General features: G+C 47.6%; 1 protein-coding gene across 8 annotated transcripts; it reads left to right on the forward strand.

The window, feature by feature from the left end:
• Positions 1-10,942: 10,942 nt before the first annotated feature.
• PDE9A (phosphodiesterase 9A) lies at positions 10,943-52,139 on the forward strand. Of its 8 annotated transcripts, none has more exons than XM_032206933.1 (18): positions 10,943-11,114; positions 21,889-21,959; positions 23,465-23,542; positions 25,082-25,125; positions 30,205-30,259; positions 31,074-31,144; positions 34,537-34,621; positions 37,645-37,726; positions 39,927-40,001; positions 42,678-42,764; positions 45,346-45,450; positions 46,051-46,133; positions 47,000-47,156; positions 48,340-48,453; positions 48,990-49,094; positions 49,609-49,737; positions 49,925-50,020; positions 51,528-52,139. In XM_032206933.1, the coding sequence occupies exons 1-18, from the start codon at positions 11,046-11,048 to the stop codon at positions 51,576-51,578; spliced, it is 1,557 nt and encodes a 518-aa protein (XP_032062824.1). In that variant the 5' UTR covers positions 10,943-11,045; the 3' UTR covers positions 51,579-52,139. The 8 variants fall into 8 exon arrangements, with proteins under 8 accessions (XP_032062824.1, XP_032062848.1, XP_032062833.1 ...); XM_032206942.1 differs by lacking the exon at positions 10,943-11,114 and adding an exon at positions 13,623-14,183; XM_032206947.1 differs by lacking the exons at positions 10,943-11,114; positions 21,889-21,959; positions 23,465-23,542; positions 25,082-25,125 and adding an exon at positions 28,810-28,827.
• Positions 52,140-65,658: the final 13,519 nt, after the last annotated feature.

A 65,658-nucleotide genomic window follows, 5' to 3' on the forward strand; every position in this document is an offset into this window, starting at 1 on the left:
GGGACTGTCTGTCCGGTTGTATTCTGTGGCATATGATAAGGGTGCATACGCACACATACATAGAATATCCTTTGTTGTGGCTGTTAAATAACTGACCAGATAAAAATAAATTCAAATGAGTCATTTTTTTTCTCCTGGAGAGGTATATCTGCGTGTCACACTTTAAAAAACAAAAAACAAAGCAAAACGAAAAAAAAGGTAGTACAGTATGTGTTAGCATAAGTAAAGACAATGGATGAGGAAAAAGGGCAGTTGCTGGAAACCAGTGAGGTAAGTGAAAGGTTGGCATCAAATGCTGAATATCTCTTGCCTAAAAATAGCTCTTTCCTGTGCTTCTGTAAATACTAGGAAAAAGCCAAACTGCCCAAATAAAGTGTGTTGTTTTGTGGGTGAAATGTCACAGTGAGAGCAGAGAGGATCATGTAGCGGCTGGTCATTCTGCATCTCCAGGAATCACCAAGTCCCCCTCTGCCTTTACAAACTGTGTATGCAGGCTTAGGAAGAGGACAAGGAGAGAAGAGAGCAAGCGAAAGGCTCTGGGATTAGGCACATTCCAGCGACTCCGCAGACGGCTGCAGTCAAGAGCTTGAACAGGTTTCATCTGAAAGAGAGCAAAGTCCTTTTCCTATGAAACGTTAGCTACAGATTGAGAAAAGGCAATGCAGAGACCGAAAGGTGGTTCGATACTGTAAATGAAAGATAAAGGAAGACATCGAGTGATGATGTAATTGAATGCAGGGTACGGCTGGGGTGCTATGGAAATGTGAATGTGGGATGGGTACTAGCAAAAAAGCCAAGACTGCAAAGTGCAGAAGACTGAATTGACTGAGACGCTACAAAGAAAAGTGAAAATCTGGTGTTGGGATAACAAGAGGGAGGGGAAGGGCCATTTCACCCCAAAGGTCCTTACTGGCACCCCGTAGTGCTGAGCAGCACTTCCAGACTGAGGTGAGAGGACCGCTGTCCCCAAATGATCTTATGATTTTTCAATTGCCAGAGGGCTTATTTGAAGCTTGACACTTTTGTGCTCACATCTATATTTTCTCCTCTCCACAGACCACTTAGTTCCTTTGCTCTTGGGATGGAAGGGTAGAAGCCAGGTTGGATGAGCAACTAGTGGAGAACCCAAGTGAAGATGATGTTTTCCAAGTACTTTTCAAGTCAGGTGCAAGGTGTCCTCTGTGAGTCTGAATCCCTCCATGATATTTAGGTTACCACGGTTATTTGAGTCTAGAGCTGTGGGTAGAGTTCATGCTTCAAAACTAAGCATCATAGACTGTACATTATTCTGATACTTGCATTTATTTACCATCATACTAGCTGATTCTCCTCATCTAATCACATTCATAGTGCATCTTCAAAAATGCAACAGAAAAAAAGAAAGAACTAAAACTTCTCATTTTTCCTCATCCCTACAAATCACTTTCTTGCATAAGCCTGGCTCTGACTTTGTAGTTTTCCCTTGCAAGATTGCAGGACACCGATTTCATGTTTGCTAGATTTTTTTTAATTTTTATTTGTGGCCTGCGATCTCTGACCAAGTTAATTTCTGTTGTTTGTTGCACATAAAGATTCACAGCAGGTAAAACTGTGGAGAGATTGTATTAGACAGATGAACTGTGGCAGAGTGGAGTTACAGTGAGATGCTTAGCCTTTTCTAACTGTTAGTACTTTAGCAATTGTACTGACAGGCTACAGTAAAGATCTAATACCTCGGGATGTTTTTTCTAGGATGTCATTCTCCTTTCACTTGCGTAGCTCAGGAGCAAACATTTGGAGAATTCAAAAATTTTAAATGTCCTTGCCATCTTGGGCACTGCAGTTTTTAAGTTTATCTGGTACCCAAATCCTTAACAGGTGGCCTGAATTTCTCAGGTTATTCAGAAACCAGCAGCAGCTTGCATTGAGGTCAGAACTCAAAGCAGCAGCCTGAGTTCATATGCTAAATCAAGAGGGATGAAGATGCATTTGTGTGTGTGCGTGTATATATATATATATATACATGAGTTACAGCATGAGTCAGGATCAAGCTGAAAGAGAGATGGACTTCACTGCCCAGTAGGTATGGGAAGCCTAGCTTTAAAAATAAATAAATAAATAAATAAATAATAGTCGATAACTCCTGAGTTCTGGAGCAGCCAAATAACATCCAGGGTAAAGTTTAGGTTTAGGAAGGAGTGGGTTTCTTCTGATTCCTCTGCCAAACACAATGCTCTTATTTCTGCTGCAGAGGACAGAGTATTATGTTTGAGTCTGAGTCATCCAATTTTGCTGCAGGCCACGTGAGACTTTAGCTTAATAAGTACAGCAGGTTCTGAAGCTATTATTAAATCATTCCTATCATCTGGTAGGAAACATCTGAATGTTGTGTTGTTCCATGACAGAATCTGCATGTTTGGTTTTCCACTGATATCTGGGGCTAATAACCATGTAACAGAGGGTTTTGACTTAGCTATTGCTGTTGGGAATCCTTGTTGGGAGTCCTCCCTCTTCTCTGGCTGCAGCTTTCCAGTTATGTGAAAGCAAAAAAGCATTCTAGCAAATAATAGAAAAGCTCATAAAAATGTATTGAACACATACTCTGTCCTGAAGTGATGTGCAGGGTCCTCTGTGCTGGAGTGACTGTCACCCCCATCAAAATGTGGGCATATTCAGCTCGGTGCCAGCACGGAGCAGCTCTGTGTGAGGGGGATGAAATCCCTCTTCAGCTAAACACCTAACAATGAGGAATTGATCAAATTCCCTGATCAGTCAGAGTAAAGCTAACATGTCTGGTTCTCAGGATAATTTCCCCATCGCTGTTGTTTGAAATAAGACCTCGTGGTAGGAAAGTTACAGATGATGTAAGCCATTCAGCAGCAGGGAAAACAAAGCTCCTATATTTGCCTGCTTGAAATCCCATAATAATGTAAAGCATCTGCTGAAGCAATATCTAAATCTCATTCCAGAGTGTGTCACCGGAAAGGACAGGGTATTCCTCAGCACAGACTGGTTCCTATACACAGTTTTATCAGTTTTCCTAGGCCCATAACAGCAGACAAAATGAATGACTAGCATCCAGTATGCTCACCTACGCATCCCTTCTGTGTTGCTTTTGCTGTCTGTGTTTTCCAGGCAGAGTTGAAATTGCCCGTTTAAATGTGTTTTGCTGAGAATAACAACAACAAACAACCCTGTGATCAACTATATCACTAGTCTTATTTTTTATGCCAAAAAATGGATCTGGTAAGTGCTCCATTGCTGCATGCCTTTCCAGCAATTTTCTTATTCTGTGACATGTGATTGTTTACAAGCAAGTTTGCCCAAGCAAATCCTTCATGAATGTTAGTTTGGTTCCCCCAGAATTAAATTCTGGATCTATATTATGGTGTAAAGCTTTTGCTGGGCTCTGCCCATGCAGGTACCACAGCTTCCTGTAGCAGCTGATGCCCTCCATGGGGGATGCGGTAGCCGGGCATGGATGCCAAAGGCAGGAAGTTTTCATACAGTGATGCATGGTGATGGATTTTGGGTCTCTGGAGGACTTGGCTGAGCTTACATTCATCAACCTTTACCTTATGCAGTGGAGCCAGTTGCTGAAGCTGGCCAACACGGACCTGCAGGCTGCCATGAGGCTTCCCCTCAGCCTGCTCTGCTCGGGGCCGATCAAACCAAGTGACCTCAGCTGCTCCTCATACATCTTGCTCTCTACACCCTTCACCATCTTTGTGGCCCTCCTTTGGACACTCTTTCATAGCATAATAGTATTATGTTCTTCTCATACTGTGGTGCCCAAAACTGCACACACTACTCGAGGTAAGGCCGCACCAGTGCAGAGCTGCACAATCCCCTCCAGCTCTTGGCAAGGCCTCTATGCCCTCAAGGGAGTCCACAACTCCTCCAAATTTAGTTTCAACTGCAAGCTTAGCATGCCAAATGGGACAACATTTGCCAGCTTCCAGTTGCCTATAGCAATACGTAATCTATGGTAGCCAGCACACATCTCAGCTGTGTGCAGCGGTGGGCTGTTCATAACCCACGGCATAATTTAAAGGCTTGCAGAGACTCACCCAGTCACACCTCACACAGAGATGCACACTCAAACCAGGCACATTTCTTTAAATACAGCTCCCGTCTTGGTTGCTCACTCCATGAGCATGGTGGTGGTGGCCTGGAGGAGGGGAAGGGATGTGTAGAAGACAAATAGAAACAGACCAAATGCACCATTTTATTAAGAAAAACAAAGTGATGTATTGCCTTTGGCTTTCTCCCTAGCAAACGCAAGGGTCAAACTCTCATAGGCTCCAAAGCAAGCAGGACTTGGCTTCTCTGTAGGAATCCTATTTTACTGATAAAGTAATTCTGGCTCTGCAGCTTTTTATCTGCTCTCTAGCACTGTTCCTTGGGCAGAGGGACAGAGGAGAGTGGGGCTGCACCGCTGGCAGGAGAGACTAATGGCAAATGGTTGGGAAACTGCATCCCTTGGATGAAGTGGGACAAGGGAAGGGCATAAAGCACCCCCAGCCATGGTGGAAGGTACCAGGACAGGTAGTGAGGAGCACAGCCCTGGTCAGAAAACATGAGAGAATGAGCAAGAGAAACAAAAACAGAGTAAAAGCGTGGGGAAAAGGAGTGGGATTGGAGAGCAGAGCTGGCCACAGATTTTTCCTCTTTTTAGCAGAGGGCTGTTAGGGTTTTGCTTTGTTTCTATGTGTTCAGAAAGTTTCTTGATCTTCTCAGCTTCTCACCAGAAAACTTGTTTGCTGTCTGTGAAAAGTTCATTCCTCTCTTATGAGACAGCAGCCGAGAGCCAACAGTGCATTTCCATCAGACGCTTGGGCAGAGGGCGAGACTCAGGGAGGGGGAAACCTCCCTGCCCAGTGTCCAGACTGTGGGGAAGGAACTGACAATGAAAGAATAAGGATTTTTTAAAAAGGAAAAGGAAAAAACAAAAGAAGAAGAAAAAGAAGAAGAAGAGAAAAAAAAAAAAAAGAGTCCAAGGTGAATTCAGGGAAATCCACTCAAAGGAGAAGGAAAAAGAGGAAAGAAAGGAGGGAAAGGAGAGACCATGAAAAACTAGGATGGAGACATAGCTTTGGCTGTGTTGGAGAGTGGCAGGAGAGGATCCAGCTACTAATGAAACCTCTCTGGGAGAAGTTTCTCACTAAAAGCCAGCAGCTGTGGACTGTCAGGGACGGCATCAGGGGTTGTCCCTGGTGGTGGTCCCCGAGGTGCTCTCCTGGCAGTGTACCCAAAAACCACCACAGCAGTGCCCCTGAAGGGGAAGGTTGCTCTTGGTGGTCAAGGCTTCCCATGACGGCCCTTGTCAAACCCTGATTTCCCTCATATGGCTGCTGGTCAGTCCAGGGTTGTGCAGTTTGCTGTGCCCATAGCTTGTAGGCGCATTGCCATGCGGTCAGGACCCTTGGCCCGTGCTACCCATGCAGTTGTGAGAAGAGAGGAGAGGCTGTGGGACAGCCCCAGGGGTGCCAGGAAATGGAAGGGGCTCTCCAAATGGCTTGTGATTCATGGCATACAGCTTAGCAGGTCATTGGGATACATGGACATCTACATGTTGTTACACAAGGCCATGGGCTGAGACCCAGGCCTGGAGGTGAAGAGCAGCGATGAGACCTGATGACTCCCAGAGGTGGGACAAGGGCTGGAGAGGCTGATCCCTGCCAGCCCCAGAAGGGTGCAGAAGACACACACAAACCCTGCACATGGCCACCAACCCAGGAATAACCCATGAGATGTGAGGAGGACTTGGAAGCTAGTGTCCCTTGTCCTCCGTGTTATAGCAACTGATCCTGGGACTAAAATCTGGGCTCAGTCCATGGCATCTGGCTGCTGGGACATGGCACATGCTTGTGTGGGAGGTAGGAAGGGAAGCAGTTGTGAGCTGCTTTTCTTTACCTCTGGCAATATCTTGGACTTTAATGTTCACACCTTGAAATAAATGTTATCAGTCTTGGGGTTCACCTGGCACCACCCATGCGCGCAGGAGGGTGCAGGACAGGAAGGGTGTGTGGCATGAGACCGAACACCACAGTGAAAAGTTAGGAGGAGGCTGTGTGGGGCAGAATCAAATGGAGGACAGCGAAAGGGTATTTAAAGATATTGACCAAAAAAACACCTCAGTTTTCATGAGAGACCCACCCTCACCATAAGCTGCTTCCGTTCCATTTTCTGTAATACTTCAGTGCTGCCCTTTCTCCTGACCGAACCATTAATTGTATGACATTTACTGTTTTCCTCAGGAACTGGAGCCTTATTATGGCATGAAAATCCCGGTTCGATTTTGTTCCTTGGCTAACATCTCTGGCTCTCAGAGTTGTAGACGAAAGCTCACGTACATGACCTGGATGAACAGCCAGGTTCAGAAATCAGGAGGCAAGTAAAAAGAAAAATGAGAAATGTGTTATTTGAAAGCAGGCACTAATGATCTCTCATCCAATCTTCTGACTTGCTGTGGCCGTGACCTGTGACTGTCAGAAATGGTGACAATGCTAATGGAGAGGCACATAATGGGTGATTGTCTAGGTAACGCTCCCGGGGAGCAGCGTCACTGAACTCAACATGGTTTCAGAAACTGCAGGAGTGTTAGAAGTTTCCGTATTTCGTACAGCCTTCAGCTCTCTGGTGAAGCAGGTCAGACACTTCCTGTACTACCTGGGCCTACAGTCTTTTGTCATCCTTTTCACACGGTATCCATGGCTCTCTTGCAGGCTCCTACGCTAAAAGATGAGCCCCTTTAATCTGCTGTATGAAGAAAATACAACGGGCTTCTGCCCTTTAATGGCAACAGCACTGAATGCTGTATGCAAACAGGATATATATCAGCAAATATGTACATTGTGGAAAAATTTTATATGTGTGAGGTATTATCCTGCTATCTATGAAAACACGTATTTTAAAAATCACGTTAAAACAGTGTTTCATTTCTTGTGTGCTGCAAAGGGTTGTTCAAAGTCCCTTTATACTGACCCACAGATGTTCATGTGGCCACTCAGACCTAAACCAGTATCAGTGGTTGCTTGTCCTTCTCCGACTGCTCAAGGTGATGCCAAGCTCTCTGCCCAAAGCATCCCTTTCACCCAGACCCAAAGGCACACAGACCTCTTTCCCCCAGACCCCCATCCCATGCATATCTTAGGCATGCTGTGCCAGGCTGGCACCAGCATTAGCAACCCTTCATTAGTCCTTGAGCTGTCTCCAAACTTCGGGATGTCTGAGGTCTGCTTGTCAGAAAGATGGAATGAGACGATTTGCACTGAGCCACAGAGCAGCACCGAGCTGCTCAGATGGCTGCCTCCCAGAATATGCATCTGAGGTAACTTCGCTTTCATGCGATGTGTAAAATGCCAGGCAGTTTTCTTTAAATAGAGCCGTGTGTCGCTTACCTCCTCTTTGGGAGCACGGGCTCTGGTCCCCCACTCAGGCTTTCTTGCCAAGAGCGTGAGCCAATCTTGTCCAGTAGAGGGAATTTACTTTTCCACTCCTTGGCTCCCAGCCCTCTGAATGATCTCGCAAGTGACTCCAGACACAGTTAATTTCATTTATTTTTTCCCCATCAGCTATTGAAGGTTCCAGTTGGGCCTGCTAATTTCTTCCACAACCTTATGAAAACAGCTTTTATAGCTGGGCTTTCCCAGAAGCTCTGCACCAGGGCTCCAACATGCTGGCTACATCTACCATTAGTGGTCAGCTAGGGTCTGTGTATGCGCACATGGACTGCATGCCTCATATGGCATACGGCGGTGCTGACAGCAAGATTGCAAGGCGCTTGGGTACTCGCGACTCCATGAAAATACTTTAGATGAAGGGCTAGGAACAGGGAGCAGGGTTACAGAGATGGGAGGGGACTGAGAAATTCAGGGAAGATGTGGAAAAGGGAAGGTAGAGAGGGACGGGAGCCTGAAAAAACACAGGAGAGCCTGCTGGGTTGCAGCAGTCAAAGAGGATGCAGTCAAATCTGTCTGCAGGCAGCCACAGCTCTCTGCGCCCGCAGTGCCCGAGGCCCTGCTTGCCCTGGCAGGCAGAGGGAGCCAGGAGAGGTGATGCAAAGTGCCCTGAGCAAAGTCAGGACCTGGGGTCAACTGTGCCGCTGTTGTAAGGCCTGTGAAAAAGGACACGATGTAAGAGTTTGGGACCTAACAGTGCTTCCTATTTGTCTTCCCCATGCTTTGAGCTGGCGAGTTTTGAGACACGAGCAAGAACCACTGCTACCAGATTTTTTTAACAGTATTTTTTACCATAATATGGGCCATATTTTCACGGCAGTGGCCAGCACTGTTGTATTAAGGAGCAAGACTGCACCCACAGTGAATAATGCCACCTCTCCAGCCCACTGGGCTGTGTGTCTCACACCCGGTCCCCCTGGACCAGCCATGCCAGGAGATGCTGCAGATCCCTTTCAGCCCACGTTCAAGAGGGCTTGCCAAGGACACTGGGACACCCGTGGCTGCACAACGTGGTTTGGGGATGGGCTGAGGTGACTGAGAAATGGGGCTGGAGCCAAGAGCGAGGTGGGAAGCTGAGCTGCTGCATGGTGAATGCCTGAATGCAGGTTTTTGGGGCCCAGATAGGCAGATCATAGAAAGGTCGTGGTATTAGCAATCATTCATTCTGTGATTAGCATTAAATATGATCATTTCCAGGCCAGGTCCTGTGGAAACCTGGCAGTGCATAACAAAAATAAACGTGCAAAGAAGCAAGCTAAAATTTCCGTATACAGAAAGTCCTACGCTTCCCGTAGGAGTATGAAAGGGAGTTAAAGCTGGAGTGCAAAAGTCAGCCGTGTTCTGCCATGGACGTGATGGAGGAGCTTACGCTGGTATAACTATCAGTTTAGCCATTAGCAGCTTTACTGCCATGCAAAACTAATTCCTATATTGACTTGACCCTGCCTCATGTTTGTGGTGGAGAAAAGTCCTTCAGGAGTGGCAAAACTCCCGAGGAAAGGAGAGAGAAGATGGGATGAAATAGGGAGAAAAGAGGAGCTGAGGGAGCAAAGGGAAAGCCATCACCACCCCACGGGTAACCAGGTGTTTCAGTAAGTTTGAGGGGAGCGAGGTAGAGAGACCAAGCAGTAAGACAAGGCTCTGTGGGAGTGTGGAGCAAGGCAGACACGTGCAAGAGACGCTGCAGATGAAGGAAATAAAAGGTTAGTGAGCCAAGGAGGCAGCTAAGAGGCTTAAGTACGGAGTAGGTAAAGAAAAAAAATTGACTTTTTTCATTGTCTGCTTCTTTTTCTTAGTTCAGAATACATGACTTTCCTTAAAATGGTTGAGTCATCATCCAGCCACCCATCAGCACCATGAGGCCTGGCCACACACTCCCAATCCCAGTGGTTCAGGAAGCATCTCCAAACACAACCTTACACCCCCATCACTCCCCTCCAAGGGCACTGAGGTAGGTACCTCCTACACTTTGCACGAAACCAGAGGTTTTTCCTCCTTGTCCTTGCCCAAAGGCACTTCTCCTGCAGGGCAGGATCTAGCCCAGCTGATGAGCTGTTGTAAAGTGTTGAAAATGGAGAGGCAGGAATGGGATCATCAGCTTGATTTTGGAACCAGTCTTCTTCCTGGCTGGAGAAGCTGGTCTCTTTTTAAAACAGAAACAAAAGGGCAGATGCTTACTGGTGTGAGGTTCTGATCATTAGATACCTCAGCAAGTGCCATCAAACCCTGCAGTGGATTTGTGACCTTGTCTGACCACCCCCAAATAGAGAGGGGCTGCTTGCAGGGTAGCCTATGATGTAGCTGACGGGATAGTAAATGGGATAATTAATGGGACAGCCTGTGAAATAGCTGGTGGGGTAGCCTGTGGGATAGCCGTACAGGACTCTCTTCTAAAAGGACTACCACATGCTCTGGAGCCTGCAGAACCTCACTGGTCTCCCCCATGGGTCGGCTGGTGCCAGGCTTCAGTTTGGGCAGGGAAGGCAGCCCGAGCCCCCATTGAACCCTCTCCCACAAGCCGAGCTCTGCCAGGCTCCGGCACAAGGGACACCAGGACATCTTCCTGGAGCTCCTCCATCAGCAGCCTCAGAAAACACCACTAATGGTGCCAGAACGAGCTGGTCCTGGCCACTCTGTGTGCTCACAGCCAGACACACCGCCTGTGCCGTGCAAGGGCAGAGGAGCAGCTGTCCCCAAACCTGCTCCCCTCCGTGACCCAGCCTCACCCGACGCTGCTCCTTCAGCTCCCAGCAGGTGCGGGCACTGCAGAGCAGTGCAAACACGCAGCAGATGGCACCTGGCATCCGCTCAGAGAGTCAGCCATCGAGTGCTTTCCCTCGTTTCCTCCTCGTTTTTTTAGCTACACCTTCAAACGAGGGCCACGCTTGCCAGGATGCTTCGCGTCCCCCTCAGCAGCACATGCCTTCACCGCAGGGGTGGCACAGGGCGAGAGCGTGGGCTTTGCGTGTCCTTTGTGCTTCTGGTGCTGCTGCCTTTACAGCTCCTGCTTTTTCTTCCCAGCTAGGTAACAGGAGGGCTGTGGAAATCAAGCTGCCGGCTTTGTGCAGAGACAGCCCCAGCCCTGGCTGCAGTGGGGGTCTAAGGGCATCTCCAGCGCACGGCAGGGCTGGGAGCCCGCTGGCAGCCTGCGGGAAGCTCCCTGAAAAGGGTCCAAATTTAGCAACCCCGCTCCCGTTTCGGGGTAAAAACGATGGAGGAGGTTTCCCCCCATCAGTGAGTGCTGCTCGGCGCTGCCTGTGTGCCTGCGAGCCCGCAGCTCCCAGCCCGAGAGCAGAAGGGGGCTGTTGCCATGGGAATGGAGAGGGCACTTCGGGAGAGCATCTGGAGCCGCATCCCTGCCTGCCCAAGGCAGCTGGATGCGGAGGGGAGCACGACTAAAAGGAGGTGGCAGAGAGACGGAGACACAGCAAAATGCGTGCACGTTAGAGGAGGGACCTCCCCAGAATGAGAGTGCAGTGGGACACAGAGGAGCAGGGACACCAAACTGCCAGGCAGCGGTGGCTCGGCTTGGTGGGGCTGAGCCTTGTTTTCCGCTCTATTTGACGCTGGGAAAAGGCCCAGCCAAAGCCCGGCTGTAGCAAGATGGGATCTGCCTCCTCCACTTACCGGCCCAAGTGTATTTATTTGGATGTTGATGGAAGAATTCAAAAGGTACTCGTGCTGTTTTCTCGCAAAGTGGCGTCTCCGGCCGCAGCGGCGGCTGCAGGCTGTGCTTGCTGGGTGTCCTCTTTCTGCGAGGCGAGCGAGACGCGTGGCTCCAAGCCTCTTTTGAAAGGGAGGGGGGGTCTCCAGCAGCTTCTGCTTTTGGACACAGATTTTAATTTAAAGGGGAAGGGGCTGCTGGCAGCCTGCGAGCACCCGGTGCTGCCGGCGCTCGCTGCCTACGCAGGAGTTTCGCAGCGTTGCAGGACGCCTCTCCGAGAGCAGCCTCCTGACGTGTTTGCAAAGTTTTGCTGGCGGAGAGGTGTTCCCCGGGCTTTGAGCCCGGCCACCGCAGCTGGAGAGCACGGAGCTGTTTTGGGATTGCCCACCAGTGGGCTTGTAGGACGGGTGCTTTCCTAGTGGGAAGTTACAGGGCGGGCAGGTGCCGGGTGCTGCTGTGCGGCTGCGGTGCCGCGGGGCCCCAGCGCCCTTGTGAAGCCGGTTGTAAAATGTCGATGGATGTTAATCAAATCTTGGACTCCGGTTAGTCTGCCTTGTTTGCTTAGCCACGGTTCGCAGCACAGGGGAAACGGCAGGGGAAAATGTGTTCTGGCTGAAGGGGAGAGCTCACACCGTAGAGCAGAGAGCCCACCGCTTTTAAGCTGGGAAACGCCTCCGTGTTTTTGTAAGTCAGTCCTCTTTTTCTTCTTTCTGACGGCAGTTCCTTGGCCACGGACCGAGTGCCTTTTATAAAACAGAGCGAAAACCACTGAGAGGCTCACAAGTAAGCTCTGACTTGCAAAATTCGAATACCCATCCTTTGTGCTCCGGCTCCAAGTTGTCGTTTCATCCAGCCATGCCGTGCCTCTCTCTTTGAAAAAGAAACCAGCAGAGATGCCCTTCCCCTTCCCTCCTCTCCTGTGTATGAATGACCACAGGAACAGGGCAGAGGCAGAGCTCAGCCGTGCCCTGCCCCGCGTGCCTCCACTGCCCACGGTCCCCTCTGTCACTGCCCGGGGGACACCCCACCACCAGCAGCACCGCCGTGGAGCCGGCCGTCAGGAACGGGACCCTGGGGAGTTCTGCTCTTCTGAGAGCGTACGGAGCACTTCTGTAGGTGTTAGTAAATCACACCGTTTGCCATCACTACTGGGTTTGGCTGGTTTCATTTGGCTTGTCAGTTATTTTTGTGGGTTTTTTTTTGTTTTTAAAAGAGCATTTTCACAGAGCCAGTCTCTGGAGAGCACTTTTGTCACTGAAAGCGTAGAAGAGGCACAGCCGCATGAGCAAGCAAATGCAAACTCGGGCGGCATTAAGTATTTTTTTTGCTCGATAAATGTTATCTGTTTCTTTTGTCAGATGTGAAATTCCATCTGTGCAATGTTTGGAAGGAGTCCTGCTATAAAAATACCAAGTAAATGGGGTTCACCCAGGGGTAAGCAGGGCATTATCTCAGATCCTCATGCCTCCTCTGTAACAACATCCCTTGGTTAAAAAAAAAAAAAAAAAAAAGAAAAAAGAAAAAAAAAGAAAAAAAAAGCAGCCCTTAATCTTCTGAGGAATGCAATATTTGAGGCTTCTAAAGGGAACTCATTAAATCAATGCTGAGCCGGTAATGAGGTATGAGCTTTGTTACAGCAGAGCTTGCTGAGTTTGAAAGGGCTCAGCTCCAACTTGCAAGCGGCTTGCTGGACATGGCAGAGCTGTGCTGTGGCCAGGACTGGCCAGGCTACAGGGACGATTAGTCATGGTGGCAATTACTAATAGTCAGTTTTGTGTTTCTACCGCACCTTAAACCAGTGTGACCTCGGGGTGTGCTGCTGATTTTGGAAGATGTGATTTCCCCTCTGTGCTGGAGCGAATGAAGGGACAACCCAGGCCCCGCGGGCTGCATGCCACCACTCCTGGGAGCCCGCACGTTGCAGATGAGCACCTGAAAATGCTCTGCAGCAAGAGCTGAACTAAGCTAAGTAGGTTTGTGTGTTATCGGGTCCAGAGAGGCACGAGTGGGGAAGGCAAAGGGACGTGGCTTGGTGGTTTGCAGCGATGGTTGGAGCTGGAGGAGGGTTTGCTGGGGTTGAATGGACACGTGGAAGGGAATGACTCCAGCAGGAATGTCGTTGTGGGTGCTCACAATCAAAAGTCTGGCTTCTGTGTCCACCAGGAGAAGGCTTTGGCCTGCTAATAGCATTGTGCTGGCCAAGGAACAGAGGACCAGAGCCCCTGTAGAGTGGCCACCTGCTGACCTGGTGGAGGCAGAACCACAATTGAAGCACGAGGTGGAGGGGACAGCCCTGCCGAGGCTGCTGGAGAAGGAAGATCAAAGGCTTAGCAGCACTACAGCTGTGTGCTGAACCGGTGCCCTGCACAGACCCGCTTCAAAGAGGCCATTTGTTCTTGGGGCTGATTGAAAAATGGGGTTTTGGCATGATGCCCCTCCTAATCAGTGCCTACATGATGTGGATGCACACCTGGGGAAATCAGCACTGCTGGATTTACCTATTTCTAAAGGATGTTCTTGCCCAGAGACGTTCAGAAGTTCATAAGCCACTTGCCTGGTCACCCACCCTCCTCTGTACTTTGCATGCATGTCCAGGGCTTCACACACCTGAGAAACACGTCCGTGTCCCACTTGTACACAGCCAGGATTGCTGCCAGCTGAAGGAGAAGACGGTGGATTGGGGAATGGTGCCCTCGTTTCACAGAAGATAAGGAGACCTCACAAGACCACGGTGGGCAGGGATTTCTCCTCAATCCTGGAGTGCCACTAGATGGGGTCAAGCACTCAAGCCCCCCGGTCTGCCAGTGGAGAAGTGAGGTTTGCCTTGAAAAACTTGAGCAAGCCACCAACAGCATCTCTGCGGCATTATTTGCCTTCATAATGTCATTAACCCTTTGGCTTCTTTTTTAAGAAAAAATCCTGTCGAGTCTGTTTTGAATTAAAAGTCCACCAGCACAGAGCTCATGCTCGTTTTTATTTTTATTTTTTCCACACAGAAACTACCGGGGATCATTTGGTTTTGACCTTTGAGATTAAAGTGGTGAGAAAGCAGAAGCAGCCAGTGGCCACATTCCCAGGTGGGTGGCTTCATGGCTCTTGTTTTCAAATGTCACAGGGTGGTGGCTTTGTTCACACAGTCGTAAGGCGTTCTTCTGAGAAAATGCTTGTCTTGAGAGGATTTCTGTTTCCAGTGTCTTAATCAACATCATATTTGTAACAAGGATGGAAAGTCAGAAGCCTACAGAGCCTGAATGAACTGGAAAAATGAGAAAGACTGCCGCTTTTGTCAGAGATTCAAGGAGATCACTCAGGGTGATATTTCTTCCCCATCAGAAAGCAAATCAAGAATTTTGGAGTCATTTTGCTGGTTTACTGAGTCATTCTGGATGCTGAGCAGAGAAATTAGCTTTCTTTTCCTCTGGGAAATGTATTGACTCCAACCTTTCTCAGCGTCTACTGTGCTGGCCCGTCAAGCAGCACAACGAGATACCCACAGCTCTTGCTCCCCTTGGCCCGAGGTCCACGAAGAGCAGAACAAAGTGAAGATTGGGTTTTGGTGCTGCGGTTATTGCACTGAAATGTCAGGGCATAGGAATAATTTCTGTCATGTGAGCTTTTCTTTTTAATTAGAGCAACAGCCACTGTGGTATAAATGCCTAGACTCCAGCAAACCCAACAGATTTTTCCAAAGCTCGCCGTGCTATTTTTAACACGCCGAACTGGATTCAGATTAAAAACAAAACCCGGCAGAAAAATAGTGGCATGATGATGAGTTTGAGGCCATTAAGAGTCTTCGCACCCCTAATTGCTGCAAGACATCCCCGTGACTTTCTTGGCACAGGGGACCAGCATGCTCTGTGCTGCCCACGTCTTTGTCCCGTGTCTGTTCAGATGAAGGATTTAGCACAATACACGTTGGTTTTTAGGGTGATACACCAGGGTGTGCAGAGGAGGAAGTCACGGGCAGTCGGGACGTGGACACCTCTTGGGGCTGCTCTGCCTGGCCACCTCATTGCAAAGCAGCAAAAAATAAACAGCAGGTTCCGTCTGACTCCATCACGTTACAGCACCTAAAGAGTATGTAAACATCTGAGAGAGTAATAATGGCCTCAAAACAGGCTTTTAAAAAACTGAGAGAAAATGTCATACTTGAGACCTCTGTCCCCTTTCCTCCCGTCTTTCCTCTCCAGTGTGCGTCCTCTGAGCACGTAGGAGGCCAAGCCACAATCCCAGCACAGCTCTGTAATTCCAGCACAGCTCCATCATCCTTCTGTGTCCATCCACCAGGAAGTCTTCTGTGGACAGATGTAGCCTATTGCAATCCATGCTCACCTTAGCCAAGACAAAGCATAAATTTAACACCCTCCTGCTAGTGTTACTGAAGGATTTGGACAAGCAAACCATTGAAGCTTACGTTATTTATGTGAGCCTCTTTTGGTGTAGTACAAACAAGACAAAGCACCTTGTTTCTAGCACCTTTCTGACTAACTTCTACAGCTGCAGACTGGCCTTTCACCTCTCACTGCTTTTCCTGACTCTGTTGACTAATATCATACTTCTACCAGCCCAACATTATCAAGCATGTTGGAACATCAGGCAGCATTATTTTTGTTAGTATTTTTGAGACAAGCAGCCCAGCTTAGCTCACATTTAGTGAGGACATTTGGTCCTAAAGCATCTTTACCACCCAGTTTATGAAACATTTCAAGCCTAATGCATTAATGTGCTACAGGGTTAATTGCATTTAGTACTCCATTAGAAGCAATTCTGTGCCCTTTCTGTGTTAACAGAAGCTAAAATATAAACATTTTAGTTAATCGTCAAAGGTTGAAATGTTTCCATATCTGCTGTAGAAACTAAGAAACTTTCCGCTCAGCATCACCAAATCTGCCTTGCTGGTTCCTGGTTGTATTCTGCCACTAGTCATTATTGCTGAAAGACTGGATACTGTCAATATGTCCTTTGGTGGAGTCAGTAGGGTGCACAAGGTTCTCTTTAATGTAACCTCTTTCCTCTACAACCCCAACAACTCTATAAAGTGATGAGATCCTTACTTATAGTGTCAGAGACCACCTCTAGACCACCTCTGTCATACTGTCCTTCTCAATGGATGTTCAAGATTGCCCAAGGGGAATCACCACATATCGTTGTATTTTTTTCCTAAAAAGAGAAAAATCTCCTTTCTCGTAGCTTTCTGTTCAGGAATGTTATAAAGGATGGGAATTGCAGCTTGCCATACAACCACATGCCTCAGGATCCTGATGCATCAGCTCTGTCTGGCTCCTGTTTCTCTTTTTAGGGTAATGTATATAATTAGGGAACTAAGGGGATTCACTCCACTTAAACATAAACCACAGTCATCTAAAAGTCAGTGGTGACTGCTCCAAGCTAGTCATGTAGGTTCCCCCACAGGCACCAGGGAGGCAGGTGGTATCTCCAGAGGATGATTCATCCCATCCTAGACTGGATTTTGGAGACGCGTGGGCTGACTTTCCCTTTGGAAGTGGTCCTCTACCAGCAATAGCAGGTGCCTAGCTGAGCAGCATGGATGAGACATCCAGCACGTAGATGTTTTGAGCTACGTCAGACAAATCCCACTGGTACGTTTCATGTAGGTGCCGTGTTGAAATGAATGTTGCTCCACGGCTCGAAGGTAGGTGTGAACCAGCAGGGCTGCAGCACTCTGGCCATTGAAAATAAAAAATCTGCCCTGTTCCTCACTGCCTAACACAGGCAGGGTCTGGAGAGCTCGGGCAGTTTTAATTTCTGTTAGGATTCTACAGCAAGGGCACTCATTTTTTATTTCCCACACAAGCCTGTGCACACACACACATTTATTTTCTTTTCTCCTCTTAGCAAAGCTCCTACTGCATCAGACAGATGGCAAAGCTGGCAAACTATTTTTAATACTGTTTAACACTTGAGCTCAGAAAAATTGAGTGGTTTTCCAAATATCTACTGTTAATTAGTGCGAGAAATAAAGAATGGACAGTTTGGAGATAGCTGGGCTCATGCTATAATACTTGCATCTGAATTCCATGAATGAGAAGCCTGGGAGATGTTTAGATGTGGGGTGTTAGGTAAGGCTTCTGTTGAATGTCAAGAGCCATGCCTGATAAGGTAGGTACTCGGGACTATTTTTTGAGGAAGATCTATTTGCTTACTTGCCTAGAAAAATTAGTTCCTTCCAGTGATTTCTACAGGGAGTTATCTAAGAGCTCTGGATCCTACTTCATTTTGACATGGACAACAAAAACTGCTGAAGAGAAAGGGAAAATCACAATGAAAATTTCACATCAGCCGCCTGCCTCATTCAGAAATCCTCCATGTGAAAACTACTATTACAGAAGCAGTAACAGCTTCCCTGGTCCACAAGAGATAGATACATAACTGAATTTTACCAAATGCTTCTCTGACGCACTATCCTTCAGTCTCATTAGTCAAAGATTATCATTTTAGATTGCTTTACCTCCACATTTTAAGTGTGTCACATTTGTGACTCCAAACATTGCTTGCTCACTGAGCTGAATGAAAAGCACCAGCAAGTGCAAAAAGTCTTGAATACAGCAGGCAAAAGGAAGTCGGACTGCAAACTGAGCATAGGCTGGCTTTGAAAATATTTCTGCATTATTCATCTATGAGTTTCACTAGGGTAAAAAAAAAAAAAAAAAAAAAAAAAAGCTGGTTAAATACTTGGAAGGAAACCCAATAACCCAATTACCAACAACAGATCAGGAGAGGATAACGTTATGGACGGGGTTTGCAGTGTACAAAGAAGATCGGTTGTTCTGAGGATCAAATATAGAACAGAAATTGGATTTGTAGGCTGTGTTTTTACCCATCCTATCTTAAAGCAAAATATAATGCAATTAGTTGTAAACTGGTAGGTCACAGAGCATGCGCACTGTGGTCCCTTAGTAACATCTCCATCATGGTCCTTAATGCTAAACTGCTCCTCTAAGTTAGGACGCCAGACAGACGGCAGGACTCTCAATCCCTGCTCTGTCTGAGAGGAGCTTTATAATCCTCCACCAGAGGTGGATACTGTGGATTAAGACAGAATGACCTCTTACTTCAGAGGAAGACCAAAAAAAAAAAATATATATATATATATATATATATATACAAGTATATTCCAAAAAATGCAGAAAGGACTGCAGGAGAGAAAGCACCCCACAGTTTCAGCCCCACAGAAGTGAGCTCTGGGCCAGGAACCAGGCATCCGACTTGAGTCACGCTGTCCTACTTCACAGTCACTGCATGCTTCATCAACATCTTATTTCCACTCCAAAAAGCCTCAGTTATTATTCATTCTGCTTTCCCCCCCTTTGCTTTGCATTACTCTCCAAGGCAGGAAGACAGAGTTCCCTGCTTAAATCAAATGACTACTTCTTGGTCTTGATGGAGTGTTATTAAAATGACCCAACTAAGCACTCAGGGAAGACTAGTTTTCCAGTAATTTTTCTGCACATGGTAGAAGTTATTCTAACAGGAAAAAAAAAAAAAAGGCAGAAATATGAAATAATGTTAACTCTCTAACAGGAGAAACTAATTGTTTGCAGATGTTGCATCATTTTGGAGGAACACGTTCCTTCCCTCCTGGCACAAATCCAAGGGAGATGCGATTAACGGGGTTTACACGGGGCTGATTTTCTTAGTGGCATTTAAGCCATCAATCTGCAAGCTGAAGCAGAAGCCTCGTTTCTCCTTCCCCATGCAGTTTATCACTTCTGTGAGACTGCTTGCATGATTTTGGCTCTGCCTTTTCTTCAGAGGGGACTCTGACAGCTGAGTGTCTTGTGCTGTGCGTGCAAGATCTTAGCCACAGCTCAAGAAACTGCTGCAGTCTCCTGCCTTTGACTTATGTTTGCTCCATAGCAAGGTCTCACTCCTGTCCAAAGCAGTGCTACCTTCCAGCACCAGGTGTTTGTGCATGGAGTGAGGTGCTGGGACACATTGTGGCAGTGCCTGGCTTGCCACCCAGGATAGGAACAGGGATCTAAGCAAGATGATGACTGGGTCAGAGACCGCTGAGACATTTGAGGTTTGAAGAGCAATGAAATCCCTCAGTGCTGATGTGGGTCTGGATCAGACCTACAAGTGGTGCCAGAGAAGTGTCATCATGGAGACCTGGGCCAAACACCGATGGGTTCAGGACATCTGCCCAGCCAATGGCATCTTCATGGCAGTGTGGAAAGTGCTCATTTCTCCACTCAGTGGCAATAGGACTTGCTATCCTCAAAGCTGCAGGTCAGCCACCTTCCCTGGTCATGGGAGAAGCCATGCGTGCCAGCTGGCTGAAGCATGGCTACAAGCCAAATGTCACCGTATCAGCTTGATGGTGCTAATGTCCCTGCAACAAACATGGACTTGAGGCAAATAGGATTCCTTTACTGGGCTGCAGCCATCGATAGTACACAGCACTGTCCTCCTGTCTCTCCAAAATGCATTCCAGTTGTATTCCATCAGCACAACTGACATTGGCTTTATTGGGAACATAAACCTGCAGGCAATAACAGGAACAATTACATAGTCCTGGGAAATATTGGAGGCTGTCTGCTTTGCTTTAGAAGAGAAGGAAGTTGGTTAGAAAAGCTCAGCAGGTTGCAAAAGCAGAGAACTTTAGTAGCATATGCTCTTTGATTAGGAAAAAAGAGAAAAGAAAAAAAAAAAAAAAAAGGAAAAAAAAAAAAAGGAAAAAAAAAAGAAACACAAGAGCTGGGAAGCTGGGAACAACCATTAACATCCTGAGACGAGTATCAAAGTACAGTGGGTGATTCACAAATCCACTTTTAGTTATCCTAAATAAAAATGCCAAGTATGGAAAGATAAATAGCATGTATGGAGATAGCTCATAAGCTAGAAAATAATATCTACAGTCTTTGTTTCTCTTCCCACTCTTTCACTATTGCGTGGAGTAATGGAATTATTAATGTTCATCCTCAATGAACTGAAAGCTCCTGCTGCTTTCCATGAGTCAGGCAGCTTTCTTACCTTTAATGTTTTTTAAATATATATCTTTTTAGTCTTTTCCTCTCTTATCTGTCCCAGTCAATAGTAATTGATTTCCAGAAAAAGAAGCCTCAATACCTGAAATAGCACTCCCAGAACAACACAAGCCTTTACCCTGTGCTCAGCTGCAATTACCATCATCTGCTCAGCGCAGCATATACGAGTTGTTGGTACAGGAGCAGCTTCCCAGTAGTCTGTCAGCCAATTTTAGCAGCTATCACTCCAACAGGATGCTGCGTTCTGCTCAGAGCAGGGTTTCCATGCTATCTGAACCTGATTAGCTATGTTTTATTGCTTTGGTTGCCACTGTATTTTAATAAACAAGGGTCAATCACCGAGGAAGTTAGCAAAACAGCCTTTTAGAACACACCCGGGCATTAGTCCCACCCATTTCCTCAGTAATGCTTATTAACTACCCCAGCAATTAATTGCCTTGAGTTTTGGTAACGTAAATATATTACCTACTGTAAGTCCATCTGGGTTGGAAAACAGGGAAGGTGAGTGTATGCTTCTGTATTAGTCACAGGCGTCTCTTGAGGACACTGATGTCATTCAGCTAATGATGCTTAGCTGAAAAATAAGGGTGCTTTTAACCACCCATGCAAAGTGAGACCTGAAGCATTGCTCCAGCATCAGGTTTTGGTGCATAGTATTACATGCACAACAGCACTGAGCCAGGGTGGCCAGAGCTTGTGTTTTTGTCTCGATTCCTCCAATATTTCAGGAGAAAGGACAGCGAGATAAGTTTACTTAAATTGCCATCTCCAAAAATCATGTTTATAACAATCTCAGCCTAGACCCCAGCAGGGCTAGGTGGATGCATCTCCTAGCAGGGCTAGGAGATGGAGCTTGAGGGCAGGCTGGCCATGCCGGCACAAGAGAGTAAGGAGAATTGGGGGATGGATGAGAAAAGAAGCCAGAAAAGCCCACACTGTGACTGCAGCGTTGGGTTGGACATGGGCAGGGGGAAGTGTCAGAGGCAGTGTTCACTGTAGCACAGCCTCTCCAGGGCTTGGCACTGCCTCCAGAACTCCCAGGGCTTGCATTGTACCAAGACATTAGCAGATGCCTGCCCTCCTTGCTGGCAGAACATCCCACAGCTTTGCCAGTGTGGGCAGCAGAGGTCTGGGTTGGGCATCACGCAACATCCCCATGCTACCAGGGATATGGGATTGTGTTACTGAGAGCTACATGGCAATGGGGTCAAACAAATGCTGCATTCCCAGCCCTGCTGCTGCCCCTTCAAGGTCCAAGCCCTGACCTAGCAGCAGGAACAACCGGAGCCTGGTAGGCTGCAGGGACTTGGACACAACTGGAGGAGAAAAATGCTCTCTTCTGCTTACAGCGAGCTTAAGTTGGAGTAATCCAAATAGCAGTGCATTTTTATACCATCCAGGGAATCCCTAAATCTGGGTTGTTTTCCTCCTAAATCCAGGCTGTTGCTTCATTATATTTGCGGTTGTTGCCATCCTGCAACTCTACTGCATTATGCGATACCTTCCGCTGTCAGTCCTCATACATTACTGCTCTACTTCTGAATAGTGCAATTAGGTCTCTGGAGCTTTCTTTTTTTATTGAAAAATAGCAAAGGTATTAAAGTGGGAGCATATAATATCCCAGCTCACGAGTCAAATCAGATAATTGGAAAGGTAGGCTGAGCCTTAAAATTGGCCCAGTTCAAGCCTGAATAGAGTTCATCTCCCACTGGGAGCTAACTGTCCTTTCTCTCCTCTGTCTTCATTTTCTCCCTGCTGCTGTTTGGTTTGGAAGGTGATCTTCAGTAAATACTGCAACTCCAGAGATATTATGGACCTCTTCTGCATCGCAACAGGGTTGCCAAGGTAGGCCTCTCATTTATGAGATTCGTTTCACTTTTGCTCCATTAGTTCTAGGGACATTTTAAAGCCAGGCCCCAAATGATCTGGTGACCTGCTCTCCAGGCTTCTCTCTTGTTCCAGCCTTCTGGAAGAAGAAGCTGGGGCAACACAGACAGCCCCAGCTGGAAAAGTGCATGAAGCCCTGGCAGGTTTTTAGCCGCCTTGAACAGAACAGAGCTACTCTACAAAAATAATGCCAAGTGCAGAATCCCTGCCCAGAGTACATATGGGCTCTGCGTGCCTCACAATTACACCGGTTTATTCCCCATATTGAGTGAAAAGCAACAGCATTTTTAAAACCTGCATTTTAATGGAAAAACTTGGGGCCAATGAGAAGCATTGCCGTCAGGTGCTAAACTTTATATTTAGGTACACTACAGGCTAATCCCAGGCATGGGACAGTCAAACTGAGTAACCCAAGAGAACCAATTTATAGAATAAAGGGAGGGCAGCCCCTCAGCCGTGCCCCAAACCCACCCCTACCAGAGGGCATCTGCTGTCTGCAGGTGGGCCTCAAGAAGCACCAGGGAAATGCCCAGCAGCATGCAATAAGCCGTGGTGTTTACTTCTGTACGTACATGTTTATGACACACACACACCAAAAACAAAACAAAAAAAAAAAGCACAGGAAAAATAAGTCAGTCCTTTAATCACAATTTTATTGTATGACTTCAGATCTAGGGACTGAATGATAAAATAGTCCATATTGACTCAGAATTTGCATAGGTTACTAAAGAGAATTAACAGCCTTTGCTGTTTATCCTTGCTGTTTCCTTCCATTTGACATTAAAGACATTAATAACTCTTATTTGCCTGTGATGTCAAATACTTCCACCCCATCAAGCAGGAAACTTGGTTCAGCAGAGTCATTCATGAGTAGGGCGTTCACGGCATATTTGTCCTTTTATTTTCAGCAAAGGACTTCTGCAGTTCTATTCATTCTAATTAGGCTCCTGGAGCCAGCGCAGACCTTCACATTTGAGCCTATGATATCACACCTAGCACAGGATGCAAATGAAGGCTCCGTATTTAGGAAGAATATTTGTTTTGTTTGTTTTGGTAAGGGAGTTAGTAGATGATTTAAAGACTGGTAGTGATTTGTATATTGTGAGTCAATATATAGCCACCTAGTCAATGTATCACAAAACACAGCTTTTCAACAGAAATTATTAGTTGATGAGTCAACAGTACGCAGGAGTTACCAAGGAGCAAAGTTCACTCTGAGATCAAAGATGATCACGTTTCACGTTTTGCCAGTAACATCTCTGGTAACTGAAATGGGCAAAACACCAAGCCTACCTGGCCCTGTGCTTTGACCCTTTCTGCACCACGTAAAAGTGGGTCTGGGGTAGCATCAGCCATGCCAGGAGTACTGCACAAGGGAAAATGGCTGTGTGCCGTGCACGGCAGCATAGGATCTCAGCCAGCATTTCTCGCTCAAATAAACCTCTCTGGAACATACTTTTCAGAAACACAACCATCTCCCTCTTGACAGCAGACAATTGTATGGTATCCATTGACCCGACGATGCCAGCAAACTCGGAGAGGTAAGCTGTGCTGCAACGTGCTCCTCAAAAAGGGGGTCATGCCCAAGGGAGAGCGGGTGTTGGGCTGCGATGCCTCTTGTAGGCAACATGAGGTGAGCAGCTTGCCAGGGGCAGGGAGGTGACACCACGAACAGCCTGCTGGCTTATAACTCTGATGCCAGCTGGTTTTGAAGATTTTTTGCTTGTTATTAAAGTAGGAGTGATTGTCTGAGGAAAAAATACTGCTTTTAAGTATTTAATGCAGAACAGATGTTCCCATCCCACTCTGTTTGCTGTCAAGGCTCCCAGCTCCTTTGTTCCCTGGCTCCTTTACTGCTCTGTTAGGACCAAACCGTGACATCAGCCGCAAGCGAAGTCAAAGTCTTTGATGAGGTTAAGCCTCTTCCACGCTGGCGTTGGCCCTTCCTGTCTCCACATCCCTTTCTCTTTTTCTCCTTGGCTCCCCGTTGCTTGTTCAGCCTTGCACTTTTATTTTTACTGTGACTGCTCACAGTTACTACTTCTGCTGTTACTTATTCCATTGCAAATTTCATCGTGACTTGTCTCTGGTGTTACCTACACTGGTGCCACGTGTCAGAGCCCCAGCAGCCATGATGCTACAATGCTACAACCTCTTGCTCTGGGTGCCATGAGCATGGTCCCCACCACAGGAGCTTCCTTCCAGCCTAGCAGAGCTCCTCACCATCTCAGTCTGCAAGCTCTTGAGACTTGCCAAAGAAGAGGCATTTTTACCACATTTGTTTCACAAGAAAGATCTCCTTGTGTGTAGGTCAGCAGTAAACTGAGGGTTAATTGTGCATAAAAAGTGCCCCCTCCATATTTAAAATGACAGAGTTTGAACGGGCTTAGAATATGTTCAGATATTCTGTGATTGTCACAAGTGGTTGTCCTGCTCTGCTCTGCACTGGTGCAGCCTCACCTTGAGTAATGTGTGCAGTTTTGGGCACCACACTAAAAGGACACAAAGCTATTACAGTCCAAAGCAGGGCTACAAAGACTGCAAAGGGTCTGGAGGGCACGATGTGTGAGGATCGGCTGAGGCCCCTTGGTTTGCTCAGCCCCGAGCAGAGCAGGCTGAGGGGAGGCCTCATGGCGGCCTGCAGCTCCCTCACGAGGGGAGCGGAGGGGCAGGCGCTGAGCTCTGCTCTCTGGGGACAGTGACAGGACCCGAGGGGACGGCATGGAGCTGGGACAGGGGAGGGTCAGGCTGGGGATTAGGGAAAGGGTCTGCACCCAGAGGGGGGTCAGGCACTGGGACAGGCTCCCTGGGGCAGTGGTCATAGCCCCAAGCCTACTCCAAATGGTCTTGGCTCCAAGCCTGGAGTTCAAGAAGTGTTTGGACAATGCTCTCGGCCATAGGGCCTGATTTTTGGGTGGTCCCATGTGGACCCAGTAGTTGGACCTGTTGATCCTTGTGGGTCCCTTCCAACTTGGGATATGCTGTGATTCTGTGATACTTTTCCTCCTCAGGGAATGCAGATGTGAAATACAAGCTGCTTTCTCAGCACTGCTAACATCAACCCTCTCCGACTCTTCCAGGTCTCCCTACAAAGTGATACCTGTTGCCACTGGGCAGCTCTCAGGTAAAATAACCCTTTTGAACTGTATTTGCTAAAACTGAGGTTGCAATCATTTCCATTCAGAAATTATGTGGCTGTGATGCATTCTGTTGTGGCTGAAGCTATGGCAGAATTAAAAGTATTCTGGAGGAAAATTTAAAAAAAAAAAAAAGAAAAAGAAAAAAGAAAAAAGTTGTCCCCAAATTTCAAAGTCTTTGAAGATGAGGTGGAATGGCTGGAGGCCAGGGGACTTCCAAAGTGCTCAGCCTGGGCCTGACTCAGCACAGAGCAGTGGTGCTGCGAAGGCATTGCCGACCGCGCTTGAAAGCCCATCCCACAGTGCTTTGTTCACCCCTCAGCAAACCTCTGCTGAAAGCCGAGCACTGCGTTTGAACCCTGTGTTATTTCCAAATGGCTGAGGAGGGAGCATAATTTCTGTTGTGGGCATAGTAGCTCGGAGTGTAATAAATATTTAAATACACCTGACAAGATTAAAGGAGGCCTGGATGAAAGATGACATCTGGAATACGTTCCCCAGTGCACAGTGGTGTTGTCCTCCTCAGGCAGGACTGAAGTGGCATTTTCACTGTTTTTCTTTGCATGCCGGTGTTGGGCTCAGGCCAGCAGCTCTTGGCCACTGGAGCAGAGCATTTGCTTGGGGCAATTCCTGTAGATTGTCTGACTCAAAGCAGCCCTCATCCTCATCAATTGCAGTATCTCCTGCCACTCAGTCTCTCCCAGGCAGCCTGAGCAGGACCCTGGGTTGTACCTGGTGGAGCTGCCCTGGGGAGGGAAGGGAACATCACCTGGGGACACAGTCTGGAGGAGTAAAATGGGAAGATAGGAGAGACAGAGGCAAGAGGTTAAGATCATTTTGGGAATGGAGAGCACATGGGAAGAACAGGAGGAAGCCAGGAAGTCTGTGTCTGAACAAAAAATGGTTTACAGAAATGGGTGAGGCTCCTGGGACAGGGGCAAGGCAGTTTGGCTGTTTTCCTGCTAGTTGCTTTTTCGTGCTTAGGCTCCTGTGTTATGCGAGAAAACAGTGTCTCACAGCGCTGTGTTTTATAGATGGGGAGGTGCAGGGAGCTGAAGCCTCTCTTTGAAGTGCCCATATTCCCCACAGCAGAGGTGCTTACAGGAAAGGGCACAGCTAGGCAATGAAGGAGGATGCCTGGGTTGACACGGAGAGGCAACAGCTGGGCCCTTGTGCAGGCTGAGAGCAAATGAAAGCAGAGAGCAGACAGAAAACAGGGAAGAACTTTATCACAGAGAAGTTTGTTGCAAGCCATAAACTGGTCCTGTGTCACCAGCCAAAGCCAAAGGACACACGTGACCGCTAAGAGGAAGGAAGCTGTTTGTTAAACTATTTCCTTATTGTAACAAACTCAGCAGGGGCAGCATCACGCTGCTAGTCCAGGAGCACATGCATGCATTATCAGGTCAGACAAGGTGGGGTCTCGGCTGGAGCACCTTTATCTACATATACCACCCTGTATATGTAACCAATATCCACATACCCTGAGATAGAGAAAGGTGAATGCTGATGGGGCTGTTCCTGGGAATGCCACCATGGTATACCAGCAGAGAAGCTGGTTGAAGGGCTTTTTTTTTTTTTTTTTTCTCCACACGAAGCTAGCCGTATATTTTTATAAGACCATACATGACTTCTCACACTTTCCCAGGGCCCTCATTTTTCAGCCTGGCTGACAGCACATGGCTCTGCTTTGTGCTGAATGAAGCTCACTGTGTCAGCAAGGTCTCTGCTCCCTCCCTGCGTTTTATAGAACAAAGATTTCCAAAGATCTGAGCTGAGAAGGGCAAGAAAAATTCTGGTGGTAGGTTGCCAAAGCATAAGACAGAATCTGCTGGGGAAAGAGGCAGAAAGTTGAACTGTGTGTGATGGAATGAGTGTTCCTTGGTGTCTGTTTCTCTTTCACATGGGTTGTCATTAATCTTAAGCATTCCTGACATTTTGCTGAGAGTAGGAAGAATGAGCAGAGTGGGAAATTGTTCTTCTTCATTAAAAGAAAAAAAAATATAGAAAAGCTCTGTTCTAGCCGTCACTTCTAAAACAACTCTGCCTGTGTGATTCTGCCTCCCAAAGCAACTTCTTCAAAAGCATGCCAAAAGAGGGTCACCCCAATTTCCACAGTGCTGGGAGCTGATGCACCTCCTTCCAGCAGTCTCCCAAGCAGCTGGAAGAGAGTGGTGCGTGCTTCAACAGAACAAAGGCTGTAGAAGGTGGGACTGGAAAATACAATCCTTCGGGAGGGAAATACAAGCAGTGGCTTTCATCCAGCAAAAGAGATATCCACCAGAGTCCAGCTAGAAACTGTTCTTCATTTCCTGGCGGTAGCCAGGGGAGAGGGTTGGGATTACAGAGGTTGTTACTCAGTGGCTGTTGGAGGCAGCGGTGGTCGCTGCATCACTCCCAGGCAGACACCATGTTCACCTGGCCTGCAAAACCCCTCTGAGATGGCATCTTGTCCCTCCTGACAGCAGAGAGGCTCTGGTCTGCGCCCTCGAGTTGGAACAGGCTCAAAGCTCACAAAGTGATGGCTGCGCTGTAGCTGTGCTTGGAGTTCAGGCACTCTGCAAAACTGCTGAAAATGCCAATTAAGGGAACAAATCCTGCTGGCAGCATGCTCTTGAGAAATACAACTGAAGTTTATTTTTCTTCTGAGAGCATGGAGGAAGGAGTTAGGGTGGTGCTCAGTGGGCCTGACCCGCAGTGGTCCTACCTAGGGGGAAGCATGGGCTGAGGCTTTCCTACCTCTACAAGGTTGAGTGAGTCTGTAAAGACCTCACAAGGGACAAAAGCCAAAAGTACGTGCGATGTGCTGAGCTTGGCCACCACTCTCCCCGCACCACCATCTACAGCTCTTTCTTGTGGGGCCTCCAACGCGAGCAGCCCCTGGAAAGGATGTGAAAAGATCCAGAGAGAGCAGCACCCTTGCTGCTGCCCTGATGGGGCTGGAGGCCACCACACGGGGAGGGAAACCCACCTTTTTTCCCCAGGGATATTGCTTGACGTGGGAGAGCTGTCTTGACAGGTGCAGGTGCCTGCTACAAGAGTCTTGTCAGGGGCAGGGCCAGCCCACAGGCCATTTGGGCAGCTTCAGCAGGGAAGCACTTGGGTTTCTTCAACGATTCAGTGCACAGGCCCTTGCACAGGTACCTGTTTATTGCTGGTAAAGCCACAGAAGCTCATCACTGCGTCTAAATCTACCTATTCTGGGATCTCTTTTCCATTTGGAGGCACGTTGACACCCATAGCTCAGGCAAGAGAGAAGAATATGAGAAAAGCGCTTGCGTGGGGCGCGGGGCAGCTGCCTTGGGATTACTCACCTAGCGAGGGCTTGCATGCGGCAGCCCAAATTACCCCGAGCTGCCAAGCGAATTTGGCACTCGGTGTGATGAGACTCACGGACGTGGGCTTCCAAGGCTTCCTGAGGTGCGTGCCCACCTGCCTGTGTGCTTGCTGAATTCCTCTGACCGCCCAGGTCCAAACAAATCACAGGAAGGGGGAACACGGGCAGGCGCCCGAGCCAAAGGCACAGGCACACATGAGGGCAGGACATTGCGGTGAAAAAATAAAGCAGCTGAGGTGAAAGGGAGCTGGGGGGACCCTGGGTGTCAGCGTGGAGAAAAGCAGTCAGACCGGAGCAAAGGGAGTAGAAGGACACTCGGCTTTCCTGTTTGCAGAGGAGGGGATGAGCAAGAGTAAGTGACACGGGTGAGCTGCTTCATTTTCTTCGTAATTGGGAGTTACCCCCCTGAAAGGAGCAGGGCAAAGAAAAGGCTCGTTGTCCCTTTAAGATGAGACGAGCTGCCACTCTTAGTCATATATCTGTACTGCACCCTAGGGTTATAAAAACATACATCTTCGTTTTGAAAGTCTTTTATTACATCCATAAACATCAGATTGCAGCTGACTGTTCCTGGGATGAGAATGTCCTAGTACTCCAAGTGAGTTTTGGCAGGGGGAGGGAGTGAAAGTAAGATTGGTTGTTTTTTTACCGGGCCGGTGTTTATAGAGGACTTGTCAGCTTCCCGCACGCTCCAGCCGCTGTCAGTGCTGAGCAGCAGTGCAGGGAGAGGGCACGGGTGGCTCTGCTAAGCCCCACCGCCGGATTTGTCTCTCATCCCAGGTGCTGCCCACGGTAAGCTTTCCTCCCCTCTTAACTGGGACGCGGTGGTGCTCGCTCGGTGGGGTTTTCAGCAGCAGGCTTGTTTTTGTCTGTGCGTGAGAGCGGGGAAACGGGAAAACGGGTCTGCGAGATAAGAACCGATCTCCTTTGTGCTGCCAGCCGCCCCGCTGGGAGCCGGGTGGCAGCAGAAGCGAGGGGGTTAGATGGGAGCCCTCCCGTTCTTGCTCCGGTTTGGGGACCCGGGGGTTGCAGCCAAACTGCTTTGTGCCGAAAGCTGAAGGCTCTCAACGAGCATTTCTGGCGTCTCCGCTGTCTGAGCGCCTGCAAATCCTTTCAACAGGTACAAGAGCTGTTATTTAGGAGCATGCTGTGAGCGCTGGGCTGCACTTCTCTCCGATGCACTCAGTGCAGGTGATTGCACTCATGAGGGGCGCTGCGAAAAGCACAAGAAGGAGCTCCCGAAACGCCACCGGGGTGCTTCTGTGCAGGGGATAAGCGGGCGCTCGGTGATCTGTGTACGAAAAGCATGCAAACATTTCCGCTCCTGCAGCACGAGAGGCCGGAGGGACGCGCACACCGCAGGCAGTGTGGTGTGGGTTACACCAGTGGGGCTTCCCCAGGCTGGCTCTCCTGGCCCCATGGCACCCCGGCAGCCGAGGGAACCCACACATCCCACCTAGGAGACATCAAAGGGGTCTCCTCCAAACAAGATGCCTCTCAGAGGTCCAGCACCCCCAGAAAACTTTGGGGAGGGCTTGCCTGTGCTCTGCAAGGCGGAGGACGGCAGGCAAAAGGTGGACTCAGCTGCATGACCAAATGCTGACACTCTTCAGGGGACCCAGGATGACTTTTTGGCCGAGTCCCTCATTGTCAAAGCCCTCCTTGCAGGGATGCTGAGTGTGTCTCCTCACTTTTCATTTTGTCTTTTGTGTCTCTTCTGTTGTTTTAGATAAAGAAGAATTGTTCCAGAATTTATTGGGACAGATTGCCGAGCAGTTCTCAAGGTAGGATGCTGAACATCATTATTTATTTAAAGTTTTGTTTCTTTTATCACCCAGAAGTGAAAATTTCATAGGAGATAGAGAGGCATTTAAAATCTCTTTCAAATCCCTCTCTTCCTGCCGAATTTAGGCCAGGTACACACGTACCTCCTGCTGAGAGCAATGCGGTAGCTTAAACTGAGAGCAATTCTAGCTTATATTTAATCTAAAATTAAATGTTCTTACAGTGCTTCTGCCCTCTTAGGAAGCAAATGAAAAGCTCCTTTGTAGAACACAAAACCCAGCTGATTTGTTCCATTTTTTCCCTTTATCACATGCATGTGTCCCTCCTCAGTGAGGATTTCTGAGCATCAGCAGGGGCTGCTAATTTCGTCCCAGCTAGTTTTGGCAGGACAGATCAACTCCACCACGGCTCAGCACATCACCAGGTTAATTCAGAGGAGAGCTGCAGCGTGTGGCAGCACCAAGGTGCTGCTGTTGGACAGAGCATTATCAGTTTCACATCGCTTCCCGAGGGGGGGGTACAACAAACACCAAGTCACTGCAGACAGGGGGGTGCTGGAGCATTGCAGAGCCGCAGCAGATTCACAGAGCCACAACAAAATCCTTTGGTTTTAATTATTTTTTTTTTTTTTTTCTGAAAATGAAACGTGGATTTTCTGCCCCAAACTTTGACATGGCCATGGAAAATCTTCTTTTCCTTACGGCAGCCACAAGTGGCCCTGATCAATCCTCCCAAAAAGTTTCTGGCGGTCTGTAGCTAGGGTCGCCACGGCGCTAACTGTATGACATTAATCCATGAGGGTTTTCTTTCCAGGGTTTTTAAAATCAATGAACTGAAAACGGAAGTAGCTAATCACTTGGCAATGCTGGAGAAAAAGGTTGAATGTGAGTGTCCCTGTGCTCGCGTCGCAGAAACCCTTGCTCTCTCACCCCGGAGCACCCCGTCCCCTCCCGCATCCCCTGCCATCCCCGGCCCTGGCCCCACATCACCCCCCTGCATCCAGCAGCCCCCCAGCACCTCCGCGGGGGTCTCCCCTACAGCATCGCTCTGCTAACACACCTGCAGCCCGAGCTCTGCCTGCTACGCCCTTAGCTAACTGCAGGAAGGTGTCGCAGCTGCCTTCTGCTTTGGGTCAGCGCGCTGGGTATTGGCACGGGTTGTGCATTTTGTCTTTCGGTGAGCCTTTCTCCTCTGGGAAGCACCGCCTGTTAGTTAAGCTGTCGTGGGGCTTGTTCTTGCTGATTTCTGAGCCATGAGCACGGGGGGGCTGCACCTCCTCGGCCCTGGCCATCCACTGGCACATGCAAGGCAGCAGCAGCAGCATTTTGAGCTCGCCTCGCTTGTTCCGTGTGCTGATGGTGACACGGTTGGTTTTAGTTACTGTGCAACAACAAAGTCAAGTTCATCTGGTGAAAGAGCTCCTTTTCTGTTTTTTTTTTTTTTTTTTTTTTTTCCAGGCAGCATCCAACTTATCATTTTTCAGTATACTGTGCATAGAGCAGACCTGGGAAAGGCAGGGTAGGGTAGAAAGGCAGGTAGATGAACAAGACGCCGTCCCCTGGCACAGTTTTGACACCAAAGGCCACATCCTCATTGATATGCAGCATTTAAACTTCCCCGACACTACAGCTGCAAAGAGCACTTTCTCACTGGGGCTGGCTGGGAAAAAAAAAAAAAAAAAAGTTTCTGGTTCGTGGAAAAAGTTGTTTTCCTGAAATTTCCCTCAACCAGAAGCTACCTTGACCCTGCAGCTGCTCAGCGAAAGTGATGCCTTTGTCAGCAGGAAAGGGGAAAAAAAAAAAGCAGTCTTGTTCAAGGAGCAGCTGCAGGGGAGCCCTCCCAGGCCCCCCCCCTTGCGAGGAGCCCAGCCAGCCACGGGCTGGCCAAGGCAAATGCAAGATGCAGCAAAATGCTGCTGTTCTGCCTGGCTGCTCCCTGTGGCACCTCCGGCAGCCCCCTCCTGGGGGAAGGAGCTCCCTGGGAAGGAGCTGCTCGAGGTGGGACCTCCCGAATTCGCCACGGAGCCACATCTGCAGCTCCCAGGCTTGCACGTTTGCAAAGCAAAGCGGAGGGGGAGGGAGAGCCCAGCCTCCCCTCTCAAGCAGGGATCCCAGGGGTTGCTCGAAGAGCCCCGTTCCAGGGCTGGATGCAGCCCAAGGATTTCTTTAGACAGCACAGGGTCTTTTCAGGAGGTATTTCTTGCTGCAGAATAATATAATGGGCCCTTCATCAGCGCACATGACAAGGCCATTTATCACTTGCAAGCCAAACGGGAAAAGAATTGTGCTTTTGTTTTGCCTTCTCCCCCACCTCCTTCGGAGATCCCTTTCCCACCACTCTCACGTGCGATCTCCAGGACTTCTTCCCCAGTGGGGTCGTGTGTGCAGGGATAAGTGCCCACAACAGCACAACATCTGCACCTCACATGGCACGTTCGCAGCTTCCTTCCCATTGCTGTCCAGAGATGTGTTTCAAGGAGCCCAAACTTTTCAAGTGATCTTTTGAGATCCAGCCTAAAGCTCAGACAAGGCCTCCATGCAGGGAAGGCGCTGGGAATGCTTTGTGCAGCAGCCTACACGGGGATGAGGGAGCTGGCAAAACCCTTAACAATTTGTAAGCGTCTCACATCCACCTGAAGAAAATAATTATGTAAATTCCCTGCCCCCCTGGAGAGGATTTGGAAGCAAGCTGAAGAGACGCAACAGGAAAAAACGCTCAGGGCTGCTATTTTGCTCCGTATCTCCTCTCCCCTCCGCGGTTGCCTGCCCTACCACCCTGTGGGTCTGGTGACCCTGCTCTGCTCCCGCTGCTTTGCATGGGCACCAGCCACCACTTCGGCAGCCCCCAAGCTTCCCCCAGGTGGATACCCTCGAATATATAGCAGCGTAGGAACTGGGTATCCAAAAAAAAGCACAACGTGATGCCCAGAGTACAGATACTGACTAAGCAGGACGGCGTTGTGTTTCTATTGTCACTTTGTGATCACTCAAAGAAATTGCTTTCAACGGTGCTAGACAAGAATATATGTTCACCTGGAAATGGGGTTTTTAAGTGGAGGGTATCCCTGTGATCAAGCATAAATCAAACTCCTTTTCCTCCCCTCTCCTGGTAGATGACATTTTTGGCTTGGTTCAAAATCTTTTCTTTTTTTTCCCCCCCTTTCTTGTTTCCTCATTCAAAAGCAATTTTTGTTGTTACCTGCACAAAGAAATGAGGTCTCTGCTTAACTGCAGAGCTGTGCCCTTCCAAAACAGATTTTCATCACGTTCATGTTCCCCTCCAGATCAGCACGGTTTCCATGCTCCTCTTCTAAGAAGGTGGCTGAATGCCGATCGGCCCGTTGTGCCTTCCCTCCAGCTACTTGAACCACAGCTTGGCCGTGCAAGCAGTGAGTTCAGCAAACAAAACGAGCTGTGAAATGGCTACACGTGAACGACACATTCCTCATAAACAGTGCCACGCTACGTCCTTGAGCGTGCTGGTAGTTCACGAGAGGGGAAGGGAGAATATTCCTGCACTCGCCCTGCGCGGGGTGTCCCAGCTACGTGCACCGAAATGCGTTGCAGCACGAACAGGCAATCAAACTTTCTGCCTCGTGGCGTTCCTAATTACACAGAGAGGGGGGATATAGGATTTTCTGTGCCACATGCAGAAATAACCTTTGATTGCACAATTGATTGGCAAAAGCATGTGATGGATCTTCGATGCCTATAAAGAGGAGATCAATGGTGGCGGTCAAACTTTTTCAATGCTCCTCTCTCGCTCCTGCAGTCTCGCTTTGGCTTCTCCATGCCCAGCGATGCCTCTCAGTGCTCCGCGTGAACTTTCAGATTAAAACCTTTTATCTCAATGGGAATTCAGATCCTACTGCGGCATGTTTGTCTAGCTGCGCTTATCAGCCCATCGCGGGAGGGATTTTTTTTTTTTTTTTTTAGCTCAGGATTTCCTTTGATTCGTGCTGTACGGCAGAGAAGTCAAGGCATCAGAACAAGCCGGCGGCTGCTAACAATCGTGGAAAAGCCGAGGCCTTGTAGCCGGTCTGTGAATTAAAATGCTCGAGCTAGTACCTGAAACTGGCAGCCAAGAATGCCTCTGGGTTTTCAAGACATATCACTTTGGCAGCACCCGCGTGTGCGAGAGCCGGGGCAGGCTGTAGGGGCTCGCTCGCTCTCTGGACAGCCCCCCCTGTTAAAGCCCTTTGAAATTTTGCAGTTGTGAAAGCAGAGCCTTTGGGTTTCGCCATGGTAACACCCCTGGTGTTTTCCTTTGTTGACAGTGGAAGGCCTGAAAGTGGTGGAGATTGAGAAATGCAAGAGCGACATTAAAAAGATGAGGGAGGAAATGGCAGCGAGAAGCAGCAGGTAAGTTCTGCGCCAGACCTACCCAGAGAAATACGCAGCCGCTTTCAAACCCTCCTGCAACACTTCTGCAGGATCGAGTCGCCCGCTGGGCTTAGAAGCAACGGAGCAAGGAAAGAAACAACAAATTAATTTAACATTTGAGGAGCCGGTGCCATTCATCAGCTAAAGTAGCTGGGGCCACCTGAATAGAGAAGCAGGTCTTGCTGTGGAGGGTGATTTTTCCTGTGCTTCACCAGGCTGAATGGCAATGCTTCATCCAGATGTGCGGGGAGAGAGGGAATGGGAAAAGACCTTTTGCAAAATGTGGTGCTTGCTTAGGATCTGCTCCAATTAGCTCCAGTAAGATTCAAACCATGTTCTGGAAAAGAGCAAATATCTGTGGAACTGCTCTCCTAATTACGATCTTGTGCTATTTATAAAGCATCCATTCCAATTTTGACAAGAATTTGGGAATTTGCGTTATAATGCGAGGGCTCGCCACAATTGTCAAGCCGGCTTTTTTTTGTAATTAAAACAACAGCAGGGAAAAAATGCGCTTCGTAGGGTACGCGGTCTCAGCTGGTGAGCCTGCCCCCGTGTCACCGAAGCGCCCCGTCGGGACAAGCACATGGTCACTGCAGGATGATCGATGGGGAAGGCGACTGAGCGGGAGGCACCTCGCTCTGAGCGGGGGTGAAGGGTTCTCAGCAAGTGGAACCGTGCTGTGCTGGCAGCCGCACGCTTCGTCTTCATCTGGGGTCAAACTCGGCGGCCTTTAATCAAAACTGGTTCCTCTTGAGGGCAACGGGGGTTTTGCTAGAAGAATTAGGCTTTATAATCGCTCACTTTTATAAATTTTACTGTCCGGATATTCCAGGAGATAGGGAATTAACGCAGTCCGCTTCGGTCTAAGGTCCATTTCACCTGTCATACTGGCATAAACATGGAGTAATGTTATTAACCTCGGGAGACCTACTCCAGATCCACACCAGTATGAGAGATTGCAGGTTGCTTCGTGTCTCCTTCAGGTGTGTGAGGAAATTTCCCTAGAAAAGGCAGAGCTCAGATGGGCAGCAAATGCAAACGCACATATGCAAGTAACATCCTTTTTTTTTTTTCATCTGCTGCTGTGGGGAGCTGGGAGAGTTGCATTTAGGGGTGCAGCGATGCACGAGCAGATGGGTAAAGCCAAAAAAAGGCAGCTATAGCAGGTTCTCTTTCGCGGGGAGGCTGCCAGGTGCTTCAGGAAGCACCAGGCTGCCCCAGCAGCAGCCGTGACTCATTCCCGTGGCAGGCTGTCCTTTTACAATCTGCATTCTGTGGCACAAACAGCAACCTGCGAACAGAGCAGCAGGAGCAGGGAGTGCTGTGTCGGCCCCGGGCCAGGCTGGCTGTCCCTGGTGTCACTTGTCCCTCCGTGGTGGCCAAGAGGGCTCTCGGTGGCCTGGCCACCACGAGGTCCCCACTGGGAGCTGCTGAGGATGAGCAAAGCAACTCCACTCACGCCCACTCAAATTGCATTCATTTTTTATTATTTTTTTTTGCCAGTCTGCTTTCTGTGCTCACGCTAGCAGATGCTAATAACATTATAGTGCCATTTAAAAACCCGACCCTGTGCAGATACAGTTTCACATTCGTAGAAGTCTGATGCATCCCAGCACTGGTGTGTTCCCCAGCTTGGCAGGAGAAAGGCTTCAAAGTTTTACTGCAGCTAGGAAATAGGGGCAGTCGGCTGGCCCCCAGCTAACCCTGGCAGTCAGCTCCAGTTAGGGCAAGGAATGCCCCAATCTCACTGTTTTTATCCCATTAACTCCCCTCACAGTGGCATTTTGAGGAAGAGGATTTAGAGGTGATGGAGACAGCTTTTCACCAGCTGAGAATCCCCTTGTGCAGGGCAGGAGGAGGCTGCTGGCTGAAGCTGGCTGAGCACTGTGAGCTAAAGATGACATAACTTTGCGGAGGATTGAGACAAAACCATGAGAAATGATAACAGAGGTCAACGTTGAGAGGAGAAAAGTCAAGAGGCCGGGGCCAATTCCCAATAGAGAAGAAAGGAGAGAGGAGATAGAAGAGAAGCGATATCAAATCTGTAAATCCTGAAAAAAAAAAGTGACAAAACATGTTAATGGACTACTTTGGTTCGCTTTGGTTCACCTGGCAGAGGGGCTGAAAAATGAGAAGGGATGATCCAAACGTTAGGACTGCAGGGATAGATGCAAACTGCAAGGTCATCATCACGGACAGTTATCAGAGCCCGTGTGATCAGGCACCAGGGAACCGCGTGCTGAGCTGAAGCATTATCTGATTGCTGGGGGTGACACCGTGGAGCGATCGGTTTTATTGTGCCCCTGTGGCTGTGGGGACACCTCTGCGACCGACTGTGAGTTCCTTGCCCTCACGGTGTGGTGCAGAAACCTAGATGTCCTGCAAAGGCTGGAGCATCTCCCAGCATCACAGCCCTCTGCTCAGATGGGATAGCATCAGCTTGGCTCTTCTGCATGCAGAGGAAGAGTAGATAGCTGGCAGCTGGTGGCAGTAACCAGGAAAGTGTTAATTACTTGTAATTGCTGGCAGTGGCTCCCATCCTCCAGGACCAGGGAGCCAAGCAGACTGGATCTGCTAAGCCCTGGTGCCTCTGTGCTGTTGTCCCAGCTGAAGGACAGCAGGCGAGATGGTCGTGCCTCAGAACAGATGCTCACCCGCCCTGATGCAGCCTTGGAGTCTGCAAATGTCTCCAGCATGGCATGTGCAGACACAAGATGCTCACTGAAAGAAAAGTTACTTGGTTTAAGTATTTATGGATACCTGTCTGAAGAAAGATGCTCCTAGGCTGAATTCAGCGACACAGAGAAGGGGCAGAGGAGCGTTGCACAAGGGGAGAAAATCCTAAAGAGGACCACATTTTAAACCTTTTGAGCAGCACCACGTTAGAAAGAGGTTGGGAGGCTGCATGGTTCTCCAAGCGATGCCTACCGAGAGACCAGAGCACTTCTGGCACTTCTCAAGGCACCGTGGTTTTTCATTCCCTCAATATTTCATTCCAGGACTACCTGTCCCTGCAAGTACAGCTTTTTGGATGAAAACAAGAGGCTGACTCCCCGGAGGGATGTACCATCCTACCCAAAGGTACGGTGCAGTGCTTGATCTTACCACATGCTTGCTGCCCTGACAAGTGCTGGCTTACAACCCCCCAGCTCTTCTAAACCCAGGGCCTGATCCAAAATCCCTGGAAGCTAATGGAAAAGCTTCCGTAATGTCATTGCCTGCGGTGAGCTTCAAGTTGGTTCCTCAGTAGTCTTTAATACTTGAAAGCTCATTAGCGTTTGAAATGTTAATGAACATTTTGCATTTGTCAACATTTAAGCGCTCTTTTGTCTAGTTATATTTGTTTATTCTGCATGCTCGTAGTAAACAACCAGAAAGGCCTATAAAGCTCTACTGTAATTGAAAATAGTTCTGCTGCCTGGTTTCTCCTAATGGATTATTTTTTAATTTAAAAAGTAATTTATGGGGATGCTTCACCTAGGGAAACAGAGAGAAAATGCGACATTGGATTCTCTCCAGGATGATTCATTGTCCCTGAGAAAAGAAGTTAGTGTATTCACTAGACAAAAAAAAAAAAAAAAAAAGAAAACAACACAGTAGTGCTTGAAGAAAAATGTCTGCTGGGTACATACACGTAGAAACCTGCGGTGATGAATGGGGCTGGGACCATGAAGCACACTGGATCTTTGCTCTTTGCTCTGGCCACAGTTTTACAAAGCTACCAGGTGTGCTCTGCCCTGTGCCCAGCCCAGGTCTTCACAAAACACCAGCTCACATGCATGCAAATCATGCTAACAGCAGACATTTGCTTGCACACATCAAAGTTGGCTCAGTCACTCTCCAGTGCACGTGGTCACCTGTGGTGCAGGTATCTGATATGGACGTGCGTCCTTGCAAATTTGTCTTCAGAGCTTTAGAGAGCAGCCCATTGTAAGTCCTACCGTGCTAGTAGAAGGCTGCTGCTTATTCTGTTCTGCCTAGCAAAAGCGACGTCTAGGTCTCAGAAGCTGCCTTACATTTCTTTTCATTAACTTTTGCCCAATGGGACTGTATTCCTGACATTAACACACATTTCCGTAAAGCACCAGTTCTAAAATTGATTTTTTTCCCCCTTGGTAACTTCCTTTGATAATAAAGTAGATTTAAAGTCAAATCAATTTTAGATCTACCACTATGATATTACAACCCTGAATTAACAACCAGAGTTGTACTGAGTGACTACGAGGCAAACCAGTAGTCTGTATTCCTCAGAGACCAAAGCTCATAGGCGTTTTGGTTTCAGAAGAAGTTTGGCTTCTGTTTGATAGATTTGTAAAATTTGTTATCAGTTGTCAGGTGCTGGATTTGTCCAGTGTTAATAGAGGCTAGGAAGCGATGAATCCACTGAATGAAGATGTGAACAAATAACAAACCAGCACTGGCAATTCACAGACTTCTTGCAGAACATCATTATTAAATGTACATTATATATTCAAAAGCATCATTGCCTTCTCAAGAAGAAAAATTTGTCTTCAGTGTTACCCTTCCTTGAGTATGAACAATTTGAGACTCGGGTAATTTCATTCACCTGCTCAGCACAGTAAGCCCAAACTAATTAGAGACAGCCATAGTAAATGTGCCAATTAAAGCTACAAGGCTTTTGTGTCCCAGAATGACTCTGATCAACAGAGTCTTGAAAATGTGATTCAGGAGAGTGCAGATTTTGCCTGTTTTTTTAACCCTCCGTGCTCCTTTTTTTTTTCATTTCTGTAAACAAATTGTAACTGGCCGATGAGCTCAATTCTGTTTTGTGCCTCTGAGCGTAACAACAAAAAATCACTCAAATCGCGCAGGCTGACAACAGCTTTGAAAATGTAGGCGTTCTTGAAAAAATACACAGAGTGGGAGCATAAATCACCCAAAAGATGATACATCACACCCGGCAGCTAATTTAGTGCTACAAGCACCACAGACGCTCCACAGCATCCCGCCAGGACTGGCTGCACCGCGTGTCGCAATGCTCAGCCGGCAGAGGAGTCGGTGCAGTCAGGGACGGATCCACACCCATGCCCTTTCCATCCCCTTGCTGGATTTACCTGCAAGCCCACTCATAACACCTCCATCCTCCTCCATCTCCTCCCAAACCTACTCTGGGAGGACCCCCACCAATCAGCAGCCCGCTGCTAGGCAGGCAGAGGGAGAGACGTGTTGCTTTTTGCTTGGGAAATCTGGCTAAACCCAGTGTGGATGGGAACTGGTGGCAGGGGACCCTTGCTAATGCTGGCTGCTTTTTTATCTGCAGTACATGCTGTCCCAGGAGACCATCGAAGCACTTCGGAAACCAACGTTTGACGTCTGGCTGTGGGAGCCCAACGAGGTACCAATGCCATTCTAGCTGGGTTTTCACTTTTTCTGAGAGCCAGAAAGGCCAGAAGAGCCCTTTCAGATAGTCCAGAGCATTTTTTTCCCTTCTCTGCGCCTTACCAGTGTATTTTTTTCATCTTCATATCATGGTACTTTTCCCAACCAGATGCCAGAGAGATAATGCTAATTATGATACTCTGACCCCTCTTTTTTTTTTCCCCTTTAATCTTTTCCTAATGTCTCACAATGACCAGTGCACTATCATTGCTGCCACAGGAGTTCTCCTGTGCCATTTCATCTGAAAAAAAATCAATCCCTAGCAAAGCACATGCTTAAGGGCATCAGCAATAATCAGTGAAGCTGAGTGCTGCTGTATGAAGGCAGGCAGAGGTGCATGTGTTGATTCATACACTTTTAGGAAAGGGTTTTTCTGCAGTGCATTGTGAAGAGGTTGCCAACCAGCATGCATGACCTGTCAGTATTTTCTTACTGCTTTTGCTTTTTCTTTTTTCCTATTGCTGCTGCAATTTTTTAGTGCTATTAGTGTTATTCTTTGTTCGTCACCTGTACTGCAGAAGCTCCTAGGAAGCTCATGTGTAGACCTCTGCAGAAACTTGAAGGCGAAGGATGCCCCCGTAATGGTCAGCTTATAATATAATCTAAAACAAGGTTCAGTAAATAAGAGCAAATGTCACCTAGGAAAAATGTAAGGGAGAGCAGGGCTAAACCAGGGGTTTAATGCTGGGCTTTCCTCAAGGGAAGGAGTGGGACGTTCTAGCAGCACCTCCAGCAGCAATTACCTTAATTACTGTCTCAATAAGACGAGTGCAAGAGTCATTCTGGCTCAGCACCTCTAGAGCAACAAGACATGGAAAAACACCCCACACCCTCCCGCAGGAACAGCATGCTTCCTGTCGGATATTGCATCTGGCTGGTAGAAGAGCAGAAGGGCTCTCCGGTGGCTTTGGGTCAGTCTCCCACTGGCAGAGGCTGGCAGCACATCCCACGGTCTGTGCCAAGCTGGGGCTGGTGCTCAGCAGTTACGGCTCCCTCCCCCAGCCCTTTTTCCCTGTATCACAGCCATACGGCTGCCCAGGCAAAATGGCTCGCCCCCAACTTTTCAGCTCTTGTCAGGTCTAACACACGAGAGAATTACGACCTGCCAGGTGGGCCGCAGCACTGCTGGCTCGTTGCTCTGCCTGTTAAGAAAGAATAGGGACAAAATGGAGACAAAAAATCATTATCCACGGATTCTTGTGCGCTGAGGCGTAGTGTTTTAGCACAGCAACTCGTTCCGAGTGCTGGGAAACACTATATGGTGGCGTGAAGGAGGCTAACAAGAGGGTGTGGAGATTAGGCATGCCCTGCAAGGAGGCATGCTGCTCAGCAATAAGATACTGTGCAAGCTCGGGTGAGCAGAGCACCAGATGGGTTTGTCTCACCCTTTCAGCTCTGGGTTGTGTTTACAGAGAGTATTTCGATTCTGCCAGTGCTTGTTTAGCAAGGAGCATTTGTCTGCATGCCCCATGTGGAGCAGGCAGATTACGAACCTGAGTTTCTCTGCTTTAGGTGGGCTAGGAGCAGGACACAGTGGTCTACAGCAAGATGCTGGGAGCACTGAGCAGCTTGTGGCATTGCCCCTTGGGTCCTGTAGGAAAAACTTTTTCTTCCTGTTTGAATGACTCAAAATCAGCCCCCTTGTTTCTGCATGAACGATGTATATTCCCTGGATACATATAAAAATTCATCAGATGAAGTCATTTTTCTGGGAGTGTTTGTAAGAGCCTACATAACACAAACCTAACCGACTGAAAATATCTCCCAGGCCACATTGGTGACATTGCACTCATCGTATCAAAACCCCTGGATCGGTCTCCAGCGAGGACTGCAGCGCCTCGTATCACGGCTGCACTTTACCCCCTGCAGATTTTGCCCTCAGAAATGGGAATGCAGATACGCAGGCTCCTGAACTCCCGGAAATCTGCTCGTGTCTGGCGGGTGGCAGCTGCTGTGTGCCCAGACACATCGGATTATCGATACCTCTCGTCTGCAACATGTTTTCGAACCCAGAAGACGAATGGGGAGCGGCAGGGCTGAACTGCCTGCATCCCCTTCCCGCTGCAGAGCAGATGCTGTCACGGAGGAGCAGCCCGCCCTCGCCTTTCAGCTGCTGGGAGTCACAGCTAGAGTTCAAGGGAGTGGATGGATGTTCCCAAACCCGCTGCAGTGTTGCAGAGTTCGAACCAGAGCACGCATTTCTTGAGGGATAGCTTTCTGCTGTCAGTTGCTGTGCAGCTAGGACCTCAGCCGTTTCCATCCCTTGATTTCATTGAGAACTAGCACAAGCCCACATCCCCCCTGAATTAGAAAAATGGCTATACTTTTTCACGAGAAGAAATTGCTGTGATATGTACAAATCACAATTACTAAAGAGAGCTGGTGTGATTCAAAGCCCAGCACAAAACCTGTGAAGTCCACAGTGATCTGCCTACTTCAAAAAGCTCTCAGAACCTCTCTGCCTCCCCTCTTGTACTGTCTTTAATCATGCAATCTTTGAACGTCTTTCTTTCATCTTAGCAAGAGGGCCCTGCAATTATTCAATGCTTGCAAGGAGGAAATTCACTTTGCAACATACTGTAAACTCAGACGATATTTACCGAGCCAATAACCTGTCTATTCCTGCCTACAGATGCTGAGTTGTTTGGAACATATGTACCATGATCTCGGGCTGGTGAAAGACTTCAACATCAATCCTATCACGTTAAAGAGGTGGTTGGTAAGTATTTCAAATTACTGATATTTGCCATTTTTCAAATTTAAAATCAATAAGTGAAACACGCAAGGAATTAATTTGGCTTACGCAAGTAATACCACTGAAATCAGGCAATCTATACAAATTCTTAAAATTTAAGTCCTTCAGCAGATGTTTGCATTCTTGTGGTCACAGATGACAATTCTCAATGACAATTTTTTAACTGCCTTGCATTTGTTTGCTGAGCTTTCTATTATTAAGAGCAGTTCATTTCCAGTGAGCGCTCTTGGAAACAAACATAAGTGGAGACAAGATGAGTAGCTTCAGATATGGTCAAAAAAATAGTCTTTGCAATAATTGTTCAGTGTGCTTAATCACAGGGAGTAAAAGAGCAAGGTCGGAAGGAAAAGGAAATTCTGAGAAGCTAAATAACTTTTTTTTTTTTCTTTTTTCTCTTTTTTCCTTTGGTCTTTAATGTTGAGAATTTGGCAGAGATGCAAACCATGAAAGACAAGATCATAGCAAAACTAAGATGTCTATAGAAGAGATGCTGGAGCATTACAAAGTCAGTGTTGTCAGGTCCAAGAAAGACTGCAAGACAAAATTTGCCAAAAGCATTGACTTTCTCAGGCGAAAAAAAAAAAAAAAAAAAAAAAAAAAAAAAAGCTTTCTCAGAAAAACCTATCATATTCCTAGAGGATGTGGAGCAGTAAATGTTCTGCTGATTGTTTAAGAAGGATTTAGGGATGCTCTGAAGAATTACAGTTAGCTGAACTTGCTCATCCACCTGGAAAATTGATCAAAACAAGACTTAAAAACATCGTGTTCAGTATGTGGATGTCTTGTACAATTTCTCTAGAGAAGAATTATGTCTTGCCAGTCTCCTCCTGAGGACTGTGCACAGAATAGAGGGGACAGTTTGGCTGTTTTACATGCTTGATGTAGACCCCCAGGAAGGACTGAACAAATTCCACACTTTCAGAGAAGGTGGCTAGAAAACACAAAGCATCATCTCAACAAGAGCAGAGGCACCTGGGCACCAGCATGCACAGGGCAGAGGTTGTCACGGCTTGGGGTGCTGCTGCAGGCTGAAGGCTTTAGGGTGATTAGAGACTGGAGGAAGGGATAAAGGGGACTACAGTTACTATGAGGTCCCTAGATAAGGCATAAAACTTAGCTGGAGTTTATGTGTAGGATCGGTTAAGCCATTTTAGAAAAATCCTATGACTGTATTAAAGGGGAGAGAAAAAAAAGGATCAGGAACTGGGAAATCTCTCCCCGAAGAAGGCAGATGAAAAGCTTGGTGCTGCTGACCTTAGAAAGCAGCTGAACGGAAGGGGTAGGATGAAACCCAATACAATCAGGGCTAGCAAAGAGCAAATGAAACAGAAATCCTCCTCCTCCTGTCTCACAGCCTGAAAACACAGGCAACAAGGTGGCACGTCAGCACACACCAACATGCCACCCACGAGCACTAGGGCAGGCAGCTTCCCATTAGCTTGCATCTCCACGTAGTTTGTTACCACTAGCATTTGCGAACAATGAGGGGAGGTGTTTTTTTTTTTTTATGTATTTTTCATTCTCAAACACCGCCTTCACAGAAAGATGCTTTAAAAAAAAATAATCCTGGAGGACTTTGCTTCCACCTGTGCTACCTCCCCAGGCACAGCGTGGGCACCGGTTTGAACTGAAAGCGGGTGAGGAAAAGCCGCCTCTGGCGCACGCCTGCCTTCCTGCTCCCACATCCACTGGCTGCAGAAACGTTCCAGAAAGCGGAGGGGAGGATGACTAACGCAGCCCAGTCACTCCAGCCCTACAGTGCTCTGAGTCAGGGCTCCCCTGGGATGCTCGGAGCTGCGCTGCTGGATGCATACGTTAGAGCCCCGCGGTGCTGCACAGTGCCTGGGCACGACCACGGTGCCGGTGCGGTGGCGGTGAGATGCCGCCCACCAGCCCGGCTGTCAGCTATAGCGGGGTGTTAGTTGTTGTTTGTTGTAAAATGAAGTGACATTTCTGAAGTCCCTGCTGAAGAAGAAGCTGGGCGGCTTTTGCAATGAAGCCCCCCAAATATTTCAGGAGCATTGAAAGCCCACAGCTCTCTTGACTTCATCTAAAACCTCCTAGAATTCGGTTTCCTGGTTGAAGGGCTGGATCCTGGTGGGGCATGAGGATTCTTGCTGTAAATTCACCCTTTATAAAGGTGCAAGAGAGGGCACTGGCGATGTACTTTGAGCTCTTTCCACGCCCCAGCGCTGCTGTTTACCCACCAGTTCAGGATGAGAGCACAGAGCCCTGTCGCCAGCCTGAGATGCACCTCCAGCTGTGCTGGGATGTTTGCCTGGGGCCAGCTGGTCGGAGGGAGAAGCTGATGCCGGCTTTACCTGCTGGAAGACTCTTGAAAGGCAGTGACCTCTCATCCTCCCCTCTAAAGGCAGCTTCAGGTCCCTGTGCTGCCACCCTGTCCTAGCAGAGACTTATGCTGGGCTCCACAGGACTCCTGTGGGGACACAGAGTGCCCCCGGGGACAGCATGAAGCATACACACACACGTTTTTATAAAGAAAGAGCTCTCCTATCTCTGACCACTCCACTCCCTCTCTTTGCAGCTGTGCATTCATGACAACTACAGAAACAACCCCTTTCACAATTTCCGGCACTGCTTCTGCGTGACCCAGATGATGTACAGCATGATCTCGCTCTGCAGTCTCCAGGTATGTGTCTTTCTGTAGAAACCAGATTTGATCCAGTCAGAAATAGCCTTTTTTTTTTTTTTTTTTTTTTTAATCCATAGTTATACATCTCAGCTTCTGTCATTTCTTGCCGGGAGTATGGAGAAAAACTTGTTTGAATGAACTTGTTGAAGTTCATCCTATTCAGAAGCTGTAGAGATACTGAGTTTTATTTTTTTTCCCACTCTTGCCATGGCTTTAGTTAATGCAGAATATAATGGCAGCTACCTTCCAGCCCTACCTTAACTAATCAGGATGCCCAAATGACCTGTTAAGGGCCTGTGCTGCTATCTCCGTGCTTTTATATGAGCTCTGAAGTAAAAGCAAGTTTCAAGCAAATTGGCTCCTTTGAGCTGCTGCTATTTAATGCAACAAAGTCAAATCTGAGTCATTTTTGCTGGAAGGGAAGGCAGAATTCTCTCTCTTGACTGAAGTAAATGGATGTATAGAAAAATACCTCGTTTTGCTCAGATTTGCTTCTCTCCGAAATGTAAATGTAGGTGTTTTTTTTAACTTCTTTTAATTTCTGGGAACAGGTGAAGTAGAAATTGCAATGCTACATTAACGTTTTGTATTTTGCAGGATAAATTTTCCCAAATCGACATCTTGATTCTCATGACTGCGGCAGTATGCCACGACTTGGACCATCCGGGCTATAACAACACGTAAGTCTGCCTTGTGCTTGCCTTAGAGCCTGTTGGGAAGGCAAGGCCAGCTGGCATTTTTGGTGGAGCAGGTTTTCCTTCTCACAGCTTGAGCTGGCAACAACCTTCCCCCAAGGCCCTGCCATTCACTCATGCATGGGCTAAGGCAGAAAACTCAGGTCTGGATGGGGGCTGCCAGCTGGCCTTGGCTCTGTAAGGGAAAGGCTTTTGCAGATCTCTGCCTCAGCTAGTCCCCCCGCTCCTGAGAAAACAAAGTAAATGTTTCACAGCTGAGAGAATGAAGGCATAGACGCGTATAGCTCCACCATCCAAGATGGAATAATTGCACTAAAATGCCAAGGGTTATTTGACTTGCACATTACTTCGTAATTATTAATTATGAAATGTATGTTCTCCTATTTAATACCATGTCAGGAAATTAGATTTGTTGACCCATGGTCACTTTTGTGTGCATGTATGCCTGTGTGAAGAACAGAGGAAGATGATCTAATTTATTTGTAGCCACTCATTAAATAAGGGCAGAGCTCAGTTCCGACTGAGATCTGTGAGAATCTGTCCATCAGCATCAGTGGGGGTTGGATGAAGCCCAGACAGCTCCTTCTGTGTTTATTTTATGTGACTTTAAGCTACAGAGACTTGGTGAAATAATAAATAAATAAAAAAAAAGACGGAGGAAGAGTGTCTGAGATGATGTTAGAGTCCTATCTGTCTTCTCTAAAAATCTGATTTAGTATTAACAATCAAAAGCCAAACTGTAGCTAATTGAATAAGTATTCAGAAGAATGTAAATAAAAGGAAGCAGCGTGATTTAGAGCAGCTAGTGTGAGTCTGCAGGAGCTCTCATTGTTTTTCTTTCTGTACATTAGCTATCAGATAAATGCACGAACGGAGCTGGCAGTACGCTACAATGACATCTCCCCACTGGAGAACCATCACTGTGCTGTGGCTTTCCAGATCATTTCCCAGCCAGAATATAACATTTTCTCCAATGTCGACCAGGACCAATTCAAGCAGATAAGACAGGTACGAATGCTGGTCCCATCTGTGCTATACAGACTGTTCCCACAGATGCAGCATGCACATCCTCCCTGCTGTATGCTGCAAAGTGAATCATTCCCCAGAAGGTAAGACTGAAAAAGCCCCTCGCACTGGGAGGATCCAAGAGGGATTCTTGGAAAATGTCCACAGGAGCACTTCCTGGAATGTCTTGCTGAGAAATAATGAGCACATCCTGACTGTTAAAGCCCATGACATTTTTTGTGTAGTTATTTATGTTATTGAAGGAGCCGATTAGCTCTGTCTGGGAAAGGATCATGCTCTCGTGGTAGAAGTTTATGCTTTAAGAGAACGTTGCATTAATTTTAAAGCAGGGCTTCAAAATGGGAAAAGATTTGCAACAGCAGAGCACTTCTACAGTTGAAGAGGCTCTGGCGGACTGAGAGTTGTCACGGTTATCCCTGAGAAAGGGAAATATGCTAGAATTCCCATTAGAGCACTAGGGACCAAAATTTCTTCTTAGTTTCTACATTACAGCTTCCTTCACACCAACTGAAATTGCAGACCAATGTGAGGGCTCACACGCTGGTCCTTTTGGAGTCACTGATTCTGCTGGTGCAGGGGAAGCAGGCATGGGCCCAAAAGGGACTGATCTGCATGAGAACCCACAACTTTAAATTAACCACATATTTTCCCATCATAAGCCATGCCTTGCACAAGGATATGGAGCTCCTAACATATTGGTTGTGCTTGGTTATTTCAAAGCCCTTCATCCAAGAAGGATGAGCACTACTACTGGTAGTAGTGCGGGTCTGCTGGTCTTTCTCTCTTCTTTGTTGTCCCCATTAAGAGTCAGAACCAAAGTGTGCACCGCTTTGCAAGGGAACAAAAGTGGATCTTGGCAAATAGAGAGCAGCTTGTAGCATCCTGTTGTAAAGTTTGTATTTCCACACTTAGTCAATCAGAAAGGAAAAACCTTAGCACCTTTGGAATATCACACCAGTGTCACAGATCTGTCCAACCGAGATCTTCATATGCCATCAACTTTCTATTACCCTTTTCCAGTTTGTTTGGTGGTTCCAAGTCTACATTGTGTTAACAATGTTGTAATACATGAGGTTTTTCATGTGTGAAAGACCCTATTTTACTCTGCAATAATAGACTTTGTAAAGAATGTCAAGTTTATATGTGAACATGTTTTCTTTGCTAGGGGATAATTACATTGATCCTGGCTACAGACATGGCGAGACATGCAGAAATACTGGACTCTTTCAAGGAAAAAATGGAAAATTTTGATTACTCAAATGAAGAACACATGACCTGTGTAAGGAGATTTTGTGGATTATCATTTTTCTGTGCACAGTGTGAAATCTTGTAGATTAATGTTCATTTATTTAAAAATCAGGATCCAAGGTTCGTTGTTAAAAAAGAATCCCCTGCCCCACCAAAATGATTTTAAATTTGGAATTAGTCTCTATTAAATAGACTATTCCGGCTTTAAAAGGCCTGGAGTCTTCAACACCCAGGGAAGCCTTTCCCCACAGCCTCTAAGCCCTGCTTCACAATGAGCTTCATGGCCTTTTGGGACCGAACCTCTTCACACAGCAGGGAAGCACACATCCTGCTGGATCGCATCCCAATGTTGCAGACAGGGCAAACAAGGCAGAGCGTGGAGAAGTGGTTTACACAGGGTAACTGGGAGAGTGGAACAGAATCCATTCGAGACCCCTGATTTATTTCTAAAGCTGTCCTTTCTGTCTGAGAACATGCCCTCCCACTGCATTGTAAGGACACGGGTTCTGGCTAGGGGAAAAGGGGCTGGCATGAAGACTGGAGTATTAAAGGATTATCCTCTTTCAGCTGAAGATGATACTGATAAAATGCTGCGATATCTCCAACGAAGTCCGCCCGATGGAAGTTGCAGAGCCCTGGGTAGATTGCTTGCTAGAGGAATATTTTATGCAGGTAAGAATGAGGGAGCAACGCAGTCGCACAACGGGCTGCTGTGGCCAGATCCCACCTCAGCTCTGGGTGCTCGGCTGCCTGACAGCCTGGGCTAGCTCTGGGACAGAAAGGCTTCTTTTATGGAAAGCCAAAGAAGCAGGTGAGCAAGACAAGCTGTTCAGAAAGCAAATGAATGCAACTGACTGCAATTCATGGAGGAAAGACAACACTCTTCTAGCTCACTGCATCTGCAGCTTTTTCCTCAAAAATACAATTTCTATGTGCCTTATTGTTTTGGCCACCCAAAAATAGTGCCCACAGGCCAGTAGGTGAAAGTCTGCAGTGAGATATCTTTTTTGCATGTGTAGTCTCTGACTCCCCTGCCCATGAATTTGCATAGAAACAGTAAGTTATGACACCACTGAGATCTGCACCTGAAGGCTACCGCCCTTTAGCTAGCTGTCTGCTTGGTACATTGCTCTCCCTATGGGCTTGCAGCCAAGATTAACATCCCTTAACTCTGGATTTGTTCCAGAGTGACCGAGAAAAATCAGAGGGGCTTCCAGTGGCACCTTTCATGGACCGCGATAAAGTGACCAAGCCGACGGCGCAGATCGGCTTCCTGAAGTTCGTTCTCATCCCCATGTTCGAGACGGTAACAAAGGTGGGTCAGCCAAGGCCAGGGGCAGAACCAGGAGCATGCAGAGCTTCGTCATGGGCTCTGATGGGTGTTGAATTAGCCAGGGAAATGAGGATGTTTGCTCCACACCCTGCCTTGTGTCCACTTCTAGCATGTACGGGTTAATGAATGCGAGAGGAGACGTCAGCTTTCTCTCTTGTTTTTCATCCAGCTATTCCCAGAAGTGGAGGAGGTGATGCTCCAGCCCCTTTGGGAATCCAGGGACCGCTATGAGGAATTAAAACAGATAGATGATGCTATGAGAGAGGTGAGCCATAAATATCTCCTTGATAAAGCAAACATTGTGATTTCATAAGTGAAACACTGTAATTTAATAGCCCTTTAATTTCAAAACAGTAGGAATGCTTCTAGCATAGTCATAATCATGAGAAACACATTAATCACACTGAGCTGGAGGCAGGCACGTGCCACCAAACAGTCTGCATGCACACGAGCAGCCTGCACCCACCCCAGCACGGCTGTGGGGATGGAGATGCCTGTAGGAGGGGCACCTGGAGGACAAGCCCAGGGAAAACAACCTGAGGGGAGAGCAACAGCAAACTGCTCTTCCAAGAGGGAGCTGCCTTCCCCTGGGAAGGAGCTGGCCTGGACTGGGTAGCAGAAAATGTCCTGGGCTCGGGCAGTTCAAGGGACTGCACCACCGAGACATCTTTTCTGGGAAGGAACCTCCACTCACATGTCTGTCAACAGGGACGGGCTTGAATTTTATGAGGGGTTGCTCTCAGATACACAGCATCTAGTAGGATTGAACATAAAGCAAATGAAACCGTCCACAGCTCAGGCTGAGTGGGGACCTGTTTACAAAGAGCCTCTTGTTTTGACGTGTAAGGCTTAGGGAAGGTCGGATATACATGTAACAGTCTTTGCTCCCTCCAGTCACAGCTGTGTGGCCTCCAGGCTCCATCAGCAGGGCAGAGCCCAAGGCCAAAACCCAGGAGTGGGTGCCCCAGCCTGCCCCAGGAGGCACGTATGCCTTCCTTGCATGCCTCTTCCAGCACTTCATTGCTGTGCTGAGACAGGCAGCAAAACCTGCCTGAAAGGCATTGCACTCCTAGGTTTTCTCAGACGTGAACGAATTTATCATGTAGACAGGACACTCTCTGTCACTGTGTCATTAAATAAATTGGGAAGTGCCCTGGGGAAATGAAGGTTCATTCACATGGATGTCCCAGGCTGGAGGAGGAGGATGGTGGTGGCTTTCTGCTGTAGCTCCCACCTCCTTCCAAGTGGTTTGGAGGAAAAGCCTCTCAGCAGCACAAATCCTAAGGCTGGCTAATCAAAGACCACACATTTTGAGGGCGCTGAGTTATAAATGAGAATAAAGTCTTCAGTTTAGAGTGGAGCATTTCTCAAAGGAGGGAAGAAGAACTCGAAGATGAGTGCAAGACTTTCCAAGACCTCTTCATTTTTCAACCCGAGCTGAAATTTTACTTCTGCTTTACAGAAGCTGTCAAAACAGAAAGTTCATACAAACCGATGGAGCTTTAATTACGGTCTGTTGACACAAGAGGTCTTAGGAAAATACAAGCTGCCTGAATTCAGAAATAACCTGAAACAAGAGGGGTTAGCGAATAGTCCTAGAGCATAACGGGGCAGATGGTAGGAACACCGAGTTCTGTTTCCTCCAGGCCTCGCCCCAGTGCTGTTTGGATGAAATGTTGCCTGTGCCATAGCAAGCTGTGGGGAGATGAGTGCTGGATTCACAGCAGCTGTGCAAATCCACAATGCTAATGTTGCTTTGCTCTTCCTCCCAGTTGCAGCAGAAGAAAAACGACAGCCTGACCACCGGCAGTACCGAGAAATGAGACGAGAAGGACTTTGAGCAAAGCATAACCCCTAAGGTTATTTTCTTTCCAAGAAATACTGTATTTGCCAACCAGACCTGACGGCTACGTCAAAACCCAGCGGGGACCACTCAGGAGGAGAGGTGGCAAGGGGGGATGCCCTGCCCGCCCGCCCGGGCGCTGCCACCCCTGCGGACGCCGTGCAGGTTGCAGCACAGCTCCCGCCTGCAGCGTTTTTGGCCACCACTGGGAATTAGGCCTGCTGTCTTTAAGGGCAAAGTGGAGCTGAGAAAGGAGCCGTTTCTGGAAAAAAAAAAATGATCCACTGGCGTCCAAAAACAAAAGAAAAAGTTGTTTTAGTCAAGATACCACATATATGTGTACAGCGGTATGCTAATTGCAGCATAGCTTAACAGATGCTTGTATTCTGACAGGGCCCTGGCAGATATTTTTGTTTGCCAAGTAGGCCCTAATGACACATTTCTCTGTATTATTCTCTGAATTTTATAGTGTTCACAGTACATTCAGAAGCCCAGCAATTTTGTTTTTCTATACTAGAAGAAGTCAGAAAAAAAAAAAAAACCTTCATGGGTTTGCGGGTTCTCTTTGAGGCCCTGTACAGCTGGCGTCAGGGGGTCCTTCAGCACAAGCAAAGGGGGGGGAGCACCACGCTGACACCACTGTGCAAGCAGATTTTTATCCTCATGGAAGCAAAAAGCAACACCACCACCAAGAAGAACCTTCAAAGATGTACAGATTTTTTTTTTTTTTTTACTTTTAAACTGATCTGCTAAATAATATATTCTTCTACAGAAGTGGGTGTCGTACTTGTTTTCTTTTGCGTATGTGTCCACAGAGTGAACCCAAGTGAATGCAAGGTGAGGGGCTGTTAATGAGAGGGGAGGGTCTGGTCTCCTTAAGATGAGAGGTTTCAGAAACAGTTTTGGTGATATAATCATACCATGAGAGCCGCACGGAAAGAGCATCCTTTGCAGCGATGCCTTGCAAAGGCTGGGAGCCTCACAGACTGCAATATTATCTCAATGCAGCTATCCCTGAGTCCTGCTTGCACATTTCCCGAGCTCCTTGACAGAGCCACAGCCTGCTCGCTCTGCTGGTGCCTCTTCCTGCCAGGCTGCCTGCTCCTTTAAGCAGCTGTTTGTGTGCATGCTTTGGGCTTTCTGCTGCAAGCTGGAGAAGGGTCTGCCCCCTGGATTTGCACAGTCTTGGGGGATCCCACGGTAGATGTGAAATCCAAGCGTGGGGTCAGCTCCCAGCTCTGCAGGCGTCTTCACGAACAAATGAACTAAGCCCTAGTTTTGATTAACCTCAAAACTTGCGGTCCTTGAAAGTTGGACTTGAATTGTGTGGTTTGGACCTTTTCTTCCGCACTAAATCTTATAATCCAAAGTACATTGTGACCCAGATTGTTTTGCTGCGGAATTCTTCACTTCTTTTTCACAAATAAATCAAATTTACCATCTCCATTCAAGCAGATTTCCGTCACAAATCAGCTCCCGAAGCAGATGTGCTGTGCAGGAGCTATAAACAATTGCTTAGGACATGCCAAGTCCTGCACCGAGCTAGTTACACTAGATGAGAAAACCTGCTGTAGGAACTCGACTGCACCCTCCTCCCACTAAAATTGTTTAAGGGTTAGAGCCTGATAGGAAGTTTTGTTTCAGCCGGAAGACTTTTCTTTAACCATAAGCCCTGATCCAGCAAGTATTTATGCGTGCGCTTAACTCCCACACGCCTCATCAGGGACCCTGGTAGCTAATTGCAGAGTGCAGGCTCCTCAGCTCTCCCTAATTGAAGCGCACGGGAGCTTTGTAATGGATGGTTCTTGCTGCCTGCTTTGGCTCCATCGGTTTTTCAGAGCAAACTGGAAAGTGTGCGCTGCAGAGATGACCAGAGGATGCTGGTGCAATCCCGCTGACCTTACCGGAGCTGCATCAGACGTGTGGAGAGCCCTCCTCGGGGCTGCACTGACGCATGCCGTGGTGCTGCGATGCTCTCTGTGGCTCACTGAAAGAGCAGGGAACGTCCAGGCTGCTATTTATAGACAGTCGTAAAAAAGACCACAGTAATCATGACCTTCTGGCATATATGGGAGTGCCACGGCGCTCTTTAATCTCGTTTTCCTCTGTAATATTAGATTTCTGAAGAGACAATCCTCCTGACATACACTTAACCAAGGGGGTGGTAAGGCATTCTCTCATAATTCTAGTTTCTTGCACTTTTTTTTTTTTTTCCAAAATATTTGATGCTGTGATTCATATGTAAACGAACAGATTTGAGGATCCTGGCAATCAGCCCATTAAAATGTCACACGTTTTCAGGGTGACATTTTAAATCTACACTTAGCACGAAAACAAAGTTTTCGGAGGCAGCCAGACAGATGTCTGAAGTGTGATTTAATCTCTTCTCTCCCTAATCCGATGACTAAGAGCGAATGTTTTATCTCATTGGTATTGTTTTACCTTACGGTAGGCGCCTCGCAAAGGATTTTATGTGGCCTGTGGTCTTTACGGCATCATGACAACGATGCATACAGCTCTACACTGCTGCTCCCACACAGGTGGGGAAAGCTGAACATGAAACAGTTTGCAACTATTCCACGCCGTTCGGCTTGAAAGACTAACGAGGAGCCCTGGGACTTGACTTTTTTTTATTTATTTTTTAATGATGAGAGCCCACGGCCCCATGCACGCTTCATTCTTGAGTGTGGCTTTCATGATCAAACCCAGGCCATAGCGCAACTGCACGTCTTGGGAAGGAAAGAGCTTTTTTGAAAGCTGAGTGCCCCCCCCCACACCCCAGCAGCCAATTTGCAGTGAAAATTCAGTGCGTGTTAAACACGCGGGTTATGTAATGCCAGAGGAATATCTGCACGTGGAAATTGTACGTCTCGGTGCAGCCCCTGAGCAGTGATAACAACGGCATCTGCTCCATGCAGGAGCGAGGCAGAGCTGCCTGGTGCTGTCAGGCAGCATTACGTTCTCCTGCTTCAACAGCGGGCTCTGGCTGCGAGCTGCTTGCTCCCTCACCCTGGAAACGTCCAAAGATAGAGCGGGGCTTACCTTCCTGCTTGGTTTGCGGCATTAGGAGCATGCACACTTCTTATTCTCCGATCCTTATCGTTCTGGTTTGCTGTGAGGGCTTCTGCGAGGCAGGTCCTGCCCTCCCGGGCCATGCCGCTGCTTGCACGGCCCCCTGCCCCCTTGCCATCGAGGCTGTTCAGTGCCAACAACACGAAGCAAAGACTTTCTAAATTGTGTTTTAAATAGGTCCGGTGCAACTTTTCTGAGCAATGCAACAGTGCAGCAGGGGATTGCTTCTTTCTTTCAGGGGACTGCTTAGGTGGAGGTGAAATTTGTACTGTGAAAAAGTTGGGCATCAGGCTCCTGGTCCATATGTGAGTCCTACAATAGTGCAAGAAATCAACAGTGGTCTGAATAACGAGCCTAGCTCTGCCACTGGCTTCAAATACCACCTGGAGCGAGTCACCAAGCCAGGGCTTCCCTCTCCACTCAGTAGGAGACCCGCCTCTGTACAGCACCTTGGCTGCCAAATGCTCCTCTGAGCGAGAGCCCAGAGTCACTATTTTCAGAAAAGATGACTTCAGAGAAGCTTCTGGCCAAAAGAGCTTACTAGATGTTCTCATAAGTGAAGAAGCTGCAACCAGCTAGCCAAGCATCTTGTCTTCATCCAGCTGTGGTAGATCTGGCCCCTTGCTAGATAGAAGTCACACTTCTCCCCATCTCACACACACCCCGAAAGAAAGCTTCCTGACTTCTCTGGCATGTAGTCAAGAATTACAGGTGTGCTCAGGCACATGCACACGCACAGGATTGCTGTCTGCAGACATTTTTATAACACTGCTCTTGGCTCTGGTGCAAGACAAACGTAGAACCAGGAGGCCTTGGAAAGCGTAAACTAGCCCGCTCGCAGCCAAGGCTGGCTACGATGCCTCGGAGGAAAAATCCCTGTTTTCCAAATTGTGTGGAAACACGCTCACTGCCTGCCTGATGGGCCCGGCAGAGCCCCGTCCCCGAAGGCTGGAGCAGCTCTGTTTCTTTCCAGAAGAACAGCTCCGGCGGTGTCCCAGGCGCAGGCTAGCTGGACGTGCTCCAGGCTGGAAAACACAACAAGGAAAGTGGCATAGAAATGCATAAATCCTCCTCGAACCTGTGTCCCTGAGCCATGCCTTCTGGCATTTCCAGTTAGCAGAAGGGTATTATGTTGGCATAGCACCCCCTTTGTAATTTTTCAGTCTTGTTTTTCATTTTCATCCCAGTTTGGTGTCTGGGTGCCTGCGGCCTGCTCCTGGCACAGTGTCCCCATGAAGAAGAGCAGGGTGAGGGCATCGTGATGGGAACAGCTCTGCCCCTGTGCAGCCCCGACCGCCCCGGTGACACTGCGATGGCTGTGACGTGGGTGCAGACACCTGGCAAGGTGAAGGTAACGCCAACAGGGCATTCGCTCTGAGACCGTTCTGCTCCTTCCAGCCTCTCCTCCAAGGGGCTGGTGGTCGGTGGCGATGGCATTTCGAAGGGGAGCTTCGTCTGTTTGTGCTGGATGCTTTGTTGTGTTGTTTGTGTGTTTTTTTTTCAAGAACTTTTCCATCTGCCCTGCGGCACTCAGTCTGCTTTCTAAATTGACATATTGCAGTGGCAGCACTTGTGCACTGCCATAGCCAGCACTTGGGGGCCAGACGGGCTTTTCCCATCTGATGAGCAAGCTCCCTCCTTCCCTCCCCTAAAGATTCTGCACTAGTTTGAAAGCTTGATGGTACTTTTTTTTTTCTTTAATTAATAAATCCACAGTTAAATGAAATTAATATGCAGAACAGTGTTTGTGTCACTTCAATCTTGAGTTATTACCTTCCTGTCCCCGTAATGTTATGAACCTTAGGCAAAATCACCCTTGAAATACATAAACCCACCGTGTTCCTATTAGAAAACACTGTGTGGGGTGCTGGTGGGATGTTTTCCATGACGTTTCCTTGCCCTGCGTTAAAACAACCTGCCTGACTCCACCCTCAGAAGCCCCCAGGCCCAGCTCCTGGTCACCACTGGGGTCCCTCCTCCACCTCCTTCCATGCCAGCGGAGGAGCGAGAAGGCAAGAACCCAGGGAGGCAAGGGAAGAAGGGAGAACCCAGACAGCAAGAAGCCCCTGGGCTGGGCACTGGCGAGCCCAAACAGCATGGACAGGAGGACACGGTGCTGATTTCCCCCACTGCCCAGCCGGTGCTCTGCCAGGCCACGTGGCACCCGCAGGGCTGGCCGGCAGGATTTGGGCACAAGCAAGCTCTCAGCTGCCTGGAGGCAGCCATGTATCTGTAGGAAGAGCTGGAGGAATCTGCTCCTAAAAGTTACAGGTTAACGAGTCTAAAACACCGTGTACCTCAGAAAGTTCACCGGGGCGATGTGCGTGCCATAAATGACAACTTTATTTCTTCCAGGCTGCGCTATTTTTTCCCCACAAGACTTTGATCCTCCCAGTCATTCTGGCTACTGTGTGCATTGCCAAGGGCAGATCTCCAGATGCAGTGACTTGTCTTGGCTCCCTCGCTTGCAGAGGACACACTACCCATTTTCAGGATGGTGACCCAAGGCTGTGCTGCCACTTCCCAGCCCCTCACCATGCCGAGCACCCATGCCAGGGGTAAGGCTGCAGCACAGCACCCAGCCTCATCCCCTGGAAAGTATGTTTCAGGAGAGAAAATGCATTCCCATGTCTATGTCTGATTTTAATTACATATTTAATGTCTTAAGCTGCTGCGACTAAAGGGGAAATTGTGGACACTGGGGTAGGGGCACCCACCGTTTTGAACTGTGCTGAATTACAGGCACAGCTTCACTTCGGTGCTGTACACCGTCAAGACTCATCACCTGTCTTTTGCAGGAGAACACATAAAATTAAATCAAAAAGTTTATAAGCCGATTAATACAAATTTGCCTAATCAGTATGGCAGGACTCTTTTTTTTTCAAACATCAACTCTGCGGGCTAGCTCAGGAGCCTTACTTATTTCAAAACTGAGATTAAATCTACTATTTCCAGTGTAATAATCTTATAGCACCTCTGAATATATCTCTAGGACAAAGGTCTTTTCTCATCCCAGCTGCTAAAGTTTAACCAGGGAGACAATAATCATCTTTAAAGACACACTGTACACAAAGAGGGACTCGGTGGCGTGACTTACAGGAGGAACTCGGAGTTTGCAGAGTAAGAATGGTGTTTGCAGGCTGTAAAAGAGAGTGACAGTCCCAGGAACATTCTTTCGAAAGAGCGTGCACGCTGCACGGGACGACTTGCTCCCTATTCACCGGGGTCAAAATCAGAGCCCTTTTGACTGATTTTTTTTTTTATTACTTTTTTTTTTTTTTTTTTTTTTTGAGCCCTGCTGTGTTCAGAGCTCAGCAGAAAGTTTCACCACCGTATCTGAATTCGCCCTCTGGATAAGAGGACAGCACAGCTGAGGCCTTCCTAGGGCTGCGTGCAGGTGCCCCCAGCAAGTCACCTGAAAACCAGCTCCTCTGTAAACACGCACGATAACCAAGGGCAGATAAAGTCCCTGGGTTAGCCCTGGGTACATGTGGGCTGCCTCAGTGCAAAGCTGCCCTTTCTCTACCATCCCAACCCCTGGGACAACACGGATGTGACCTTGCTGCCATTGCCAGCACGTGGGGTGGCAGCGAGGCTGGCACTCCCAAAACCCAAACCTCATGGCCCTGCTTCACCCCCAGCCATCCTGGAGGGGAAGGGGTCCCAGCCTTGAGGCTGCACGTGTTGCTGTGACCCTCAGGGGGAAAACCAGACTTGGGCAGGGCAGGGGGAACCACGCTGAGGCTCCCCAACATGCACCTCCATCCGTGGTGGAGGTAAAAGCTGGCGCTGCACAGCCAGAGGGAGATGGGGCATTGCCCCCTGCCTGGGCTTTGCGTTTGTGGAATAAAACTGAGGACTCTGCTGGCCCTAACCAAGGAATGAAGCATGGGACACTGCTGCCACATAACCAAGCCAGCAAATAAGAAATCCAGAAAAAAGAAAACAGCCCGGATACAGAAGTTAAATGCGTTCAGGCTTTCGGCATGATTTTGAAGTCACAACACAGCATTTAACAAGGAAGGTTTAGCAGATAGGTCTGCATACATATTTGCATATGGCCCTCATTAGACAAAATTCCAATTAAGCATTCAGTGCATGCAAGACTGGCAGATACACAAGCCTAACAGGTGGGCCATTTTATGCTATGTGATGGCACAATTAAACCCTTTTCTGTCCAAATAAGGATTCACTAGCTTGCATCAGCTCCATCCATTGCCCAAATTGCCCAGACCTGAGACCTTTTATCTTCTCCTGTTTCTCACTTTTTTTTTCCAGTTATGTTACTACCTACTCCATTACAAACCTTTTTTTTATTTAGCCCATCTAAATGTATTCTCATCTATGTAAAAGCACCATAATAATAAGGAAGCATAGAGGAGCCTGACATTTCTTTTCATGCTGGTACTTACTGTTCAAAATGTCCTAGAAGAGTATCAGTGATGTCTGTCTTTTCACAGGTGAAGGGGACTAATAACCCAAAAGGACTCTCTGTCTTTGGTAGCATGCTGCACCAAGCAGACCATTTCATTAACCTTTTGCAAAACACATTGAAAACCCTCGGATGACACCCACATCAGTCCTCTCACTCCCAAACACACAACCATTGCATTGAAGAACTGACAAGGGAGGGTGATGGAAGAAAATTAGGCAAATTTTTTACATTTTCTGATTCTTAAGGAATTGGCAGGGTGGAAAGGATAATAGCCGCTATTCTCAGGTGAGATGGTGCTAGCAATAAACAATTTTTGTAACTACCATACGCCTGTAAAAGCCCTTGAACACATCAAACCTTTCTGCCAGGAATACTTTTCTGTATGTTATGTGCATCTTCCACCTGTAGGCTCTGTGTCCCCAGGCACAGCTCCCCAGAAGGACATACAAACTACACGGCCACAAGAGCTAGAGATGGAGCAAGCGCTTACCCCCTCAAGACTGAGCCCAGTCTTGAATATTTCCTCCACATTTTTTTCCTCCAGATCAAGTTGAGATTGACCCATTGGCCATTTCACAGTAATCACTGACTGCAGCAAGGGTCTTAGATGTGAGTCATCTCCAATGGGTTCAGCTCAGTTGCAACCCCGACCACAACTCCTGGTCTATACCTATCAAATCTAAGCACCACTTCTTCAGTCTAGCTCCAGTAAGGACACTTGGACAGTGGTAATGTGCAGGGATACATTAAAGCAGGAACATTTAACTTGGAAGCCCCTCCGTTTAAAACTTATCCAGCCTTCTCTAGAGACAGCCACATTCCAACATGAAAGCAATGTCTGTAAGGATGAAACAGAAATGGCTGTCTCATATCCCAGCCTAAGGGAAGTTAAAGTAGGTGTCATTAGTCCTCTCTTCACTTCTAATACCACATATTACTTTCTGCTGGAAGAAGACTTCCTGCTGTGGCAGCCTTGCATTGCTGGGCAGCCTGCAAACACTGAGGATCATGGTTTATACCTCAAGGAGATGACAGCATAATCAGAAGTGGGGCATAAGTGACTTCAAATGGTAAGAGGAAGGAACAAAGTGTTCTGTGATGTATGCCCCAGGATGGGTGATGGCAGTGCTCTGATGATGCTGACTGCTCTCATTGCTCAGCTCCTGCTCCTTCACCCTTGCGCACACAGTACCGGTGCCACCTTTGGTCACCAGAAACTCTGGGAGAGAAAAGCAGAGCAAGTCACAGGGATGAAGAACCCAACCAATAAACCACTCAATCACACTTCTCCAAAAAAAAAAGTCATTGCTGCAAGCCCTTTTGCGTCTTGCAGCTGAAGTTTCTTGTGTGCCTTATGGCAGAGATGCTGATAGCATGTTTGTTCTGCTGTGGTTCAAGGAAGATGTGCTGGCTGCACCCACCCAAGTCATGGCAGCACGCACTGTGTGGCTGGTGCAGCTTCTCCACACCCAGACAGAAGCCTGCCGGATAACTTGGTGCAGAAATGATCCATTTGCTCCTCTGCAGAGCTTGGCTGAATACTCGGATCCAGAGACTTTTCCCTCCCCTCTCCTAGATCTTGCCAGGCCTAGCGTTAAACCTACATGTTCAGCTTATCTGTTGACTTTAAATAAGGATCATTTAGATATGTTTTCCTCCTAAATTACACAGATTTATTGTAAGCTGGGAACACCGCGCTCAGCTCGTATAAGTGCAACGAGCCCATTAAACTCTGAGCAGGACAGAACAAATCACGCTAGGGCAAAAAGCAGCCCGCCTTCACCCCTCCCTGGGACGGCTCTTCCCATAAACAGGGATGTACTGCTGCAACCACAGGCCTGTGAGCTGCAAATCCGTGACGTCCTGGGCTGGGGAGCAGGACAGAAATGTGGCTGCAGGCAGAGGAAGATGGCCCTGATGGTGTGCTGCAAGTAAGAGCAACTGGGCTCACAGTGATACTGCCAAAAGAGCCGAGATGCATGCACCCTATGCAGGCCTGGCTACGCCTGCAGCTGGAAAAGGTGGCATCTCTCCTGTCCCATCTGGTCACTTGGAGCACCAGGTGCCATGCCAAAGCACAGGCAGCATGCATGAAGGGGAATCGAGCAGAGAAGACATCAGAAAAGTTGGAGACGGGGCTCTGGTGAGCCATGGGTCCTGTGCTCCCTGGCAGGCAGGCACAGGGACTCAGCAGGCAAGGAAAAGCAGCTGCTGCTGCCCCAGTGCGGGACGTAGCAGGACAGGGTCCCCAACCTTGTCCCCGCTGCTCCAGCACAGGGAAGGTGGTGGAGGTGGACGGGTGCCAGGGCAGGGTGGCACGGGACGGGCAAGGAGCGAGACCTGCAGGGCGCTGAGAAAGCCCCGCACAAGGCCACAGGGCACTAAATGTACCATAAGCCGTCTAAGAATCACAGTTGGTTTTAATTTGTGCACGGGTTTTCCCCACACTACCTAGATAACAAGGCACCGTGTTGGGCTTCCTAGAAAACATTAAAAAAGCAGATAGGGTGGAAAAGGCTCTTTTATTTATTTGTTTATTTATTCAACACATTCAATCCACTATTGTGGATTTTATTATTATTGTTGTTCTTGTTAGAAGATGCCCCAAACAAACAAACAAAAACAAAAAAAAAGTGCAGCATTGTTTACAAAACAGAATTTCGTGTTAAAGTATTCCCCAGGGTATATGCAAGTCTTAATACATTGATTAATTATCGCAAGTAATACTTCCTTGAAGATAAGAAGCCTTCATTTTCCAAAGGCCATTTTATTTGCTGAACACTGCTGGCCTTAGATATGATAAATTATTATTTCAGGTAAATCCAAATGGCACATAGATAATTATACAAATTCCTGGACAGACCAGGAAATATGAAAAATCAGATCCAAGTTCTTTTAATGTAAATAACTGGCGTGCTTCAGCCTACTTTTCTCATGCTTTGGAATATTAGAGAGCAAAGGAAGCAGTCCAGTGTGAAATACTGTGATTGTAAATGGGAAAAGTCAACAGAGAAATCTAAGACACCCAGCATTGCACAAAACTAACCTGAATTTATATAGGATTCAGCCATATTGACAACACGTTGATGAGAAAACCTAGTAACATAGTTCTTGTTTAAAAACACAAATCCCTGGTTGGCTGCAACACAGCTGTAAAGACAGTTAATCAAGCAATACTCCTAAAAATCTGCACAGGTGGAATACTGAAATGGATGTTTTAATTGGCATTTTTCACACTGAATACTTTGCTCCATAACTGCCTTTCCCTGGTAACAACTTCAGAAAGGACTAATAGCAACAGCGACTTTCTTACGCTGAGGCATAGAAAGCAACTGGATCACTCGTGGCAAAGCCTGCTCAGCTCTTCCAACGTATTTCCCATATAATTCACCTCTGGAAAATCCTGATAGTACTAGCTCAATATATGCTGAACTTAAGGGTAATGAACACTCAAGGACATTATTCTAAATATTAGTGGGAAAATACACACAAGAAAGAGAGAGCTGAGGCTATCTGAGGATGTTAAATTGCAGAGACATGCATCTAGCTCTCTCAGGTCTGTGCGGTACCTACACAAACATTAAGGCCTAGCCCACCAGACAGCAAACTTTGCAAAGTCTTGCAGCTTCCAACTTTGCTATTTATCTCCAATCACCTAGGCAGGGAATAACCAACACAGGCTGCTACCCTCTCCCAAGAAAGCCTTTTAAAATAGTTTTTAAATCAATGTATGCCTCCATAAGTTTAACCATCTTCATACTTAAAGTCCCTGAATGACCCCATTTATTAAGACACCCAAGACTCAAACAACTTTCATGCCAGTGTTGGATGGCAGAAGGAGCCCAATGCAGCAGTGAACGCCGTCAGCTACTTCATCCACCCGGCAGCAGCATGAGGGGCAGGCTCTAAGAAAATGATGCTGTTGAACTGCTCTCTGGCCATCACGCAGGGTTGAGGCCTTTCCCTTCTGCTCCCATCCTGGTCCAGAGGGGTGAGGGCCACAGGATGTTTGATGGATCTTGTTCTCTTCCCATATACAAGTGAAATTAAAGCCAAAGGTTGACAACAAGCTACGATAGAGGGTGAAGGTCTCCTTGCTTTGTGTTAGGAAGAACTTTGGGTCTCCTTACAATACATTATACACATATAAATACTTCTGACGGAGTCAGAAGCCAAAATTTCTATTCCAGATGAGAATGTTAAATTCTCCTTTGTATCCCTATGGACAACGCTCAGAGGTACTATATACTGTATATCTAAACACAACAGATATCAGGCAAGCGAACAAGCAAACAAAGCTTTAACTGCAAGGCTCTAGCTCATGATGGAAACAGAAGCAGGGAGGCTCCATGACTGTGTTAATGTCACATCGGCTTCAACCGTAATTACTTCATGCTGATTCTCTGGAGCGAATGCATCCACCTAGCTATCATGAACTGCTTGAATTAAAAACTGAATTAAACAAGAAACAAAACCTAACTTCCATTTACCCATAAACACCAGACCCACTGACTTGAATAAAACCCTACTCAATGTCATCGAGACTCGAGGTGTAGGTACCAAAGGGAAGATGGGGGCGGCCATGCCTGGATGTTCCCTCAGCACCGAAATGGGGCTTGCGCATACAAATGTGACACCAGCCATGGCCTTTGCTTGCTCATCCCTGCTTTCTGCAGGGATATCTCATCTGCTTGCTGCTCTTGGGTTAGCCCTTGGCTGTTCCTTTGCCTTCCAGAAACCCAAGAGGTTTTCCCCACATCATTTCTACACTGACCTGCATGACAACCTGTACAAAAACACTGGAAACCAAGAGCCATTGGCATCTAAACCCATTCAATTCCCTCTCCCTCTTCCTTTCCCATCTCCGCATCAACAGCTATCGACAAATTGCGTCCAGGCTGCTTTTTCTCATTCGCGAGGCACCAGGCTCCACTGAGTCATCCCGGCCTCATCCACACCACCTCACCAGCACTGGTGGCAGCGAGACAACCCCTACGTCCAGCCTGTAGGGCTTCTCCTTTGCAGGTCTAAGCACTCGGTGCAAAATATTTTAGCAAATAGCAGAGACGACAGAAGCAGACTTTGGATTGTATCAAAATCAACAGAAACTTTTTATTAGTCAATGTAAAGCAACTGTATGGAATTAGGTTTATTATATTTACAATTTTTTTTTTAATACATGAGCGTTTTACTTATAGCTGGTTTTGTTTGCAGAGTAAATATGCTTTTGCTGTTGTTGTTAAAAAAAAAAAAGAAAAAGAAAAAGAAAAAACTGTTCTAAATGATGCTACTTGGCTGCATTTAGTTAGGATCCCTTAGTGCTAGGACACATAAAAGGTCACTCTCTTCAACGTGTTGCTAAAAGGGTTTCAATGACAATCCCAGCAATGGGGGGAAGACACAAATGCTTCAGTTTAAAATGCTAAGGAAATAAGGAAATAGAAGTCAGTATTCTTTTTCCATACCTGTATTGTTAAATACTCCTTGGATTGTAGCAGTTACTTTTTTTATTATTAATATTTTTTAATACTTACAAGCATCTAACCATTTTCCATTTAAGGCATAGGCACAGTTCTGTGGATTTAGACCTTCCAGCAACAACTTGCTTCCTGTAATCAATTTCCTTAGTCCCCTTCAAAGGAGCCCACAGACACTCACAGGCCCACAACTTAAGGTCAAGGACTGTTGCGTGCAGGTAAGGAAACATTAAATGGAATAGGAATGGACAGGAAAGATTCAGGGGGAAAAAAAGCTCTGAGTCATCTGCCAGGTATCTCATCTCGTGTCGCTTCCATACACCACAACCTGTCAGAGTTTGTGTTGGAAGAGATTTCGGGTTTCTTCCAGGACAGCAGGCAGGGTGGGGATTCACAAGGGTATTCCACGGCCAGTGAAAACTGCCAAGTTCAATCCTGTGCTAGGAAAACAGCTGGGGAAAATATCCCATAGGCACAGGAACTGGTAACATGGAAGTCTCTTACCCTTTAGAAGCGTAGCAACACGGACATTGGTGCTGAATCCCCATCTAGGATCTGCAACCAACCCCCTGCAAGCAGTGAAGTGTCCTCCTCAAAACATTTTCCTCTTCTACAAGGAAATAGTGTTGATGCACGTGAACTCATGATACTCACCATCAAAGCTGCTACAGAGAAGGTAGGGTTGGGCAAAAACCTCTGGGGTGAACGGGATGCGTCAAAAAGAGCACACAACCTGCCCTACCCATTCTTGCAGGTCAGTACCACATGCTCCCAGCCTCTGGCATCTCTTAACTCTCCTGTGCTCAGGAACGAGCACGAACAGCAATTCCTGGGACCAGCCCTCATCATCTCAGCAGACCCGGCTAAAATACTGGTTGGGTGACACACAAGAGACCTGCCTTTGGCTCACACCACTACCTTAAACAGCATTACCTCGTGTCTTGCAGAAATAATTCAATACAGACTCCTGCCGAAGACTCAGATTTGTTAGGAAATGTTGCAGTTTGCTTTGCACAAGCAGGTTTTGTGATGGCTGAAGAATCATTTCCTCACCAGCAGCCAGCAGGAAAGCTAGG

Source organism: Aythya fuligula, chromosome 1 (assembly GCF_009819795.1).
Source record: "Aythya fuligula isolate bAytFul2 chromosome 1, bAytFul2.pri, whole genome shotgun sequence".
Classification (NCBI taxonomy): Eukaryota; Metazoa; Chordata; class Aves; order Anseriformes; family Anatidae; genus Aythya; species Aythya fuligula.

Excerpts from the sequence above, each read along its gene's own strand:
- PDE9A (XM_032206933.1), top strand. The coding sequence starts at position 11,046 with ATGGGATCTGCCTCCTCCACTTACCGGCCCAAGTGTATTTATTTGGAT. Across the intron at positions 21,960-23,464 it reads ATCGCAACAGGGTTGCCAAG|AAACACAACCATCTCCCTCT; the intron begins GTAGGCCTCTCA and ends CATACTTTTCAG. Across the intron at positions 49,095-49,608 it reads TAGAGGAATATTTTATGCAG|AGTGACCGAGAAAAATCAGA; the intron begins GTAAGAATGAGG and ends GATTTGTTCCAG.